Below are 72,089 nucleotides of genomic sequence, written 5' to 3'. Positions count from 1 at the left end.
AATTCAAATTTCAAATATTTTTGCACTTACAAATTTAAATTTACCTAATTAAATTTTACAACTAATGTACTCTATTTAATTTTTATATTAATATCATGTGGGTTAATTGAAGTTGTTATAATAATATTTTGTCTGAGTTATCGTAAAGTTTTCCAAACGTACGATAATGATTCCTCCTCTCGTATGTTAATCCACTCTCTCTCTTCGAAGCTGTCTTATATATTTCTAACATCTCTAAAAATTTAGTTTCTTCTTTAGTAAAACACTTTTTAATCGGTATGGCTTGCTCCAATTCAGCTTCAATTCCTGGCTTTGAGACATATATAGATAGCACTATTGTTTTTTTTCCACAATATCATATTTGTGTTCTTTAATGCTGCTTCTAAGAGATCTATTTGTGGCTCCAATGTAAATTAAATCCTTGTCAAATCTTTCATCTTTCTGTGTTATAAACTCCAGGAGCTCTGGTGCTATCTATGATATCCTTATCATTTAGCAGCATTTGATATATAGTACTGCCTCTTTTGTATGCCAGCTCCTTTCCTCCATTGCGTGTAATTTCTTTGTATTTTGATTTCAGCTTCCTGCCATACCCCACCACTATGTTTTTAGTCTCAACTGGGGTATGTTTTCTGCCTTCAGATGGTATCTTGTTGTATATATAATTCTGTGTAATGATTTTAAAATGTTTTATCAAGTACCCATCTATTATTGCTATTCTCTTTATCTGCCTAAGTTCTATAATCATATCCTTCATACTGGTGAAATGGGTAAATGCTCACCTAACTAACAATGTAAAGACAGATACAGTCAAGCTGTTGGAAAACATTCGTCGTTTTTAAGATATTACTGGAAATAAAACTAAGGACTAAAGATAATGAGGTGATTTATAGCTATAATAAGCCAAGTTTTTATACCTGGAGGGCTGAAAAGCCATAGAAAGAATGATGTAGAAAGAAAAACTCTTTGTAAGACTAATGAGAGAAAACAGGAGAATGGTTGCTACTTGCAAAAACAAAGCAAAATATTTTTGTCTGTTATATAATGTGATTATAAGTATAACAGAGTAAATACAGATGACTATAATACTGTCTTTATATAAAAAACTATTACAGTATCTATATGAGTTATTTTTCTAATATAAATTTAAAAAGTTAAAGTAAAACTCGTAATTATTTTTTATTTAAGTTACTTAAATTAAATATTTGACCTGCAATTTGGTATTATTAATTTTCAAATTTAATTTTGAACCTGCTTTGGCATTGCTGTTCTATACTTTTATTTCAAAATGACTATGTTTATTTTTTTCTCCATTTTTCTAAAACTATTATATATAGCACTCTTATTCTCATCATTATTAAAAATAGTAAAATTTTTAAAGTTGTTAACTAAGTGTTATTAGGTTTGAATGTTAATACAGGTATACCTCGCCTTACGTCGGTAATTGGTTTCAGGAGAGGCGACGTAAGTCGAATTTACTTGTGTAGTTACGATGTAAGTCGAAACTACGGTGGAAAATGCCAATAATGAGCACTTAAAGACTGCTAAATAAGACGACAACGCAGAAACACAGATGTTTTCGTGTTTCATTCTCTAGGATTTATGATGATTATAATGAACATTTACTGTAAATGTACATATTTTAATATGATTTTATGTGCTTTTAATGTTTTTCTACTTCAATATTTGTGGTGGACGGATGTAAAGTTGAACAAAATGACTTAAACTTGATTTTTATTTTTCCATATACTTTTTGACAAATGACGTATATTGAGAATGACGTAACTCAAAACGATGTAACTCGAAGTATACCTGTATTAGAAACCTTTTATAGTTTAGCATAACAGCCAAGCTGTTAAGCTAGAAACCTACTGCTACTGAAATTAAATCAAGGTGGGTCAAGAAACCTGGAATTTTTTCAGGGAGATGATCAATCTGGATATGTTAGGTTCCATCCCTCACCACCCAGCCAACCCGTTGCAAGCCTAGCTAAACCCATAACGGACTTGCTAAAAAGGCTCTCTTGGTGTCCATAGGACAGTGCGTGTCAGGTGGAAAATTAAAATCAAAAATTAAACTGATTGCTTATTTAAGGAAAGCATTCTATTTAGTCTCTGTTCATTTTATTTTCTGTAATCTATAGTGTGTCTCTTACATAATATTCTGTATTTATCCTTTCTTTGTAAGTATTCTATATAAAATAAATATAAAAATTCATGTTTTATTTCTGCTTATATTTTTCATATAAAATATCAAATATAACCTTTGCATAAGTTTTGTTTTATACAGTTTTCATACTGGGCATCAAAAAATTCAGCAGACCAGCAAGGGAGATCCAGGAAAAAGCTGCCGAGACTTCAATAAAGACTTAAAGTAGCATTCCCAATAGCAACGAAACTATGCCATTTCAGTCGTGTGGTTAACTAGCTTAGGTGATTGATAAAATAAAAATTCTAATACTCACGTGATTTGAAAGTTATGGAGATTTCTGGTTTAGTGTTAACTTTCAAGACGCAAGGCGATGCATCACAATTTGTAACTGTTACAGATTGGACTTCTCCATATTCCGATGCTGCAATTGTAAAATAAATTATTAAATGTTCGTATAGCAAGTAAAAAGCTTTTACCATAATATTAGAATTTAAAATTAAAAACATAAATAAAGTAAAAATATTATCTTTTAATTCTTTTCCCACCAAGTACGATCGACTATCCGAAAAGACCGAAAATTTGTCTTTATCATAACATTATATAACAAAAGAGAATGATTCCTAAATCCTACAAACATTCTATAAATAGACTTAAGCATCTAAAAATAAATCTCATTCAATAACATTCTTAAATTACAATAAAACAGCATCATATCTGAATAAATCTAAAACATTAAACTGATTAATAAAATGAGAAACTTAAATTTAAACAATGTTTATTACTAGAATTGTATGTAGTAAATGAAAGAAAATATAAACTTTTTTCTGTTTTACGTGACTTAATAATTATGAAATAATCTATATCTAGCATGAAATAAGAACAAAAGTATGTTAAAATAACATTCTGTAATAAATACATTCTTGGCAAATTTTCTAGGAAAACAGGAATTCGGTTCAAGTGAATTGTGAAAATTTATGATGCAACTAAAAATAGTTAGAATTTTTATTTCAAAAATGTGTACAAAGTCTATAAGCTTTCTTCGGATTTTATGTATTTATTCAAGCCATTTTATTTTTGCAAGCTATCTAGACTATGCCTAATATAAATCCAATGTTGTACGATTTTTCAAAAATTCCAAAGTGGGTTTTTTCTAAAGTAAACGTTAGATGAATGAATGGATTTAGTACTGATGTTACAGGTCACTTTTCCTAGTAGCTTTATTTTAAAAAAAATTCTAGTGATCACCTGATATAATGAACTTTCAGCAGTGAACAACAGTGAAAGTTCACTATAATCAAGATATAATAAACTCTAAAAGCAAGCTAAAATCATTTACTACATCCATATCCATTATATTTTTGCAGAGTGGTAAAACTGACCTCTTGTTTACATTCATAAACACAACTTAAATCAAACAGAATAAATCTAAATAATTTCTAAATGATATAGCATGTAGCAATTGTTTAAGAAATATGAAACCTTAAAAAATGAGGCCTTTGACTTTTCTATGGTATTTTGACAAGTGTGTATTTGTCAATACTCGGTCTCAGTCCTGTATCGCATGCAACATTAGTTAGGTTAATAAACCTCGAACAATATCAAATATCTTGTGAAAATCTAATAAATATGTAATATAAGTTGATCAGGCTTCACAAATCTACATTTGCCTAATCTTAAAATCCACTGATGATAAAATCTGTATTCAACTTTGCTTTAAATCAAAAGTAATATTCAATAGTTGAAAATTTAACATTATAATAAGAACTTAATAATATACCTAAAAAACCAACATTTGGTGAATAATAATGATAAAATACTAAATCATACTAGTGATTGTTAAATTTATACATATCTGTATGAATCCTGTAACATATATATAAGAAAAATAATACATTAACTAATATATGATCATCTAACTGATGAGGACCACTTAACACCAGAGACCAAAATGAATTTCAGGTTGTAAATATAGCAATTATACGATAACCCTTCAAGGGAATTATTTATTATGTACTTGTAGAAAGTATACAGTATTAAATATAAAGGGATTAAAGGCTAAATTAAATTAAACAACAACATTGTTGGACAGACAATACAGATTTTATAATGAAATAATGGCATAGTTACATTTCATTTATTATATTTTCTTTACAAATATAATAATTTCAGAAATTAGAATCAAATTAATTTCCTTGGAGAAATAATTAACTAAAATACACTTTTATGACAGAATATTAGAATATACTTCATACTTAATTTATTTATTTCATAAAAATTTAATTATTAGATGTATTTATAGATGTTTTGGAGTATATTTACCAGATGTTTTTCATATAATTAAAGAAATATAATCAATCTCTTATCATAAAAATTGACACAGTAGGTTCATATATATTTTAAAGTACTTTCTAATATAGGAACAATTGTAAAAAAAAAAGGAAAACCACTTTCTAATTAGGCATAGAGAATAATGATGGTAAGTAATTGGTAAATAGTAGTTATTAGTTAGCAGTTTATTGCTATCTTATTCTATGATTTCCTCTTAAAATATAGTTTGATAGATCTGAGAATAATTTTAAAATTACAAACTTATATATGATCAAAATATCTATTTCAGTATCTCTCCAAAACTGGGATTGTATAAACACACAACACACAAAACTAACACCAGCAGTATAAAAAGAAAGATTTACATAAAGCAATAGAAACAGATCATAAATAAATTAACAAAATAAAATGGCATGAATTATATATTCCTACCTCAGACAATTTCACTTAAAAATTAAATGCACTGTTGGAGCTGGAGATCATCATGGATCCCTGCTCCAAAACCCCGAATTGCAAAGTTAGCTTCTTTTATAATACTATTCAGTCTACAGCTTTTAAAATAATAAAATCTTCTAAAAGAAAGACCAAACTTATAAGACGAAACTCTTAGTTAAACTTTAATACATATATAAAACATGTACGAGACGTTCTCCGAGATAATTTAATCATATTATCAATTTGTCTTATCTTCAATAGCTGACGTGTATACTTTTTGACATAACTTTCTCGTTTTTAAAAACTAATCATTTGAAAGCCATATTTTCGTATATAAAACACGTACTTGCATAAAACAAACACACACAAACTAATATAATAAATTATATTAGTTTGCTTATCTGATGTTTTAAATCTACTTTACCCATTATTCAACAAACACAAACATAAATACTGTACAAGCAATATGTATTCAAAGTGTTCTAGAAAACATTTCAGAATTTTCCAATAAATAATTAAAAATTCATATCTGTCTTCACTGTACTTTGAACTAAAATACTTTATATTTTTCAGATATTAAAAAAGACAGATAAACAGTGTCAGACTGTCTTGTTTTTTCCTTCAAATACAAAAACCAGCAAGAAACGTGTTTGAGCGGATTCCCAGAACTCTCAAGAATACCACAAATATGACAGAGACACAATAGACACTAACTGGACTAAAGACACTTGAATCCCAGGCAGGATCACAAAAGAAAGGGCAGCAGCATTAATCATGAATTATAGTCAAATACATGCTTCAATTTATTTGGAAGAAGTTTAAATTTAGACTACCGTATTTACCGATCGTCTTTAAAAAGTCGAGCCCGATCCCGAAATTTTGGAACGTATTCTAACTACCACAGGCATAAAATTAAAATAATGCAATTAAATTGTATTATGTATAAATAATCATTTTGTAAATGTTATCAAAGAGAATAAATTAATGTAAATAATTAAAATTACATATCCAATAGAGAATAGAAACTAAATAAATATAAATAAACTTACAATAATTGAAAATGGTTTATTTATAAAGTAATAACATGAAAAGCAGTGTACAGAAATTTTATTTTTGAATTGGATAATTTACTTGAAATTTTGTAAAACTTTTATGAGATAAAATAGCAAAAGCCTTCAAATAATTTTTTTTTCATTTAATTCTTTTATATTAAAACATTTATTTCAATATAAAGAACAATAACACATTGCAAAACAGACATCACGTTACCCAAAAAATGGGTAAAAATATTTTAGATTTTTACACGTTATATCGACGGAATGTTTTCGGCATCTTTCGGGGGCCCGCATCGAGCAGTGAAACGATCGAACGTTCGGTATCGAGCGCCGTAACGATGCAGGCCCTCAAAAGAGGCCAAAAGTGTTCCATTTTTAATTGCTTCTAATATATATTAATTGCTGGAAGACTGTATGGTGTTCAGCTTTAAAAATGAATGCAACCTGCTACTTTTACTATGAAACAATTTTTTCTTTGATTTCTCCTTTATTTTCCCCAAAAAAGTATGGTCACTGAAGTCATGTGTCCCTCTCTTCCTACATCTTTTATTGATATGTTTATGTATTAATTAAAGATCATTTAGCATCTAAAAGTATCATAAAAAGTAACAAAAAATAAGAAATGATTAGTATAGGCCTGCTATTTCATGACAAAACTTGTAATTAAAATGAAACAATAAAAAGGTACTTAAATTACCAAAATAAGAAGCAGAACCAAATATTAAAAAAGTTTATATGATTATTAGTCATTATGCCAAATTGGTAATTAAGTAATTAAGCAGAAGAAAAACAAATAAAAACAGCTTATATAATCACATAAACTGCAATTATTAACAAATTTAATCTTTCCTAGAAAACTTACAAATGCTTATAAAACCTTAAAAATGTAAAATTCAGCTAATAATCCAATTAGAGCTGAGTTAACACTTTTCTCCAGTGAATTTCTTAACTTTTAAACAGAAGCATAACAAAGAGATGTAAAGTTTAATACAATTGATTTTAAAAAATTAAAACAGTATACTTTATAATCGAATCTACAGACAAATATAAATACTTACAACACGCTGTGTACACAGTAGCAGTTGCGACGTTTAACAGAAGAGCGCCAAGGGCAACAATCAAAGCATTCATTTTCACGCTTTTTTCGTCGATTATATACAATAAAGTGAAAATATGTTAAAATAACTTAATATTTATGTTAAAATCGACTCCCCGAACCACCATTTAGCTTCGATTTCTGTATCAAAACATGAGTTTATTGGTAGTGTTATCGACTACGACATTGACACATCACACGTCCCCTGTGTTTATCTACGCTGATTGGTTGCTGTTGTCGACGTCAGAGATCGAAGGCGATCGATTAGCAAACGCCGTTGGATCATAGTGATCGATTTCATCATTTAAATCACGTACAAAAGATCAATTTGTATTGAATTTTTGTGTATGTATAGTTTTCTATTATGAGTTTGGTAGAAATTTAATTTATTGCTTGATTTTTCTTGTATAAAAATTTAATAAAATAATAAAAATAATGTTTAAAGTGTTCATGTTCACAATTTTTATACATAAATATTAATTATTTTCATTAGTTATAACTTCATCTATAACAATTATATACTTTTAGTGTATATGAGAGGAAGAAATAGTGTTTTTTTTCTTTTATTAAGAATTATTTACATTAATTTATCAATGAAATAATTTATTTATTTTAATTACAGTATTTGTGTATTGATTAGAATTATGTTTTTCTATAATAATGTTTCTCATAGCTCCAACTTTGCTCTTACTTTCCAAAATATCACAAGACTACATACATTACAATCTTGTTACGGGGAAATCATGTTTAAAACTAGGGGCATCTCGGACTTCGATTTTTTCGGTCCTCTGGCGAGGCCCCACGCTTTCAAATTTATACGAGGGCATTCAAAAATTCCCCGAAAGACAAAGGTAATTTCAAACTGAAATAACACCAAGCGTTATCGAAAATAATTTGAGGCCCGCTAGTAACTTTTTCCGAGGCCCCCGAAACCTCCAGCCGGCCCTATTCAAAACAAATGGATTTAAAACGCAACACTATCAAAATTTGTATAATAACGCTAATAGCGTTATTATACAAATTTTGTCGGAGAACATTATTAAAAGTCATTTATCATTTTTCGGAGGTAGTTAACTCCTGTTATATAGTATTTTGAATAGCATTACTTTGCTGATTTAAATAAATAAATTTTTATAAAGTTTACCTCACAAATGATGATAAATAACACAAAATAAAATTAAATATATAGTTTTCAATATTAAAGTTTAACAACTGAAGCGAATGTTTAAAATCTTAAACACATAATCAGGGCCTTTCAAATGACCTTTCTCAACATCTGATAAGCTCTCTCAAGCCATAATATATATATATTTAACTGTCCTGAAAAGCTGTATTTATAATTTTTACATAATTAAATTTGAAAAAAATTACACAAGGAATACAATTTATTGTGTGTATTTCTTGTGTATATCTGTATGTTTTTGAAGATTTACATAAACGTAAAGTCTGCTGGTAATTCCACGAAAGGCCTTCCGGTAACGTCCACACAGGAGCGTGAGACAAACAAAGAGTGTTTTAAATGCAATTTTAAAATACTGTTTCGAAAAATTTAGATTAGATAAACGGTTTAAAACCTCCACATAGCATAAAGTGTATTTTGCAACATCCTTTTTCTCTTTCTTATCTCTTTACATACGTGGGAATGTGGCATTTGTCACACCATCCGTATCAGAAACGAATCTAAATTTACTTCAAATTTAAACGATAAATACTCTTTCTAATCAATCGAACCTATAAAATATCTCATAATTATTTAGTTTTTGCATTGTTTTATTTATTTATAACCGAGTTTTGCTGGTGTTTTAAATCTGTCAATTAAAATCGTAAGCTTATTATACAACGTGAGATTATAAACACAAATCTTGGATTATCGACCTACTGGCCCGTATCTTTCAAGTGTCCTTATTCTAAACAAGTCATTATAGTTCTTAATTAAACAGGTCACCAAACTTACTGTATACATGATTATCGTTGCGGGTTCAAAAATCGAATTAATTTTAAACAAAAATATTGTATTGAGTAATTTATTTAAAGATAAATAAGTAATAATTACTCAAACATAAAAAAAATCAATAGTAAAGTATCCAAGATCCTTTGTTCTTGGTTTAACAAACATGTACTTTGGTTCCTCTTAATCAGATAAAATAATAAATAATGTTTTGAATTAAAGTTTAAACGGCATTAAACAGTAATAAAAATTCATTATTATTATTAAATGTATTGTACAGTTCATGGATCTTTTAGAGAAGATGTTAATTTGTTTTTTTTATTTTAAAGCATTGTGTAATTAAAATTCTTCGTTTAAATTGAGCAATGAAGCATTTTTCAATCTACTTAAAAAAACAATTGTTTCATGTTTCCTTGATTTTGTTTTCAACTAGCATGCTTTTATTATAATTGGCATTATCTATTTATTTTTAAATTAAGCACTTTATATTTTAAAGTAAACAGGGCTGTAGATCTAGGCTACTTACTCTTGAAGGCCCCAAAATATAAAAAACACGTAATAAAATTTGACATAAATAAAAGAATTTTTACCGGACACACAAGAAAAACAATAAAATGAATCATCTGTTGTGTCTTATTCATAAACGTGAGTCACCGACAAGTATGCTCTTTCTTTTGTAATAGGCCATAACCGTAAAAATACTGTCAATTCTTCTTTTAACACATAAATTTTGCCGTATTATTTTAAAAAAATACGGTAACGTTAGCATAATATAACAAGATTTTTATGCATTCATCCTATTATGACATAAACAATTTTTTTCTCCTTAATTCTTTCGTACTGGTATGATACTGCAGTGTTAAAAATAAACAAAATCAATTCTGTATCATCGTTACCAAGACGGGTTTTCATTAGATTTGTGATACTAAGCTACAGCACAAGTTTTTTTTAAGAATCCAAAGATCTCGCGCCATGAAAGATGCCTCGTGCCCTAAACTATTCCTTCGATGTTAAACAATGGATTGTTCAGTTTACGTATAAATTCCCTTACCTAAGAGCAATTGACAAATGTAGCTAGAACGAAATTAGTATTACTCATTATATGAAATATCATTATCGATACTATTATCTGATTCACCTGTTACAATTCTCGTAAATTATCATTAAAATGATTTACAATTAAAACTTCAGATGGTCATTCTTCGATTTATTATATAATTTCGCTAATAAAATTGTGAATCAATACCTCCTATTGCAGTGGCGCGTTATAGTTTCATGGGCTTTAGAGAATTTCAAATTAGGGGGCCCATGCTGCGCCGTAACTAGCCTTTTATGCGCCTGGTGCGAGTTTCTGTAACTACGCCCCAAAACTATGACCCAAAACTTCGTCCAGGTCATTTCTGCGCCCTACTAGGGTCCACGCCCTGTGCTTGGGCACCGCCCTAGTTACGGCACTGGGCTCATGTACAGTACAATGTTTAATTCAGACATTTTTCTTCAAGAAATATAAAAGATTTGGGTGAAATATAAAAGATTGGTTAGGAATCCCTGTTGGCCCCAGGCAATTACCCGTTTGCAAACTGCCCTATTGCAAAATGTGATGTGCTTCATATACAGTAAAACCCGCATAAACCGGAATCATCCAGTGCCGGATATTTTCCGGTTTGGCAGGTTTCTGTTTCGTAGAGGTGTCTTTTAACACAGAAAAATTGCTCTGTTTTGTCCGTTTACGCAGGTTTTCCTTTTATTTTAGGTTCCGTTTTGGACAGATTTTACTTGAAAATATCAGATTAGCCACGATAACTTTTTAATTTTTATCAATACTTATTCTTAAAGAAAAACACGGGATAATTAATCACAAAATAAGTAATGAATTTAATCTAATCGTATATTAATTAAAATGGAAATTAATATCAATTTTTTGGTAAGTAAACTGTGATGATGTCACAGAATATTGTCAGTCTGTAGGTTGTATATTAATAATTAATAATAATAAGAAGAAATAAATTATAACAAGTCGCGTATCAAATATCCTATTAAATCTTCAAAATTGAAAGAATTTAAGGAGCCAAAATTCAAATTCTTTAAATTAGTGTTCTATGTTAGCATCTGAAGATGAGGAAGAACTCATCCAAAAAATAAATCTTAAATTTTGGGGTGTTTTTTTTTAAAGACAAACAAGAAGTTTTAACACGTAGAGCGAGGGTGTAAGGTTACGTATCGCAATCACTTTTATAGTTATAATTTTAGGAAGTTTTACTCTATTCCAGGGAGGAAAAGTGTCTCCTTTTTCCCCTTCTACAACTCCATAAGTACGCTACAGATATTTTATGTAGTGTTTAGGCCTGTGTATTTAAACGTTTGACATTTTAAAATTTTCAGTCAAAATGTAGGATCTCTATGACACCTAAAGTGTTACTTTACTGTTACAAAACAATGATGAACAGACGATTTTGTTTACCATTCATACAGGAAATAAAATGTAATATAATTATTATAAATAAGCTAAATAATTTGTAAGCAGATGACAAAATACAAAGTTCAGAGTCTATTATCCACACAATAGAATTAGAGAACAAAATAACAAAGAATCGATCTTGAAGTGAATTTCTTTGCTGTTATTATATAATTATACAGTGCGTACCAAATAATTGAGATAATAAAGTATTGTACCATTTCCTGTTACATTTGTCTGAGATGTTTTGAGTTAGAAACACTTTATAAAGTGTATCTTAAAATAAAGAGACATAATGGAAGCTAATTGTCAATAAGAAAACCTATTGAAGCTATTTTTAAGTATTGTTTATTATAAATTTCTCGTAGTTAAATAAGAATTTATTAATAAAAGTCAACGAGAAACCACTCAATATATAACTATACTAGATAAAATGATAACGATGAGGATGGTGTTGATAAAAAAACAATCCAGCAATGAGTTGCGTGACTTTAACAGCAAAAATACTTTCATTTTTAAGAAATATACTATCTTAATTGAAAACTGTGTTGTGAAACACTGTTATGAAACTTTTTAAAAATAACTTTTATATTATTAATTATAATTTTAAAAAGGCAAAAGGCTTAATTTTGAGGGTAGAGGTGAATTTTTAAAAATATTTTGAATGCCAAAAATGATTAAAATCTTTCCACTTAAGAATATGACACGTGGACCCCTCTATCCCCACCCCTTCGAACTTTAACCACCAAAATTTAATATCGTCATTGTCCGTTATATACAATTTATCGTGCCAAATTTCGTTTATTAATCTTTATTCCACCCCGAGACATTAAACGAAATAGATGGTAACACACACACACACATACTAGTGGTGTTTATTCTACGGAGAAAAAAAGAGTAGTTGCCCCCATTGCCCCCAAACCTTTTTTAAGAATATATTTCCCCGGAAAAAAATGTCTAAATTCAAAACTGTACATGGATCCCTAAATACAAATTTGCTTATAATACGCCACTGACACACACCTCCACGGAATTCCCCCACACTTTTTTGACCTTTATGGGTTCAAAACACGGAGATTAAAAAACAAAGGAGTGTCGAATTTGACACGATTACAATACTTTTTCGTGTCATACACAAACCAAAACAAGCTTGTAAAGTGAAAACAAACAGAAAAGGTTTATTATTGTAATACACCCAAATTGTCAAAGTTTAGATGTGATGAAGAATACTTTTTCTTACTTGTTCTGCTCCGAAAAGTTTGTAAGCATCGATAGAAGTCTTTTATGTGTATTTTCGCACGGATTCACACTGATGTGCAGCGCTGAAGTCAACTGGACATACGAGAGCTATTGCAAATCTCTCTCTCTCTCTCACACACACACACGGGAGAGAGACACTCCAACCCATTTCTATTGGAGTGCTCCTTTATTTTTGATATTTATTCCTATCTGGCGTACGACTCGCATTACTCGAAACTAATTTAAGAGCTTGCAAATTACTCTAGTCGATGCTAACTTTAATACTTGATTTGAAATCTTCTACAGTTAAGTATAATTCGAAACACGATAGTTCTTCGTACTAGTTCTGTTTAAAATGATTAATAATATCGGCTTTTTCTTCCTACCTGTCTACTATTAAATATAATTTATTGTTGAATGGATCAGTTGATAGCAATTAAGTAAAAGTAATAAACTTGATTCGGTTGCATTTATGTGTGTTAAAATGTCTGTGTGTCTATCTTACTGTTACTTTCTCGGATGTACATAACAGAGGAAAAGTATGATAAGTTGACCGCCAAAACTTTAAACTTTTGGCCTCGGGGATTTCGAAACGTCCAGAAATGCGGAAAAGTAGTTTTCCCCCGTGTGTATGAATTTAGTGTGCGTGGGGGGGAACGAGTTTGTTCACTATTTTTGTTGCTTAATAACTCCTGTGCTTTTTATCAAAAATTTCTGAAATTTTGCATGGAGGTTTGTGTATTGGAGTGTTAAATTTTGGTGGTTAACAGTCGAGGGGGTAGGGAGATAATGTGTGTTTCATATCTGGAGTGGAGTCGGACTTAATGAAGATTTTACTTATCATCACTTACAATATTTTTTTAAACTCGTCTCTGCCCTCAAAATTACGCTTTTTGCCATTTTATAATAATTAATAATATAAAAGTTTTTAAAATAAAATCTCGCAACAGATGGCGCCACACAGGATTTTAGCTTTTTGTACCGGTAAAGTTACACAACTGATTGTTGGAGTTTTATTTTTTTACGTTCAGATCTTTAATCTGGAAATTAGTAAACAATTTTAGCATTATATATGTAACAATTTTTTAAAAAATATAATAAAAGTTTTAAAAATTTATTATATATTAAATAACGTTTACTGTATATTCTCTGAAATTACAATACAATTATTATGAAACTGTTTATGAAACAACAATTTGTTATTAAAAATACTTGTGTCACATAATAGTGAATGCAGTATTTAAAACATTTAAACAAAAATATTTATAAAAATGTAATTAGAATAATAAAAACAGGAAAAGAAAGCAGTTAAAATATTAAAATCTCGATTTTATTTAACATGGAGTAGAACAAATTACGAAAGAACATTTAGTTAACTATTGTCAAGTCTATATTTCTATCTTATTTTGTAACCAAAACTAGTAAAAAAACTTGCTGTTCTGTACAACTCTGTAGCAATTGGACAGAAGAAAAACACACAAGTACACGTGGATTCGTTTGTATACGGCAACGCGACACGTGAGCGATCTGCCGAGGGAGGAAATGCCTCCCAGAGAACTTTCTACGAAAAACTGGCCCTTATTTAGAAGTTATAAACGTGAATAAAACGAGATAAACGCCACGTGACTAGCTTATGGAGGGGGGGGCGCAAACCAGTGTTCAGCAGTCTTATCTTGGAACACCTAAGAAAACACGGTTAACTAACGTACGAACCGCTCTATATCATTAATCAAGTTCCATTTCATTTATCTCGATTGCGAATAAAAAATTCTGTAAATAAAATTATTAAAAACAAATCATTTTATTGGATAAATTCATCTTCGTTACGTTAATTTGATAAGTTTTGTTTTCACTGGTTATATAAATGGGATATTTTAATTAAACGTGGTTAATTGTGCATAATGTTTATTACGGTTTTAAAATTTAATAATAAAAATGGCTACTTAGTATAATGCAATTTGTTTATTAAAAACTGTCATTAAATAATTTTCAATTAATTCAGATAAATCATTCATAAAATGAATAAGTATTCCGCCTTATTAATGATTAAAAGTTTCAAAGAGTTATATTAAATAATAAAAGATTTTTATAATAAAATATAATTATAAAGACACGCCATTTGTGTTATTATTAAAATAGATTATTCGCATATTTCAAATTTTACACTGACTAATAGCATTAAACGCTCGGATATTCTCTCATAAAAGTTAATTAAAGTTAGAAAATCCTGTTTATAAACTATTATAAATGTTCATTTCTAAATTTCACTTAAAGCGAAATTTATTGAAATTTTTCCCTACTTATAATATTTCATATTTAAATTCGTTTTAATTTCTAATTATATCAATATTTTAAAGTATATAAAGTTATAATAAATAATATTTTAAGAGCATTTCCTTTACTAAAAATTAATTTATTTTATTTTAAGTTTCCCTGCTGTTATGTCGTAACACGAGAAAGTATTGTTTTGCTGTCAGATTTCACCCACCGGGTCTTTTATAATTTGACGTTTTCAGTCAAAAAAATTCATTAAAATGTGTGTGTTTGTGTAGGCATTTATGTGTATTTGTGTGGTGTTTAATATCTCACAATGGGGAAAGATTAAGACACGAAATTTGGCACGGTAACTTGTATATTATAACGGGCATTGACGCCATTAAATTTTGGTGGTTAAAGGTCAAGGACATGGGAAGATAGAAGGGTGATTTGTTGTATCTCGAGTGGGGTCGCACTTAATGACAATTTTCCTCGTTATTGTCATTTATAGTATTTTTTAAAACGCATCTCTACTCTCAAAATTATGCCTTTTTTTTCTACATTTTTATGATAATTAATAATATAAAAGTTATTTTTAATAGGATCTCGTAACACGAAGCCTTAAACAATTTTAACTTTGAGCTAGTTTCATAGTGTTTTTTAAAGTTTAACTGGAGATTTTTATTATAATTTAACAAAATTACTACTCCTTTTAAGCCTTTGTTATTACTTAAATATTCTAGTACAAATTTTATATCCTGATCCCTTAACTTTCTGTTGGAGTGTCGAGAAAGTAGAAGAGCCCTTGCCAGATTTTTTTTTTTTTTTTTTAATATATAGGCTTTCACTCCTTCACTTTCCATTGCTTGATTATTAAAGACAATATTTTTTTAAATTGTTAATAGGAGCATTAATCAGCTTTTCTTTCTAAAAAATTTTCTTTTGTTCATTTCTATACTTTACAACAATACCTCAACCTTCTCTACGTTAGTGGCACATATTCACGAATTCAAATTTACGACGGCATCAAATATTTCCACACGTGTATGCTACATTAATGTTTTTTTTTCTTTTTTTAATATTAATTATCCTGTTTAATTTTAGATTTTTTCAATTATTCTTTAAAATTTTATGGCACACCACCTACAGCAACGGTTATGAACCATTTCAATAGGTGCAAAGTATCTTTTATGTATCATAGTATTTCAGAAACATTTTTCACTCTCTTCTTTAATATGTAACAATAAAATTTTGAAAAACATAATGCATATTTTTATCGTTATAGCCATTTCTTTTGTGCTTTATAATCTTGTACAATAAAAAAAAAAATTATTTTCTTCCCTTCCTTCTCACTCATTTGAAGAAGGAAACAATTTCAAGCATTTATTTCGTATAGAATTCTTCTGTGTTACAAACTGAGAATATGTGAAAAATGTCACGTGATTTAATATAAATGAGCAATTAAGAAAATTGTTATTATTTTTTTATTATCGTCATCATCGTTGCCACATGTTCACTCTCTATTAATTACTTCTAACAGAGAACAGAACAAATACATAGATCATAAAGTCTATTATCTCGACAGATAATTATCCTGGTAGTAATTAATAACTTTTTGTCTATATTTAGTAATAGAAACAAAAGAATGCATTCAAATTAATTACAATTATTCCTACACATTTCAAGCCATTTAAAAATTTAAGCTGTAAAAACAAGTATTTTAAGTTTAATTGTAATAATAGTGTGTAAGTGTGTGTTTTTTTAAACACTAGATGGCAGTAAGTGTTTATGAAGACTGGCCTGGGGAATAAATATTTTAATAGAGTCCTATACATTAAAATAGTAAAATGTCATTTATTAGTATGAATGCATATTTATCAATATAGTAATTTGTCTAAGATAAGTTGGGCTGTACATGACAAGGTAAGCAATCGAGTCTGATCTGCCGGAGGGAGATAATTTCCATTTTGTGTAATATTACCCAGGAAAATTCATTTTCGCTACCTTACGATAATGTATCATCATGAAAATGAGGTCCGGTTAATTAAATGGAAAAGTTTATTGCTGTTAGACAACTAGGAAAACGGCTGTTGTTCGGTAGCCATACATTTATCTTTCGATTATGCTCCAGAGGATGCAAATTTTCGTCCTAAATCTGACACCAACCATAACAAATTACTACTGCAGTAGTTAAGTGAGAGGGGTGTATATGTTTTGATATAATGCTTGTATAAAACTACCTTCGTTAAAACACATGACTTGATTGTTAGACAGAACTGTCTCTCGCTATAGAAAAAATAACACACACACACACGCACACACATACACACACACACCACTACTTGTTTGTAAAATGTAAACAATTCCTAAGAAATTTATAAACAGTATATATTGCGAGCTTCCTAATTAGAGATACTGTAATCTATTACTATACGCTGGTTCGAAAATTTAATCTGTACACCCTGTTACATCGGGTTAAACAGCGAATATTATCCAGATATTGAAGAAGTAATAAACAAAATAGATGGCAAAGTCGTGCAATTTTCTCTGTTTACTGTAAGATAGACTGTTCAGAAGTAGACAATAAGGAACCGAAATTATGAAGGAGACAACACTGTGAGGAAGCTGAACTCCCTGCAGTCTAATATGCTTTCTCCTAATTAAATACGGTATTATTAATTAAAATGCGGCGATAAATCCTTAATTTCTTTTTTAAAATTTAGTTTATAAAGGTAGAAGAATATTTGCCAAAAAAAAGAAAACACTTATTATACAATATTTATAAACCTGTAATAATAAATCTTAAGGAAAATACTTTACAGAAGAAAAACTGTATTGATAAAAATAGAGTAAAAATTTTATAAGATATAAAAGGTAATTTTTAAGGCTGTTTTTCTTTATAGGAAGAGGGGGAAGAAATATGAAATTGTCAATAAAATATAGGAATGGAAAGACGGATGAATATGGAGACATTTTCCAATATTCCACATAAATCAATCATGCTTTAAAATACAGTAAACGCTATTATATCATGCTATTCATTTATAAATATTGTATTGTGTGTTTTATTTGTATCATTTATCAGAAGATTGTTTTGAAAAATATTCCAATAAGAAAATGTATTAAATTCTATTCGATGAATAATTAATTTCAACGTCTTATTTAACAATGTTAGAGTGAAAAAGAAAAAAACAAACTTTTTTGGTAAGTAAATTTCTCCGTAAATTCTGAAAGTTTATATTACAGCTTGTAACATTAACTTGTAAAAATTTTGTACTCGTTAATTGGATCGTAATTATTTTTGTAACTAAATTAATTTCCTTATATTAAAATTCCGTCAAACATCTCGGCGTAACAGCTTTTATTTACTTATTATTTTTTTAAAAAATGATTTGTTTACTAATTGATAGGCTTTGAGGAAAGCAAGACAAGGTCCTGATTAAGATAAAAACGATCCAAAATATTAATGGAAAACATTATTAAATCAATTAATAAATTCTTTCACCTTTCTTATATTGAGATAAAAGCCTTATTCCTTTCAGCTTAAGGAAGAAAAGGATAATGGAAGAGCCCCATTTAATCCTTTTAAAATAAGGGATATTCTCCCCTCAGATAAAACTAACCTTATCAGATGAAAAATTATAAATAGAGTCTGAAGTAAAAGAATAATAATACTTTAAAGATAATATATATATATATAATCCTTGGACGTTTTATTAAATGGGGCAGTCTTTTTAAAAGTGAAAATGGAGGACACATCCCTCTTATAGTATCTACAACAAGGATTTGTCCTTCTTTCCAGTAACATGTGGTAAAGAAGAAACGTTAATTGTTCAATTAAGTAAAATTAAATTTGAAATTAGAATAGATTTTACTCTTTATTTAAATAACGTTTTAAAAAATTAATTTCATTTAAGAAAAATTTAAAAATGATACTCAAATTCTGTATATATTTCTCTCATTTCAGTATAATTCACAAGCTCCAACTACTATTAATTCTTTCTAAAAAAGAAAAAAATAATAATAATATTTTATTTATATTTTGTAAAATAAAAATTAAAAGAAAGGATTAACTTTTTCTTAAGTAAAATCTATAAAATTAATTATTATTATTTTTTTAATTTATTTTGTTTATATATAATTACAACAAATGATCAATATTTTACTCATAGATTTAAATTAAATTAGATTAGAATTTATTAAATAATTAAAAATTAGTATAATGTCACCAAACAAGTATATTAATTATGAAAATCATTATAAATAAAATTTTATAAAATAATTATTATAAATATTTAAATTATGATAAATTCTATTTATAAATTTACCAAATTTCAATATATAATTTAAGGTAAGAACATAATTAACTCATTAATAAAAATTATGAAGAATATTAATAAATTTAATAAAGAAAAAAAAAAGTAAAAAATCAAAATAGAACTTTCTAATTTTCATTTAATTTTATTAAAAGTAAAGTTAATTAATGTTCCAAAGTTTTATTTATTTCTTTTCCTTTAATAAAATTCATTTCTCAAACTTTTATTAATAAATATTTTGTAATTTGATAGAGTAAAAGGATTCTGTTTATTATTGAAACTAGTCTGAGTGATGTTTTAATATTTTATAAGAAAATTATATCATCTTAAAACATTAATAAGCTCTTAAAGAATCTAAAAGATTTAGAATTACATTATCCTTGGAAAATTGTACAAGCTTTACTTCTCTTTTACTGACATGTTGGAAGAAGTTGTCAACCAACAAGATAAATATTGAGTTATAAATTTTGGGAATAGCTACAAAAAAATAAGGAAAAAGAATTTTATATATATATATATATATAAGAACTTCAAATATTTGTTTAATTGTAAAATATATATTTAACCGAAAAGGTAAACGTGGAAATTTTATTTTATTTCATTTGTTCTAAACTTCTTTATATCCGCGCGTAACTTAAATGGCTTATAATTTTTTTCCCCGCGATTTACCTTTAAATAGCCGGGCCGAATTTAATTTTTTCGCGACTGTCAAATATTTTTAAATGTAAATAAATTAATGAGAAGAAAAAGAAAAGTTAAATTTGAAAATTAAGGAGTAAGAAGAAGGATTTTTATTAAAAATATATTTTTAATTGGTACGGTTAAATCTGTAAGATTTACTAATTGTTGAATGCTTCTTAGTTTTTTTCAATATTTCTAATTAATATTAATTAAATTGCAAATTAATATTATAAGAAATTTTTATTATGTAAAAGATTTATATTCTAATATATGTGATATTTATGCTGATAAGTTATATACAGTATTTGAATTTAATATGAAAATGACTATAAAAAATTATATAAAATTTTATTTTATTAGTTTTTATATTAAATTTCATATCAAAAGTAAATATACAACTTATACTTGTATATATTATACTAAATTAATATGAAATTTAGTGTAATATATTAAAAACATAAAAAAATGATAAGAATTTTTAAAAAGTTTTATAAGTAATATAAAAAATTTCAAAATTTCATATTGACATTTAATGTTCATGTATAATTCATGTGAAGTTTCATATGCACCTTTAAAATTTCATGTGAAATGAAATTTTAAAATTTCATATTTATATAAAAGACTTTTTAACTAAAAATTTTAAAGAAATAAATTATTTTCTTTTTATTTTTTATGTTTACAAACTTAAAAAATTCATTTTATTTTCCCTCTCAGTCCACTATTAATTTTTTTTCTACATTACTTAAACATTAGCACATCACTTCTCTATGTTTATGTACTTAAAAACAATTTTTTAAAAATAAATATTAATTTATATATTTATATAATAATATTTAAAAAAAATTCTAGAAATGAAAATATAATAAATATAAAAAAGTTAATTATTAAAATTTAATATAAATATAATAAAAAGAAAATTTATGAAATGAAATCACTGCAGAAACTAAAAAAAGGAGAGTTTTATTAAAATTTTTAATTTTGTTTTAAATTTTACTTCTTTAAAAACTGAATAAAAAACATATTAATTATAAAACTTATTTAAATTTATTTTTATTTTCTACTGTAAACTTTATATAATTCACTTTAATAAAGATAAATGTTTTAAAATTAGAATTCTGTAAAGATTTAATTGAATTTTAAAAAGTAAAATAGACAAATAAGTAGAAGAAAAACATTTTAAAAAGTTATTATTATTATTATTCTTTTAACGTTTGTCTTATTTAAAAAGAAATATATTTTTTTCTTCTCATGAAACAAAATAGCTTAAGAGATCTTTTATTATTTTTCTTTGTAAGAAAGAAACTTAACAAATTTCTAAATTAATTTTTGAAAATATTTGTCTGTAAATAATTATTTTATAAAAAAACACAAGGCTTACTATAAAAATTAAATTTGAAATAAATTGTTTTTAATAACAGATACAAAAATTAATTCAAATTTGAATAATATATAGGCTATACAATAACAAGGATTACACCAAATTTCTTTATACAGAAATTTGAATTTTTCGAAGGTAAAAAATAAAATTAAAATGTTTAAAAAAATTTCAAATTGTATAAAAATTCGACCACAATTTAAATTGCATTACTATTGTTTTTATTTTTAAGTTTAAAAAAAATGTTCCGCTAGATGGCAGGCGAAGACAAGAGACACGCGCTTTCCTTCATGTTGGCGCATGCGTGATTGATGTGAGTGGCGGAGGATGAAAGTGATGGAGAAGAGGATGGATCTAGTCAGAGTTCGATTGCCAAGGGGTAGAGATGCTTAACGCAAACTGTTCGGCCATTCGTTGCAACACATAAACACCAGAAGCAGGTAAGCTCGTGTTTAGATATTCGAAAGTTCAATAACTCCTACGCTCGTGTTTACTTATGTGAATAAACAATAAACGACTCGATACACATTACAGTGTTTTCGAATTGTAAACACGAAATTTTAAACGTAAATAATAAACACTTTTGTGTATTTACTTGTTACTAGTGTTGAAATTTTATTAACACTTAATGTCTATTGTTTATTACACACAGTGGTTTTGTTTTCTTTGTAAAAGTATTAATGATGTGCACATGGTTTTTATCTTTCAGATTATGTGATCATGTTAAAGACTTCTGTAGCATGAACACCAGTTCTATCTGGTCAATATGCCCTCTATTTGGAGAAGAGTTGCGGTTCTCTTGGTGGTCGTAATTGCCGTACTACAGGTCGGTAGATTTTTTTATATTCCTTTATCGATTAAAAACTTCCTAAGTCCCTCGGCATCGAGGAACCCCTTTTTGATTCCCGGAACGAGAGGACGCGGAGCCCGCTGGGCTCGTGGCGTTTCTGTCTCCGTAAACCGCTTCGCGTCAAAGCGGAGAATGCATTTTTATACTAACGAAAGCTAAACCGCATTACGGCGACGATTAGGTAACCCGCTTAGGGTTCCTCGGACGATTTTTGACGTCTCGGGCTTTTAAACGGAGAATTTAATTTACCGTCCAACTGTAGAAGTTATCGTCGGAGCGATACGATCAAAAGTGATTGTGCCATTATACTTTTCCTGTTTGAATTGTCGACTGGTCTGTGTGCATTCAATGGTGAATGACCTTCCTCTGCATTTAATAAATATTTCTAATGGGATTCGAATAAAATTGGATTTTAGTTTTCGTTTCTGCCCTCCCCGGGAGAATTTGGTTAATTACAGTTTCCAAATCAATAATTACAATCAAACAATAACTGTAATGAAAAGAGAAAATCCTCTAAATTAGAATTTAAATTATATGTTATATAGATAATAATCTATTATCATTAAAATCAGAAATAATAAAGAAATGTAATGATAAAAAATAGGAATAAAACATTTCATATATTGTTTGAGTTCAATTAAAAAAATGATGAAATTTACTCTTTTATTAATATTTATAATAATTATAAATAATGTAAAAGTAAATTTATAAATTCCATTTAAAGTAATAGACAATAGACAAAGTAATAGCTTCTCTTTTATTGAATTATTTATTTATTTTTCCTATAAAGTTTAATTTATAATTTATGGTAAATAAAATAAAGAAGCTCGTCATTAAAGACATGAAAGAAAGTGAATTTATCTTACGAATGTATAATTACATAAAACTTAATGTCAAAATTAAGGATTTTGTTTGTTTAATTAAGCAATTTAAGAAAGTTTGTTTTGAATGTTTTATTCTTTAATAAATTAATCATTTTGAAAATAATTAATTCAAAAATTCCTTTGGCAATTTTTCTTATTAACGAATATTCGACATAAATCGAAAAAAACGCGCGTAAAAAATTTTAATTTTATAAAATTATTTTAGCGAAAAAATTTATCGAAAGTTTTAATACATTTTTTCGTTTCTTTTAGTTATTTTGAAATTTTATGTAAAATCCGACGATTTAATTTAAAAGTGTGGGGTTTAAATTTAATTATTTTTATTTGATTAAATTTGAGAGTATTTTTTAAATCTGAGTTTATTTTTAATAAAGGAAAATGAATAGAAATTTAAGAATAATAATTATATACAAGATAGTGTTTTAGGTTATAAAATTAATTTAAAAAATACTGTAATCACATACAAAAAAATCTGTTTTATATATAAGAATAAATACTTATCTGGCCAAACCGTAGCTTGCTAGTCACTTGCAGCTCTTCTATACCCTTATCGTGGCTTCCGCGTATCGGACTCCTACTCCTAATATATATACTCGGTATATAGATTATATATAAAATACTGCTCCGGTATAGGAGCGGCCGTGGCGTATTTCTGATATGCGGTATATGGCTTGCGACGACAAAGTTTGGCCTCCCGTCGTATGCCATATTGCTTTGAATTTAAGTCTAATATTCACTTTAAAAAAGGATTTTCCGGATAGAATTAAATGATATAGTTATATATTTAAGGGGAAATATGATTAAGAGAAAGTATAAAGAGTATTCTTAATTTAAAAAAAATACTTTGAGTTTATAGTGCAAAACCAACCTTTGAAAAGAATTTTCGGGAGAACTTTGACGATAATTAAAGAAAAAATAGATTTGAAAGTCTTCTTAAAGAGTATTTTAAATACATTATTAAGTTCTTTTTAAGTTTAATTAACAAAAAATATAAAATAAGTAAAAAATTTCTATCGTGAATTAACTTTTGAAAATAAAAAAACTGAAAGAAGCATTGAAGTTACAATGCTTCTTTCAGTTTTTTCGGAAATACATGAAAGAATCTATCCTAAATTTAAATATAGTATATAAAAGATACATTCTGCTATTATTTTTGTGTATTATAAATAAAATTGCTTATTATAAAATTTCAAATTTAAAAATAAAAACCCGCCGTCATTTTTATTTTCCACTTTTTAACAACTTCAATAATTTACTTTTGTAGCCATTTAGAAATCACTCAATCTAGACCAACATTTTTCTGTTTTTATTTGCGGAATGTTCGTGACAGTTCGAAAATATTTGACTACTTTTTTTTTTTATTAGTTTTATATTTTAAAAATCTAAAAAGAAGAATACAACGAAAATCTTTTTGAAATTTTACAGTTTTCTCCTTCGTAACATTATTTGTTGTATACTTATGAATGCTTTTATATATATATATATATAGTAAAAAATATAAGTTATTATTTAGTTAAATTATTAGTTCTATATTTGAAAACATTCTAAAGGAGTCTTCCGAAAAAAATTTTTATATATTTTTAAAATTTCATATAATAGAAAGTAACAACAATAAAAGAATAAGAAAATATTGAATGATTGATAGAAATGATCTGATGTTGATAGTAAAGAATGAAAGAATATTTCAAATATTTCCATTTGAAAAGGAAAATATAGTTTTCATCGAGTGGGCCCAAAATTTCTGAATAAGAAAAATTTTTTTCAAATTTATTTCACGATATTTCGGAATAAAAAATTATTAGTAAGAAATAAACTTTTTCGGGTATTTGTACGTACGGAAATGAAGGAATTCTGTATACGGCGAGTACGGAAATTTTTTTAAACTATAAAATATTCTAGTATTTTTGTAGAGATGTCGTCGTAAAGAATTTTCGGAATTGTTTATTAGTTACGTAGAGAATCTATATGAATAGAAACAAAAATAATGTCGAAACCTAGTTGAATGAAATAGAAAGAATAAGTTATGAGATAACCGAATATGAATCACTTGTCAAAACATGCAGACGGATAAAATGTTTTGCGTACGGTATAAATATTACAGTAGCTGCAATCGATTCACTTTTGCTTTAAAAAGTTTCTTCTTTGAAGTAATTACGTAATTATACCGAGAGGATATTTTAAAATTATATGTACATTATTAATAATGTGTAGATTATCTAAATTCTCTATTTACTTACCGTAATAATGTTTGAAAAATTTTTTCTCTTATTATATTCTAGGTGATTCATATGACTCTTTTGAGCCGACTGGAAGCTCGTAAAAACACTCGTCAGAAAAAGGATTCTAGAAATCACGGATGGGATGCGGTCGAGCAGGATTATCGAGAAGCCGAAATTCAAGAAGACAGAATGCACATGTTGGAAACTATTCAGCAGAGCAGTGTTTTAGATTCCAGTGGAGAATTCCGTATTGTAAATTTTGTAATACGTGCTGATTTATTAAGCACAAAAAATCAAGTCCATCAGGATGTCAGCCTTGTTTCACAATCATCTATAAATCATTTACATTACATTCATCCGTTATCGCTGCGGTGGCACGGTCCAATTTCGATTGCGGTGTTTAGTCTAGCGAAGGACATACCCATCGCAGTGGAGGCCATCCTTCATTTGAGACGTTGTTTTCCTGCCATCAGGCATAATACTAGCTTCCATCTTGTATATCCTCTTAACAGCCCCTCTGATATAATGTCGCCGTCTTCGTCGTCGTCTTCGTCTTCGTCGTCTCAATTACTGATACTAGATTCTTGTGAGAGTTTGCTGGAAAAGCTGAAATCTTACGGTGCTGGCGAAAATTATGCTTTTGGTATCCCTTATCCGAACAATCTGTTACGTAATGTCGCTAGAAGAAACGCCATGACAGAATTTGTATTTGTGATTGACATTGACATGGTTCCTAGTAATCATCTACATAAAAATTTTCTTTATTTTGCAAACGAAAACCACCTGTTCTTAGAATCCCATAAAGATGACAAAACTGTTTATGTTGTTCCGGCATTCGAAGTGAAGGAAGATTCGGAAATTCCACAAGACAAAACAAATCTTCTACAGCTTCTGGAGTTAATGGAAGCTAGACCATTTTATTTTGAATTGTGTTGGAAATGTCAAAAACACACCGACTACGAAGCGTGGCAGCGCGAACCACCTTCAGATAAATTAGCAGTACTGTTCGAAGTTCTGTGGAGAGATCCCTGGGAACCATTTTACGTCGGAAGAAATTCTGCTCCGTTTTACGACGAAAGATTTCGTCAGTATGGATTTAATAGAATTAGTCAGGTAAGTTTGATAATATTTAAATATATTTAGTTTAGAAAATTAAGGAAAAGTAAAATCTTACTTTACTTGATATTTATTTATTTTAAAGATTATTTTACTTTAATATAAATATATATTATTAATAAAATAAATTTAAAATAGTTAGATATTATATTATCAGTAAATATTCTGTATAAATAAATGATTCTTTTGTGTTTGAGTTTTTATTATTAATTATTTAAAGAGAAACTCGTTCAGTACAATGGCAATATATATAATTATGATATATATTATTTCATCATCTGACATATTGCTTCTTACTATAATGAAACATTCATGTATATATAAGAACAAAACTTTATTTCACCATCTAAAAGAATAAATAGATATCCACTCTTCAATCCCAGCATATTAAAATTTCAATTAAATAAAGATTAGAATGATAAATATATAATATACATAAATAAATATAAATTAACTGTTTAATATTTACTCTTTACAAAAATAATTTAATAATACAAATTAATTAATGTTTCCACAGTATATATTTCATGTGCTTGTTCAAAAAGACAACTGTCCAAGCGTAATACTAGTTTATATTGCATTTTAAGAATAGAAATATCAGAATATTAATTGTACAACCAGAACACTTTCAGCAAAGGAATGGTTATCTGACAAATGTTTTCCACCCAATTTATAAGTCTGTTTTGGGCCAAAATTCTATTCAACTAAATCAAACTAGAAAATGCATCTGCTAATAATACAAAGATGATCCCAAAGAAATCCTTATGTAATTATAAGAAAAGTGTGTTTTATCAACATAAGAGAGTAAACTTAATTAGCGGCAGAGCAACAGTGTAGCCTAATGTTGCCACAGCCATTGATCAATGATACCAATATTTTTTTATTTTACTTACTAAATCAATAATAATTATATATAACTTGAATAAAATAGCTTGGTATATATATATATAGTTAAGGAGCTTTTTGTCATTTGTTTTAAGTGCCAAAAGCTATCCTATGACATTGCTATTAAAGAGTATTTATATGTAAATGCAATGAACAGTTAATATTGGTGCTAGTTGCCATGCCAGACCAAAATCAAAGTTTTGTGCTGTTACTCTACATGAGTTTAAAATGCTCCTGACTAAATAACAAGCACACAATATTGCTCCTTTCTGTTTATCATCATTATATTTACAGTATTTTCATTTAATATAATAAGAAAAAGTATTCTCTAATTCTGTACATTTAGTTTAATATATTATTAGAGTTCATTTTCTGTTATTGGATCGTGTTTTAATCATTTTACGGCTAGAAATATTGTTTAGAGAGGGAGAACAACAGTTTTAATAGCAGCATAAAGGTTAATTAAATATTTATTCTCTCCAATAAATGAATATCACAATTATATAATTTGTTTGTTTTTGAAGTAATAGAACTTTTACGCCAAGTTTTCTGAGTAATAAAGAACTGTTTAATCTAGCATTTGTTTTATCGCGATGTGAAATTCATTTTATTATGATAAATGCGAGTCTTAAATTCTGTTTAACGCCATATTTTCCTTTCCATATTAACCAAGTTTGTACGTTACATACATACACACTTATCTTAATTAACAATATCACGTAATCAGATTAAAAATTAAACTTTCTAAAATATAATTTCTCAACATTGGAAATTCTAATGTTTAGGAATAAAATTTTTAATTAGAGACGGATGATTTTTTTAAAGAAAACCTTATTCCCGATCGCAATTTTCCTGTTGGTTTATTCGAACGATACACAAATACATTTCTTAATAAACTAATTTCAAATTTGCGATTTTTATAAAATAAATAAATTAAAATATTAATTTAATAAAATGAAACCGTAAAATTCTCTTTCAGTTTAAATTTGTTAAATTTTCATTTAATATTATGCATTACGTGCATAGAAGCATTTTATTTGTGTCGAGAGCAGTTGTCATCTCACTCCTTGTAGACATTATAAAGCGTTTATTAAATTAAACGATAGAAATGTTATCATTTAAACTTTAATATTGAATCGACATGTTTAAAAAAATAACTTTAAATTTAGTAGAACTTCTTTTTTTATGTAGATTATTTTTATTTTTGTATGTATGCAAATAAAATTCAAAATTAATTTGCTATATATTTCTCCCCTTCTTTTTTTTATCAACCAGACATAAATTGAAAGCATGAAATATTCAAACCCGCAATATTAAATAAATAACTTATTTATATATTTTCGACATGGAAACTGCTACTCGTCATTTAGACCCATAAAATTAAATTTCTAAAGTATCCTTTTTTTGTAAATTTAATTTTATGTCAAGCAAAATATTTAATTAAATTTATTAAGTTAACAATAGCATATCAGAAGAGACTGATATAAAATTTTTATAGCATTCATTCTTACTCTCTTCCTTTTTCTTTTAAATTAAAACCATATTACATAGTTAAATATTGATTTCAATATAAATATGTGAGATTGTTAAAGAAGTTTTAAAGTTTAATAAAATATAGAAAGAAATTTTTAATTTTAACGGATTAAAATATTAATGACCGAATTATCACGGTTTATTAGCCGTAATTATGATTTTATTAGCTATAAAGGCTTTCCGACGTCTGCCGTGCCGTAATTATTTTAGAGGCTATCGTGGAAAAAATTAAGAAATAATTTGAAAACAGTTATACAAGTTACGTAAACTGAATTTATATAGTAGTAGTAAGACGCGGATACATTTCGTATAAATGGTAACGATTTACTGGATAATCTAACCTTTGTAACCAAGCTATAAATATCTTAATTGAAAAACATTAATGTTTGTAGGTAATAAAGTATTTAAATAACACAGTAATTTAGTCTTTACTAGGATATAGAACGGGCAAAATTACTTGGTGTAATAAACTCTGCGCTGGTTGGTAAACGTTGGGTTATCCAATGCTGTTATTTCAGATTTGTATATAACAATTTAATTAGTATTATTCACATAATGAGATAAACTTAAAAGAAAATTTATAATACTATCCTTAATATATATATATATAATAAATGTACATTTTGAAATCATTCCTAAGTACTTAACAATAAAGTTAAAGCATGGTATTTACTTAAAGAATATTACAGTAGATAAGAATATTTATAAAAGTATTATTTATATAATAAATCTTGTTTGAGAATGAAAAGGTTTTATTTATAAGTAGTTACATAAGTTATAATTTCCTATGCTCAAGAAGCTTTTAATATTTGGCTTTAAGATGGTTTGAAATAACAACTGATCTAATTCTGATGTATTTTATTATGGAGTTGAATGTTAAAAGTCAGTTAAGTATTCTTATAGAACCACATGCAATATCTTAAACAGATCTTTAGAAATATTAAAGTCACTTAAGAAATATCTTCGGGCATTACGTATTAGAATAAAACAAAACTTGACAGTTGAAACAAGTGTTCTTGTTAATTTTTCATTACCTAACACCTTCAGGATTAATATTTAGAGCTTTCAATCACTTTAAATTTAAAATTATAGAACAAAAGAATTTTTAGATCAATTATATAAAACAATAGGGCTTCGTAATTTTGTTTTAGTGATCTGTTTATACCTTTACCTTTAAAAGCAACAAGTAAAAGTAAGATAATCGTTAGAAGCCGCACAAACGAGGAGCCGAAACCCGAGAGGAGGAGATTGTCGACTGGAAATCTATCATCCATTTTATTGTTAGCATCTTTCAGAAAATTAAGAACTATGATACAAAATGTATAGCAACTTTTTATCAGTTATTACCATTAGAAATCCAAAATGTCAATTATTTTATTTAATATGAAATACAGAAATTCCATACATTAATGGATTCTATACATTTTAAAAACATTTAATAATTTAAAAAGTAAGATCTTAATTTCTAAATGTAATAGCTGGTAAATATGTAGTTATTGATTTCATCTTATTAGTGATTATAAAGTGAAATATTTTTAAAAGTTTTCCTTAATGCAGTCCACGTCATATTGCAGAATATCTTTAGTCGAATAACTGCATTAAATTAAACATTAATAGATAAGTAAAAAGCACTTTTGTGTACTTATTTAGGCTTTAGGTGTTTGCTTGTATGAAACTCGAGAAGATAGAATACTCTAAAAGAAATAAAATTTTCATTTTCTTACTCAATGCGCACATGGGAGACTAATTATGCAACTATATTATAAATATTTATTTTTATGATCATACTGTTAACCTGTTTTAGAAAAATCAGCTCTTTTATACAAAAACAAGTACATTATTCAACAAAATATAAATTCTTAATATATAATTGTCAATTATTATTTATAATATTTGTATTTGTCTTTTTATGATATAATATATTTATATAAATGTATTGCAATGACATAAATAATACATATTACTATTGTTTATCTTACATAAATGTTGATAAAAATTGAAACTGATTTATGATATGCAAGTTGAACAAATGGCATTTTTCTGTAAAATTCCAGGTTATTTAAGACTGTAAGCTGTTACATACAGCATATATCATAATTAGTCACCGAAATAAATTTATTTCTTACATTCTTCTTTTCGTACGTTTTGTTCTCCAAAAATAATAAATTTACAAGAAGAAAACATATCTCACTGATAACATCAAATATTAAAGCCAGATACATTGTTTGCAATGATAACATGACTTTTAAATATTGAAATATTACACTTGTTGTTCAAAATTCCATTAATGTAGCATTGTATAGAGTTGTAATGTATTATTATAATTAAAAAACTTTTTATAAATTCAGCAATGTTACTGAAATGTCACTATTGTTTTCCAATTTGATATTTTTTTTAACTCTAAGCCTTGGATACTAATAGGCCTCTCGTTTTACAAGACAATTATAGTTTAATGAGATTCACAATGCTTTGTGGTAAGGGATAGAGCTCAACATATCTGGATCAAATTATCCATGAAAATTTGAGATACAACACAGATGCGAACTCTTGTTCTTTTATAGTGGCAGGTTTACGCCTTTGCTGTTTTATCTGGCCATCTGCTTTAATATTAGTATGTAAAAATGTGTGTGTAGAGTATATTCAGTATGATTAAAGTAGGTTTATTGGGATTAGCATATTAATTGTTATATGAAGAATGTGCTTATTGTGTTTCTGAAAGTCACTCGTATATTTTTATGCATTAAAACGAAATTAACGGTGACGTGCCGAAGTTAAATGTTGTGCAAAGAAACTAAATTTTTAATGTTACGGATTGGATGCGATGTACGCAAAGTGGCATTTGGGAGAAATCATCTGGCACGTCATCAGTCGTGTGATTTGTTTATCACCCGATCATCCATTTTCAATCATCTTCTTTACATTTATTCTGATTAAAGCATTAATTTATACTATAATAAATCATATTCATTTCATTTCTTTCAATATTGTCATTTAAAGCCTAAAACTTCAGCACACGTAAACATTTTTAAAGACAGGCATACGCCTACTACACTTGAAAAGGTTCACCATCCCTACTATATATGAATTTAATATTTATGATTATCAGTGAAACATATATTTTTGTTTTTTATTTTCTTTCTGTGCTGTCTATAGTTTAAGACTAAAAATGTTTACTCGAAAATTTTAATATATTTATGAACGTTGCATTTTAGATGAGCGAGATATTTTGATTCTAATAATAAAATTTATACAATCTTAAAGATCAACAACAAGCATTATAACTTTTTTATTTGAAAGTATGTTTATAATTTTAACAAACTAATAGAATTTTTTTTCCTTTTAAAAATAATAATCTCTAGATTTTAACAGTACATTTAATCGCTTCGACAGAAAAAGATGAATTCCGAACATTAGAGAATAAAATTTAAAATCATTACAACAGTAAAATTCGTCATATAACGTGAAAGAAGCTTCTGCGAATTGATATTTCTCAAAAAAAAATTAAGTTTTATGAATTACTTTAATTCTTTTCCTTTTAATTAAAAATATAATTTCAGTGTTATTGAAAAAATCATAGTATATAAGTATCATTCCTATGAAGTAAATAAAACATTAATGTAAAACATTGCTTTTGTTCAAATATTCATTTCTCTTTGAAGTTATTACATGTAAACAATTTATTTTTGATCACAGAAGTAGAGATGAAATGTATTATCTGTCTCTCTTATAATGTTCTGTAAGAAGAGTTTTATATCTAAAAATAAATTCTTTGATCTTAGTCATAACGTCGATGAATCTAAATGGCGGCATTTGAGTCTGGAGCATAACACTATTAAATCTGTAGCGTTTCGATTATATTATAACAATAAAATAAAGCTAGAAAATATATTTAACGTAAAGAAACGAAGAAAAACGTTGAAAATTGTCATCATTTATCAAGTATAATTTTTTTGTTGAAGTTAATGCCCTTTAAATCTAATTTATATTTGATCTTTTTTTAAAAAAATGTAGTATATGCGATTACATTTCCTCTAGAATTGATACTGAATTTATGATATTGTATAAAATATAATTTATTTTAAAAAAGAAACTATATTAACTTACTGTAATAATTTTTCTGTTATTATTGATATATTTTTTCCATTATTCAATTCTTGTAGAGCTGTAATTTTAGTTCTAGAAAAATATCTTTAAATTATTTTTGTTACATAATTAATTTATTTTGTTTACTTTCTATAATTTATTTGGCTAGAGAATAGATTATAATACAGTAGAATCATACATAATGTTCATATAAAGCTAGAATATTTCTATTTTTTTCTTTAGTAATAATTAAAATTATTATGTATTCAATGTTAAAGTATTAGTAGCATCAAAGCTCATATTGAAGTTGAAGTCATAAATGCAGATATAATAAAAGATATTCTTATGTAAAAGTTAAAGAGAAATTTATGAGAAACTATTTTATGGCAATGTATAAAAGTCGAGAAATAGTTTTGGCTAGTTTTGCGCGATAGTTATTCTCATTTGCCGGCGAGGACCGATATCTATTAGGAAGATAGAGCCGTACGGCCGTATCGAGAGGCGAGAAAGAGTCCAAATCAAATCTGTAAATCAAGTCGAGGATCTCCCGATCCAGAGACTGCATATCAACGTGACTACTATATATGCATCAAAGAAAATATTTTATATAAGTTAGTGAATATTTTCAAAATTCAAGTATAAATATATATAATATATTGCAATTTTCTTTTTGATACAGAAAATAAATCAGAATTTTTAGAAAACGTTAAATATTATTTATTAAAGAGTCTAATGGGGGTGTTTAGTGGAAGCGTGTAATCCTGACTGGTAATGTTGCAAGAATATATAATGCTTGCACTTTAAGAACAGATGTCATGATTACTTATGAATTGTACATAATGACAAGTGATGATAAAGAATCATTTATGGACATCTTCCAAAAGTTATATTAATGTAAACAGAATTTAAATTGTATAAACACTAAGAAGAAAAATTTTAAAAATTGACAGTTTTAAGTATCATTTTAATGCAAAAATAGTGTTTCTGCGTGTTCAAAATCAAAATTTAAGTCCGTTGAATTTTGTCGAAATACTGACAATGAGTTATCTTGATCTACACTTAAGTAAATTTCCAAGAAAATGCCTAAAGGTCTTAAACTTTGCGACGCCCCAATCGTGGCGCCGTGGCACCCCGGTTGAAAAACACCGACTTAAATCTACAGTTTGACAATAAAATTTTAACATTATAAAGCAAAATCAACATTTTATAGCATTAAAATTTCATTGTTTGACCTAATTTTTAAATTTCTAAAACTGTAATGAAGTATACTTCTTAAGTAATGATAGAATAACTATTATGTTGGATTAATTTAATATAAAATTAATTTAGGTTTAATAAATGTATAGATTATAAAGTACAGTTATTAATTAGATATTAGTGATGACGATGATGAATTTGTTAATTCTTTAATTCTTAAGATATATTTAAGCGCACGTAATAAGGTTTTATATGCAAATATTCGGTCGAGGCGTACCACTTTCAAGAATGTGGAGAAAATAAGTAGATTTTGTTTTTGTATTTCTAGGAAAGCCGAATCATCCGATAAGTTTTTGTCAAGCAATTTTTGACAACTTGATAGATAAAGAATGTAAATTAAATTTTAGATAACTGACATACCAATTAGTAAACTTTCCCAATTCTTTCAGAAGTAGCTAATCCAATACCTAAGGAAAAGAAAAGAATTTATTATTATTTTTATATTTACTTTATAAATATCACCAATTTTAAATGACATAAAAATTATTTTTATTTTCCTCTTAAAGCAGAAATTTATTTATGGAAAAAGAAAGAAAAAAAAATTAAAGAATTAACTTTAGAGAATGCAATTAAAAAAAGAAAAACAATTTTAAGGATGTCATGCATAATTTTATCTGGGAAATTCTAATAATATGTTTATGTATATTTATTTGCTTTTTATTATTATTATTAAAAATTTTTCATTGTAAATTGCTAATTGAAATTCCTTCCTTTCTTAAATTATAAAATTATACGTAAGCGCGCATTTAGTTGGAAAGAATGGAAAGAATTTTATGCATTAAAGAAATTCCAAATTGTTCTTTTATTAATGTTGAAAAAACTGTTGTTAACATTTAATAAAACTTATTAGAATTTAACTTAAAAAATTCTTCTTTAAAGGCTACTTACTATGATAATCAAGAACAAATGTAATTCTTATCCGAAACACGTGTTTGTGTTTTTTTTATGTATTTTTAAACATTAATTCCTTTAAAATAATGTATTTAATGTGCTATTTATATTGTTTTGATAGGAATGTAATAAGTTAGCTTCATAAATTCACTTTCTATAATTGTACTTTTCAGGTAAATATTCTCCTATCAAGGTTACCATTGTTTCAGTAGGTGGAAAGGAGCATAATTAATATTAAATACAATGATTCTTATAAATATTTATTATGTTTATCACATGTAAATACACCAGAAAACTTCCTTTTTAACTTGATTATTATTATTATTTTGCTTTTTTCCTTTATAAATTTTTAACTTTCTAAATTCAATCCTACTTCAATAATTACATTGGCTAAACTGGAAGTGAATTTTCTTGCTGAATTTGCAAATATTCCAATTTTATGCAAAATTGTTGGTTAGATCAAATTATGGATATGAGGAATAAAATAAAATTCTGCCTGGTTTACTACATTCTACTCCAATAATTGAATATTGTGTATTAGAATTTGATTACATGTACTTTTACCTGTTCGTCTTATTACCAATTATTGTTAAAGCAATTTATTGCTAATTTTATTCAATTTTCTCTCTTCGGTGTTTACTCACTCTTAATTAATACAGTAACAGGACAAGATAGCGTAGTTCGATTTAAACCGTCAGTTTGTTCAGCAGACCGTTTATTCCCAAATGTTTTCCACATTTTGTCACTTCATAATTTTCTGCTTGAAATACTCTTATTGTATCTATATATACGTGTGTATGTGTATATTAATTTTCTTACAGCAGGTATTTTTTTTATAATAAGTTTCCTTATAATTTTACTGTAACATGTGTCGAGTAGTAGAACACCAATTGAATATTTTATTAATGAAATTAGTAGTAGTGTTGTGTTCGTGTACAAAATGATATAGGTTACCAATGGGTATAGCTCAGGATGTAGGTGAGCAGCTATGTTTTAATTATCCTATAATAGGAAAGTATACTTATTACTATCCTGACAAGATTAGTTTATTAATACGGGGCTACCTAAGTCACTACACTGTACATAAACTAGGTGCAGAACGGATTTTCTGTTAGGATTCTGTCCTATAGTAAATTCATCATTGTATTGTAGTATATTTGGGGTTTATATTATGATTTTGCGACAAGTCGTGCAAGAAACAATAGAAAAAACAATTGTATAAAGACACAACTGATGGGTAGAGCTTTCTAATATGTTTTATATTATCGTTCAAACTATATTATCATCATACGTGAATCAAGATTGATGATTTAATAGTTTTGGATGCTGAGTAGGGGGATGATGATGATTGATACGTTTCTGTAATGTCCTTTTATGTGGTAAAATTAATCGCGTATTAATATTATAAATTAAATTTAGAGAAAACTGCACGAGAACGGAACTGTTACGCCATATTTTCCAGTAATAAAATGCGTACAGGCTGTCTTTTTTACAGTTTGTCAAAAAATCATTACAGAACGAATTGTAATCGGTGATAATTCGGTAATTGAATCCTCCGCGAAAGAATAAAGTAACTTTAATTTCCGGTTTAATACTTTTTTTATTGGAAAAAATCTCCATTTTTCGTCAACGACATCGAACTTTTACCGCTCACTTTGTCATTGAAATTAAAGAAAAAGTCGAGTGTAAATAAAACCAAAGTTACCTACCAAGCTGAGAAAAAGGATATAAAATCCCCGAAAGGAGTGCCATCTAATAAATTATTTTATAGTTTATATATGCTGTTCGACTTAGTACATTTTATTGCCATTTCTAAACTTTACTGTAATATTTTAATGGGCGAGCATCGAAGCTGAAGATCCAATTGTAAAGGGGTTCACTACTTAAAATTCATTGGTGGAGAACTCTTAACCTCTTAACACGTTCCAGAACGATCGGGTTTCTTACTAAATTTCCAGTTTGGAATGCATAACTAACTAAAGCCGATAAAAATGCCCCCTTCCCCCGATATTTGACTCCAAGCATTGGTGCGCATCCATTCGCATCCGACTTTTACAACTGCCATTATATCTTAATCGGTGTGGCAGTTCTTTATGGACGTTGTCGAGTCACCTTTCCGTGGTGCTGCAACACGACACGCCCTTCATTCCACCTTTGATACCTGTACATTGGCTGTGTTTACCTTATCCATTCTACAAACTATCATTTCTGAGATGGTTCGTATACCGTACAGAAAACGGTTCTCGGAAATGGCATCAAGACTATCTTCCGACGTCGTTTCACCAATGGGTATAGCTCACGGTGTCAAGTAACAACTGTACCTTGATGGAAATATCTCTTTCCTGCACTATCTGCAATAAATCAAGTTTGAAAAAAGAAATAGTAACTATCTTCGGCCTTCAGCTTGCGCTCCTCATTTCTCCCAAGTGAGAAATTCTTTTTTTTTCTTTTCTTTTCTTTCTTTTTCTTCTTCCTTTCTTCTTCCAACATATTTCCTTTGTTCATCCGTAACAATATATGTTTATAAATTTCTTGTTAAGTTTAAAATTTTAATGGGTTTCACTTTGTACAGGTGATAACACTTTGGAGCATCGGTTTTAAAATTTTTTTAACGTCAAATGGTTCAAATTTCTTGAATCTGCCGTGTATTTTTGATGGTTTATCATTATATCTTCGATGTATTTAAAATATTTATTAGTTAAAATAAGTTTCCTGTCCCGAAAAACATCAAGCAACGCGTTGCTTAACTTTACCGGCAATGTTTAAAACAATGTGGCGCCATCTCATGATATTTTATTTTAAAAAACGTTTTAATTATTATAAAATGGCAAAAGGCTTAATTTTGAGGGTAGGGATGGGTTTTATTAAAAATTGTAAATGCTAATAACGAGTAAAATCGTTATTAAATCCAGCCCTACTCGAGATACGACACTCGACTTCTTTTATCTCCCCACCCTGTCGACTCCTAACTACTAAAATTTAATAGCGTCAATCTATCTAATACCTACACCTTCCTGCAAAATTTCAAAAATTTTCGACAAAAGATACGGGAGTTATTAAGCTTCAAACAGGGTAAACAAAATCGTTCCCCACATACACACTAACATGTATACATGCAGAAAAAAAAAACCCGAATATTTACGTTTTAAAGTCCAAAAATGTAAAAATCTTGGGAGGGGGGTCATGTTCTGACCGATGGCCATACTTTCCCTCTGTTATATATAACAGAGCCGGGAAAGTAATATATTTTGTTAAAACTTTCTGTAATTTTAAACCTAGTGTTGCTTTTAAAAGTGTGTTTTCTGTGGAAGCACGACAGCATGCAAATTATCCCGGTTGCAAGATCTTCCTGCTTGTCATTCACTGATCTTCTACATCTTTTCCATTCGCTGATTAAGAATTTATACGCCATTCCTTCTCGAATAATGAATTTATAAAGGTTTAATGCTGCTAATCGTCGATACACATTTAATATTTACTCTCATTTCCCCCACCCCTCTTCCGTTAGTAAATGAATAAATTAAACGGCCATTTTCGTATATTTGTCGCAGCTTAAACTACATTCGACACTTTACAAATTCCCAAATTTTGCACGTGTATACGATATTTTGAGAAGAATTTACTAGCAGAAATTTATTAAAGCCGTCCTCCCTACGGTACAACACTTGAATTATTATCTTTACGTGTATTTTAAAGGCGTGTGTATGTGTGTGTGTGTGTCTGCATTTACTAAAAAAGTAAAATCTACACGAAAGGAAATTCGTAAATGCCATTTTTTAAAGTGCTTTTAGGTGCCTATTTTTTAATTATTTCTTCTTCGATTTGGATTAATTCGTGGCATTAATAGGATATCATAAACACACGTGGATGGCCTTAGCTTCAGTGTGATGCGTGGGAATGATGAGAGATCACGGAACATCGTACGTTATAGTTAAAAATGTTTCGAAATTCGGTTGCATCCTCTTATTGTCGCGTGAGATTGGGACGTTATTCACGTCTTTCACCTTCTCATCGCTTCAGACGCTCAAAGAGTCCCATTAGTTCGACAACAGAAATAAATCCTGCAGCACCTCCTGCCTGTATAATGGTTTCTGGCATGAATAGCTTGACTGTGTATTAAGCAACAGAGAACTTCTATTCAGTTTAGGTGAAAACACAGCAGAAAAATGAATTTTTTTCCCCTCTCCTCTTCTTTTTTTTCCTTTGAAAAGCTGCATTCAATTTGGACATTGTCGGCTTTATGTTGGAAGAAATGTTATTAATGGAATAAATTTCGTCATGTTTACCATGTATAACTCATCTTGAACTTTTAATAAAAATTTGATCCGGTTAGTTTAAGAACAGAAACAGGTTAATGCGTGTTTTACTTTTGATGAAGAGGGGATCTTTTCTCTTCTTCTCTTCTCCCTTTTATATAATTTGATATAATGAAATGAAAAGTTCGTTAAAAAAAAAATAAACAAAAGGGAAATTTTTCGAAGTTTCTTCGTATATTTCTATTCGATTTAGAAGAAAAGGCAAAGGATAATTTCGTTATAGCAGACTAACTGGAAAGGATTTACGCCAGATCGAATTGAGAATGATTCAGTTTAGGAGATTAGTGTCAAAGGTCACTCGCTCGTTTACTTAATACAGTGGCTACTTCCCTATTTCAACGATTTTGTGTATTTTGTATACGTATCCTACCCGGAATAAACACTATAAAAGGTCATCAAGTTGTAATTTTAAACTTTAAGCGGATATTTTGAGAGATTTATAGAAAAATGCGTATAATTTTGCAATATAAATGCACATACGGTATAATTCTTGCTCTTTCATTCTAGGCATTGGCTGCCACATACTGAGAAAGGTCGAAAGTCCTGTACACCTACACCTGTTCCGTGAGAGAACGTCTTAACTTGCACTCAATACCAAAAATGGTATAGGGGGAGAGATTTTTTCGTCTAGGTCATATCGTGGGCATGATTATATTTTTAAAAAATGCATAAGTACTGCCTACGTAACCAGTTTGTGAAGTTTAAATTGTATTTAAATCGTTTATAAATTTATTTTAATAAAAAATATAAATAAATTTAAAGAGAAATTTTGTTGAAGGATGTGTAACTTTGTATATGAAGTAAGAATGCCGTATGATTTATATTCTTGTTTATAGTGTTGTTAATTTTAATATATATATATAAGTTTATGACGTATATTTTCTTGTTTCATCTTTATTTTTATATATTTTTCTAATTTAAAGGTGAAATAATGCTGTTTCTCTTTAAAATTCTTATCTTTAGAATGTTCTGAACGAAGATTTGGCTTTGAAAATGTGAAATTTTTAGAACATTTGTAGAAATAACCTTACCATTTAATGTATTTTCTTAGCTTTTATTTATAAATTTCCAGGGGAAAAAAAAAAAGTTAAAATTGTGTGTGATGCCACCTATTATGACATTTTGTTTTTAAAAACTTATGTTATTAATTATTATAAAATAGCAAAAAGCTTAATTTTGAAGTCGGAGACGAGTTTTATATTTAAAAAATTGTAAATGCTAATAACGAATAAGATTCTCATTAAGTCTGACTTCACTCCAACTCTCTCCTACCTCTTCGACCTTTAATCACCAAAATTTAGTAGCACGAATGACCCTAATACACAAAACCCCCCTGCCAAATTTCAGAAAATTTCGACAAAATGCACAGGCGTTATTAAGCTTTAAAGTAGATGCCCACACACATACTTTGCATGTAAAAATCTGGGGGTCATGTTTTGACAGGTCGTCATACTTTCCCTCTGTTACACATAACAGCCGAGAAAGTATTTAACCTCAAGAAACGAATGTATATATATATATATATATATATATATATATTTTTTTTTTTTTTTTTTTCTACACATAAAGTCAGTTAAAATTCCTTCCATTATATTATTCAGGAAATAAGCATTTACTGTAAACTGTGCGGCTGATTAGATTCAATGTAACCTTTATAATTTAATACAGTCCTGTCAGCTGTACACCAATAACATTAACGTTTACAAAAAGCATAAAAAATCGCAATACAAAAGCTATAACAAATGCACGCGCCTGTAAAATAACAGATAAATTAGAAGAGAGTTTTAAACTGTATTTTTTTTTTTTTTTTTTTTTTTTCAGTATAAACTCATTTTCTGTTTATTTTCCTGGCAAATGTCATTTAAGTAAATAAAATCTTTCATATTGATATTTTTAAAAGAGTGTGTAATTTGAAATTATTTGTTTGTACAATTGGAAGTAGTGCTTACACGCAAGCTAATTGAATACAGTATTAGAGTACAAACATGTTAGTAAAGTCAAAGATTTCATTTACATGCAAATGTTCCATTCGATATCAGGTAGTGTACAGTACATGAAATCAAAACATACTGTTTCAATATTTGATTTCTCTCTTTGAAAAATCCTATTGATAAAGATTATAAATGAAATTCTGAAAAACACTCTTCTCTCCTTCTTTTTTTTGTTTGTTTTTCCTTTATTTAATTTATGCTCTAGTATATATATATTTCCTTCTTTCTTTCTTTCTTTTTCAAATATTCTCTCGACTGAATTTAAGAAAAATTCAATTTAATAATTATAAATGAGAGTTATATTTAAGGAAATTCCTTTAAAATGGCTAGAAAATTTTCTTTCGAGAGGATAAATTATTACTGGGCTGCAATTTGAAACAATTGTAAACCTGTCTGTTTGTCTGTCGTTCCTTAATCCGGAGAACTGGATTTGATATATGAAATTCGAGACCAGATATGTAAAGCTTATGGGGACTATACCTCGATTAACTATATACTAACGTAGACAACCGGCAAGACAGGTGGAGAGCATATAATTTAAAATATGATTAAAAATTTCAGCCCGGTTTTGCGGCGTTGTTGAAATATTACGTCTTAAATAACAATTGTATGGATTTTTAATGGCATTAAGAAAACAGCTATATAGTAGAAAGTGTAGAAAGTAATGGTAAACTGGATGAAACGTCTAATCCGAATGCAATATACTTGACGCTTCACTCAAAACAACGGTTACTCCAGTGTTTGATCTCATGTTTACTACTGTTCTGTGTTCAACTCACTTCTTATAAGAGATGGAACTATAAACTAATGTTTAAAGATAAAGATCCCAATTGGGATTCGAACTCTCTTAGTTTCTCGAGAAGAAGAAGAAATGTTCTCTTGGAATATATTACTTTACTTATTGATTTGCTATAACTTTGTAAAAGCATTTGTCTGCTGTATATCATCGAATAAGAAAAATCGATATATTAGATTCATAGTAAATGATAAACAAACGAGCAATTATTTATTGTGACGTGGTCACAATACCGGGCCTGAAATTTTTAATAAATTTAATTTAAAATGTATCCTCTCCACTTCAAATTAATAGTGTCTTGCCCCTGTACGTCATACTTCTCATCTTAGCAATAGAGTCGTACCCAACTCCTTTCAGGGAGGAATATTTTTGAATTGAAATAATGTGACTTCCGGTACAAACCGGAAGTTCGTATATAGTTAATCGTGGCCTCATACCCCTACGATTTCCATATCCGGTCTCGACTCCCATCTAACTAACTACGTTGTCGAGATTAAAGGAGGACAAAGAGTGGGTGAATATTTATTTACAACATAAACTATGTTGTAGGAGTTAAGAAAATGCTGAAGTTATTCAAATTAGCATTTATTTTACTTTGTTTCGTTCGAAAATTAATCGATTTGCTATTTTTCTTTGGTGTACTTTTTAATTTCTAAAGTAAATTTTGACTGCTTTTTTTTCCTCCCTTCCTTTCTTTAAACGATTCGATCGAGTAAACTGACTTGGCAACTGATTAATTAAATTTTGAAATATATTTAATAAAAGATTTTTCTGTGTATTTCTTTTTTGTTTTCTTTCTTTCTTTCTTTCTTATCTAACTCCTCTACTGAATTAGTCCATTTTTCTCTAGTTAGGAAAATCCTTGTTATTTTTTTAAAACCGTGATAGTAAATCACCACTTTAAGCGATTCGGGGAGAAAATTGGTGTGAAATTTTTCCTATTTTCTGCCTTTTGGGCAAATGCCAAGGGATTTTTATCTCATTAAAAGTGTATGCATCATGCCTCGCCTGCCACGTGACTTATGTGACCCGCGTACTTTTGAAAATTGGCTTCTGTTGTTTTTTTTCTCCTTTCTTTTCCTCTTTTAAGTACGGAAATTTCTCTCTCTTCTGTTTATGAATATTTAGCAAATTTTTGATTCCACTTTCTTCCTATACATATATATGTATATACATATATATATTCGCTTGGAGTTGTTTCAATAATCTGTGCTGTCACTTTGGCGTTGTACTTGATTCTAAAGGTGTGGTCACCTTCCTAAGGGTCAACCTCCTACACGTCAAAAAAACACGCACACCTAATCTACCATTTATATATAAAACATAAAAGAACTTTTATTGATTCTGTGCCCACTTTTAGCATCGTAACTTTTTCATTCGGTACAGTACCTGCCAAAATATACAGTTTAATAAAAATAAATAAGCATGTAGAACAGTAAAACACGCCACTCTCTATATATATTTTTTCCCTTTCCCTTGTTTTCGTTTTCATCACTCCATCATAAATTTTCATATCTCTCTTAACATATACCAAATTCGATTTTATTTTATAGTTGTTTTTCTTTTTCTCCTGTATATTTTTTCTTTATTTTGTTTCTTAAACTTCAATTTCCCCAATACCAAAATATAACCGAAGGCAACATCAGTCAATGTTTGTGATATTTCCCAAAAGTATATCCTAACCAAAAAGACACGTAAAAGTGTAGATGGGGAGGTTTAAAAAAATGGAAAGATGGCCGTCTTCAATAATAGTGAACAATACACTTTGCCTGTCATCTGTTCTGCAGCATCAGCGACAATTGTTTATGTGACGAACTGCTGATCGATACAGTCAACTGTATATATATATATATATATAATATATAAAAGAAACAGAACCTTTGCTGGATGTCACGTGGCCGGGTACAGATTATAAAACTGACTGTGACTGTTTCCTGTCTTGTTTTCGAGTGTTATGCAAGAGATTGCTATTGTATGAACGTCTGCATTTTTCTTACCCTCGAAAGTCTTTTTATTTTTTAACATCAACATCTGGTATCTAACGTTATGAGTTATTCCTTCCGTGTCTTTCAATAATATCATCATTAATAATATTGTATATTGTAGAAGAAACAGGTGGTGTTAGATTTATATTTGCTCTTTCTTCAATTGTTTTTTGGGTGATTGAAATCTGAATTTGATCTTGTTTTTTTTTCTTTTTTTTTCTTATACCGAAAGATGGTAAAAGGAAACATTTGAAAATGAAAATACAGAACAGAAACTCTCTGTTACCGTGTGTTTTCCTTGTATTTTATCCAGATTTATTGTGTGTATACACGTTTAAAGATCAGAAAGTTTCCTTCTAACATTAAATATTTGTGGAGAGTTTGATAGAAAATGTAAAAATGATTAAAAAAACAGTATATTCACCTGTGTAAATGTTTAGTTCTTTCGCTCTTCTGCTGATTGTTTCACAGGTTGAATCATTCAGCTCGAGTAATTTCTCAAATGGTCTTGACTAAAAAATAAATAAATAAAAGTAAAACAACATATTTTGTGTAAATTTTTAAAATATAAGACATAGGCAGCGAAACCTATTTATTCTTTTTATCTTTATATATATAAATATTTGAAAAAATTGCGAACAAAATTGGATAAGATCCAAAATAAAAATCGATTAATCAATATGATCAATTCTTCCTCTTAAAAGCGAACGAAAATAATAAAATAAAATAAAATAAAAAAAATGCTAATTGAATTTCAATGCTATCATTAAATGGGGAATTTTTGTTGCAAATTATCAGCAAAAGTTTGTTTTTCCGTTGGCGAATTAAAGTACCATCAGTCAAAAATAGGTAGAACAATTTAAATATGATACATTATAATAATGGGGGGGAAAGTCTTCCATAATCTGACGTTTCCAATGAGATTTATGTTAAGAAGAAAGCAATGGCGCGTTATTCCTCGGGCGAAAAAACGCCCCTCAAATGAATTTCAGTCCAGAAGTTCAGCCCCACTTGACAAGACACGTGACAAACATTGTTACGAAGTTAAATACGCCATTATTTTACCTTATACTGTATAAATTTTTATGTATAAGACGTGCGAGGAGAGGGGGTCCTAACATTCTTTCTGTCTAAGATTCCTCCTATCTACACTGTGAGGAATTTTGTCAGGTTTGTAGTCTTTACCTTAAAGAAAAAGCTAGCAACGAGTTGAGTGACTTTTCCGGGAATAACAGTTAAATTTGTGTATGGTCCATCTGTTATTAGATTTTATGTAAAGACTTTTTATATTATTAAATATTATAAAATTGCAAACTGCTTAATTTTGAGGATAGAGACGAGTTTTATTAAAAATTAAACTGAAGATTTTACTCTTTAAGTCCTACACCACTCGAGATATGAAAAAGATCCCTCCTGTATCTTCCCACCCGCTTCACCTCTAACCACCACAATTTAATAGCATCAGTCACCCTAATACACAAACTTCCCTGCAAAATTTCAGAAATTTTGGACAAAAGGCACAGGAGTTGTTATGTTTTAAATTGAATGAACACAATCGTGCCCTCCGCAAGCAACGATACATACAGAGACACCCCATTTCAGGCCTGCGAGTACAGGAGGGGGAGTCACTTTTTTTCACCTATCGCCGTACTTTTCTTGTGTTATATATAATAAGTAAAATTACACAGCGGCGACAAAATTCGGTTTACTTTCCTAAAAGAAATGCGAAATAATTTTGAAAACGATCCGTTATGGATGCAAATACAGTGTAACCTGCGAAAAGCGGACACGTGTCCGCTATTTGGAGGAAGGTTTCGCTAGTAAGGAATAACGATTTACGTATGGAAGTTTATGAATATTTACAAATAAGTTATAATCTTAATTTATCAGGCTAATAAATATTAAATAGTCAATCTAACTAGTGCAATTAGCCAACTACTCTTGTTCCTACGACGGAATTAGAAATAGCAGGCAAGTAGCATTTTGTGAATAATCACGATGCCATTGTCATTCTAGTGCTTGCTCCAACTTATATTTTGGTATAATGATAACTAATTGGCAGTTATTATAAGCAACTTCCGGACGGTGAAAAGGTTATTGGAAACTTTAGACTTTAGTGCATTTTCAATTAAACGCAGCAATTTGCTTGTTATATAGTTCATCTTGGTTGATTTGCCATTAATTATTCAATCGACTAATGATGCGCAATTTTAATACGCTATCGTGATACGCATGATAATAACTGGCGGTTGTAGGGAAGTTGACGGTTGGACGATCAGAAAACGGCACGTGTATCGACGACAGAATGCAGTGTTGCCGTCGCCTTTAGTGCAAAAGCAATGTACAGTACCTAACGCTCCGATGAACTGATACGTCACTGTGACGTCTTAAGCAACCATTTTGGTAACAATACTTGTCCGAGTTACTCGCTTCTTTTTTTTTTCTTCCTTTTTCTTTCCGTGTTGCGTCATCTCGAGAATTTGATGGAGTGTGTGTTTGTATTGTTTACTTGTTTGCGGTGTCTTTTCGAAAAGTGTATAGAAGCGAATGCTCGTGTTTTTTCCTTTACTTTTTATGTTCTTCGCTTCCTTTCCTCTCTCTTATGTAACGTATTTCTGGTATTCGATATATATTTTAGTGACAAAAAAAAGTTTGGCCCGACTTTTCTGCCCTTACATGAAATTTTTTTAAGGTGTCGAGTAAATTCGAACGTTCGAGTGTTTTCTTTAAGTACAGTAGGCCCTCGATTTAACGGAATAATTGGTGTTCCATTTGTTAAATCGAACGTATTTTAGAAACATGCCAGGCACAGAACGTATTAGAACCTTGGTATAGTATTCCTCTGTGTTTTTACTATAAATGTTGACTCACTGACCCCATCATTTTAGCGTGTTGTATTTGTAAATAAAAGAAACTTCTGTATGTTTTATTGTGTTAAATCGAGTGCCTTAATGAATAAACGTTAAATATGGGAGTTGGTTATATACAGATATTGATGCAGTGGTATAACTAGAAAGTTTGATTTAAGGATTTTTCCTGAACAGGAATAATTACATCTGTACCAACCAGTGGCTGTTCTTGGCGCCTAATATGGGGGTACTGTCGCAGGAGTGAGCGCGGCACGCAACCCTAATACAAGCGTTTTGATTGGCTCCAGTTTTGATTTAAAAAAAATTAATTTTAACTTAAAATTCATCAAAACGACTGCAGAGTTGAGTGCCGTGCGCCTTCCTGTTGCAGCACCCCCATATTAGATGCCAAGAGTTTTCAGTTAATTAAATAATTAGAATTACCAAAATTTATTTAAAAAAGTCACTGGTAGGATAAGTATTTTTATATTGTACGTGGCATTTTGAGTTTGTTTTTTAACAACACATTGATCAACCTCTCACTTAAGAGGGAATAAATCTCCTGTTTTTCGCATTGATTTTAACATACGACTAGCAGCGTCACACCTGTAACCGGGTAGTCCGTGTATATAATTCAAGCCATTAGCTATTGAATTGAGCAATTCGGGTTAAATCTATCGATTTTATCATATTTACGAGCGCTAATTTTAGAAATTTTGAATATATTGTAAAGAATATAGGCTACGAAAATTATTTATTACTGTGTACTGCAGAAAGTATTTGTGTAACGTTTGTACATTTAGGTATTTCAGTGTACGTATTACTTTCCCGAATGTTACGTAACAGAGGAAAAGTATGGAAATGGGCCCAAAAAAATGACCCACAAGACCCAGAGGGACCTTGAAACGCGAGAAATGCAAAAGCGTTGGGTGTTTTCTTCCGTATTTATGGATGTTAATGCCTGGGGCACTTTGAAGCTTAATCACTTCGGTGTCTTTTGTCGAAAATTTCTGAAATTTTGCACGAAGGTTTGCGTATTAGGAAGACACGTTTATAGAAATTTTCAGGAAAATCGGATCATTCGTTCGGGAGATATGGCCTTACTCGTTAATGTCTCCCGAACCAATCTAAAGACTTATAAAGGTAATGGTAGCAATTGTTAGATTTGAAAAGAAACAAACAATGCCGAAAAAGTCCATCAACAACGTTGCCACTTCTATATATTCTACTTATAAACTTATTGTACTTCACTGTACCTTTGTAATTCAAAGTAATACAAATTTTCTTAAATTCGGTTATATTCATCACGTCGGTTTGTAATCAAGATTTTATACAGCTGCCATTTTTTTTAATACCTTTTTCTCACTCCCTGTTTCACGCCTTTTCACTTAGCACATTATTCAAAAAGACCATTAACATTATTCTACAAGCACGTGACGTACCGAAGAAACTCGGAACAATTAGAATTGTTAAGAAAATTGAGACTTAGTTCTGCAATGCACCAGTATCAATTGACAAGTCAATTGATACTGGTGCATTGCAGATTGAACAGAACTGACAAAACTGTATCATGCAAATGATAATCACCCGAGCTGCATTTGACAATTCATTTAAAACATAAATTACCAGTCGTAGAATATAAATCGCCGTTGCTGTTAATCACCGGCGACATTAAATCTAACTAATGAATATTTTGGATAAGCAAAGAAGTTTAGAAGCTGCAGAAAATGATTGGTTTAAATGAAATTCTACCTTCTCTTCGCTTATTATTATTATTATTTTTTCTTTCTATTTGTATTTAACAAAAATTTCCAAATTGTTTGCACGCAGATTTCTATTCATAATTATATACTTATGCAAATATCGGGCCATTTTTCGGTTGTGTGGGGGGTAGAATCGATTATTACGACTTTAACTTAGAATTGCAGTTGGATAATGAGCTAAACAGGTGTATTTTACGACCCGATAAAAAGTTTTTGGGTGCGGAGTGGTAGAAGTTTACCACTAAATTATAACTTTCTAATGAGTGAAATTCCTTTTATCGGTAGGAAAATTTTGTTTCAAATTATCCGAATTATTACTGTTACGTCATTGGATACGTGGCACGTAACCGGTTTTTGTTCCCTTACCGATTTTCAATGCGCTCGTTACTCAAATAGTATATCGTTGAAGGAAAATAAAAGTTAAGTCTTTAACGTTCGACATTAGATTCGGTACATGTCGTTTCGGGGATTTAGTGCAATATCTAAAACGCCCTTTTGGGCACATAACTAAATTTCTCCAGCCCATTAGTTCAATGTATTAGGAATGAAGTCGTACGGGCAGTTAAGTTTCTGAAACGACTTTTACTTCTTTTTAGAACTTTTCCACGACGAAATTAGTTTCTTTCGCTTGATTTTAGTTTCCACTTCTACTAAGAAATTGTTATTCTCCCCCTTCCTACTTTTAAACACGTATAATCTGTCCTGGCGGTTTTTACTTAAGGAAAAGTTATATTCTCCGTAATGTATTTTTAAAAACTTCCTGGTGTTTTACTTATTAAACACTTAAAAATATGATACTTACATTCTAAATTAGGTTAAAGTATTATTCTCTCGACTGTGTGTGTGTGGCCTGCTGTAAAAGAAATAGAGTCACGTGAAACATCTTCAATTTATAAACGTAAAATTAGATAAACTAATTTAAAAAAAAAGGTTAAAGTAATTGGAAATTTCAAAATAAAGTTAAATTAGCTCTAGTTTATTTGAAAGTTTGGCCAAGTTAGGTGTAAACTGCACGGGGGTGGTTCATTTTACAAGAAAATCACCTTAAAAAATTAATTGCAATTTAGTCTCGATCATGGTTGATTAAATGGAGGAAAATAAATTTATTTGCGTTGATTTTTATGAATGTATTAAATGGATAGGGCTTTAAAATATGGGGAAAAAATGTATAAATTTGTACGTATTACCTAACTCTATACAGATTTTATTTGATTAAATCTGTACAGATCGCGTATATAGCTGTAAACTTCACGTTCAAGCATTAAGAGTGTTCAGTTGAAAATTTATCGAATTAAACTCGAGGGAATTTAAGCTGAACAGTTTTAATACGTGTTCAAGTATAATATATTCGACTTTAAATATATTTTATTATATTAGAATCGCTGTATTATTTACTATACGATCAATTTTCGCGTGGCTGATTACAATACTTTTTTCAAGCCCTTCTCTTTCAATAAATTCAAAAGAATCTCTTCTACTCTCTCTTTTTACCGCATGTTAATCAGTTTTTATGTAAGGTAGATTGTTTTCTCTACTAATTTAGCTATTCGTATTCATTGCCTCACTGTTAAAAACACATGAATAGCCCTTCCCTTCTTTCTTCTCCTTCTCTTTTTTTGTAAAACCTAATTTACATTTTCAAATAAGAGAATTGGAATTTTTATAAGCAAAACAAATTTCGTTTTTCTCGTTATGTTATGGGAAATGATAATATATTCTTTCATTTAATAATTTAAGTGTATATGTATACTTGTCTCGCTGCTTCAAAAAGTCCAGCAAGGAGTTGCTTAACTTTCCCCTGCAACGTTTAAAACTGCGTGTGTGGCGATATTTTATTAATAAAAACTTTTTATATTTTTAATTATTATAAAATGGCAAAAAAATGCTTAATTTTCAGGTAGGGGCGAGTTTTATAACAAATTGTTAATGAGAATAACCAGTAAACTCGTCATTATATCCGACCCTACTCGATACGCGACGCCCTTTATCTCCCCACCCTGTCCACCTTTAACCACCAAAATTTAATCGAATCAATCTCCCTAATACCTACACCTCCCTGCAAAATTTCAGACAGTTTAGACAAAAAGCACAGAAGTTATTAAGCTTCGAAGAGGTGAACAAAATCGTGCCCCCCCATCCATACGTGCAGAAAAAACCCTAAAAGTCTGAGTCTAAAAATTAAAGATTTTGGGAGGGGTCATTTTTTGACCGATCGCCATACACTCCCTCTAAAGTAAAATCTGAATTTCTCGGATCAATTTCGATTGTTACGCTTCTTTATCTTAAGTTTCTGTAGCTGTGTACTTTACATTGTTGTTTTCTTTTATTAAGGTTTAAATTGTTATATCGGTTTACGCTTGGAGGATAATGACTAAGTTAATTGAAAGTTGGCTTTGTTCCCACGAAATTCCTAGGAATAAAAAAGAAAATAAAGGAGTAGAGACAGGAAAACAAGTAGTTTTTGAAGGAGGAAACTGGCTTTAGACTTCTAATGGAAGTCGAAACAAGTTTCTCTCTTCATTCTTGTACTCGATTTGTCCGGTGTATGGTGTTGACACTGCAATTGCTACTGAAGATGCACTCGTGTAAGCGGATGTGTGAGTTTCCGGGTGGTATAATTGTTATTCGATTATCTATGTTTATTCACAGGTAGGTTTACTGGAAACTGTCGCATCGCTTTTGGTGTACATTGCCTCATTTGTAATGAGCCTGTATGATACAATAACCTTCTGTCAATTCCATTTGGTACTAGTAATCCCCTCGTGCTCCATTAGAGTTACAATTGTTGCTGCGATTTCAGTAAATCGAATTTCCGCAAGAGGTGTTCCGTTTGCATTCATATAGAGCCATATAATTGTTGTATAAAGGCAACAATCCGGGATGTCTCGGTATAAATTGTTTATTGACTACCGAATGTAAATTGCGATTTGGTTGGCTCATTTACTGTTTTGTTCCGTTTAATCAAACGGGGTACTAAATATTGTTAGAGAATTAAAATACTTGTTACTGATTGTAACATGTATTTTTAGCGGTTTAATTGATAGGGAATCGTATAGAACAGATACATAATTCTTCAAAATTCTTCCACCTATTCATACAAACGTATTGTGTACGACAGTGGCTCGCGTGGGAGTGCCACAGAATTTCAAAAATAAAACAAAATGCTAATTTTTCTCTTGTGTTTTTATATTTAAAAAATGCACAATCTACCTCTAAGACCATCTTTGATGTCACACTGCCTCGTTGTTGCGCTACAAAACGTTGTGTGCCATTAAAAAGGTTGCGAATCATTAATGAAATAACACATTAGTGTAGTTTTTTTGTGTTCTGCTGTGATATTAAGTATTTAGTAATTGTTAATTTTATGTTATAAATGGTGTTTGTGAATTTTCCATTGTGAATACACAAATGTATCTGGTGTAAACTTTGTCAATACGGTTCGATGCTTGTTTGTTAATGTATAATTAATGTATTATTCGTTCAAATGTGAAATATATCCATGTTTTGCTTGATTAAGCGTGCTACAAGTTTTCAAATTTCTTGAAACTGTATTAAAGTGAATTAACTTTTATAAATTTCAATATAAATCGCGAATTGAATCCGTTAAAGCTTTGCAATTTGTGTACCGAACAAGTCAATTTAGTCTTTTATGACAGTTAACTGACTCTTGGCTACTCCGAACGCATAAAACGGGGGAGGGGGGGAAACAGTTACGTCGGTAAACAACGCCGAAATTTTACGAGTTTAGATTCATAAACAAATATTTTCCTGTTTTCACTTTCTAAATCATTGTTTGTTTCGTGTAGCTATTTGTCACTTATCCTTTGTTTTCTTCGATAAAAATTGATACAGTAGTAGCCGTGTTAGTCCGTTTGTTGTATACAGATGGGATGCATAAAATACTCTAGTATTTGTGTTTGTTTGTTTAAACGAGATTGGTAGAGAATTTCAGTACCTTTCGTTCACACTTCGAAGTAGAGTCAAACGTTGGAATGGGGATATCAAACTCATCCTTTTTTCGATCTGTGTAATGTGTGTGGAGTAGTGAAAGAAGCAAACAACTAGAATTCTGTGGTGTTTATGGCCGTGCCAGTGTAAAGCTCGGGCAGGAAATCAATACCGTTATCAAGAAAGAACTCGAAATCTAATCACATGCGTGCGTTCTTCGAAAAACTGGTGGCGTGGTTGTGCACTGCAAATAGCGTACGTCCTTTGATATAGTGTGTACAGTTAAAAGCAAAGCTTGCTGTACTCGCGCACACACGCAAACAATCGGTTGAATTCGCTACGCAACTGTATGGATTGAACTATAGAATTGGAATGACTGTCAGCTTCTCTCTATGTACAGTATATTCGTTAGATACGGTGTATAAACACAACACGCAAACATCCCATTACTCTCGTATATTTTGTGAAAGGATTTCTTCCGGATATTTCGATTTCTGGATAATTTTTCATTTTGTTAGCAATTAGTATAGAGAATTTATGTAGAGGGGGTGGTACTTTTCGGGTGTTATTTTTTCGCATTTTAGTCTCATCTACAAATTAAATGACAAGATTCGAAGAAAAACAATAGATTAAAAGTTATTTATGGTTTTTAAATCATTTCGTGAGCGTGTTCACGTGTTTCTTCTTGCTGTTTTTGCATAAATTCGCTCTAGAAGCCTGTTTAAAATTATTTAAACTCGATTTTAAACGATTGAATGGGACACTTACCTGGCATCTTATCAAATTTTATAAAGTTCTTTTTCTTCTGTAAGGAAGAAAGATTGTGTTTACTTTTCTCTACCGAAGGGTTTATAATCGACAATTGAGAGAGAGAGAGAGAGAGAGAGAGCATAGAAGAGGAAACTTCCTCCTACCAAAATCTAATTAGTTTGTTAGCTTTTCAACTTTATTAATTTCTCAGGCAACAAGGAAAATAGAAGGAAAAAAGAATTATAGCACTTCTAATACCAAACCTGTTGCACCAATCAAGCAAAATATAAGATAAAAACAGCAAGCTAACACTAATAAAATAGTGTGAAATGAAATCTGCTTCATTACTCGTTGGAAAGAACTAGTTAAACTGAGACAAAACTAGATTTTGTAGAAAATCCTAGAGAGAGGGAGACTCGTTACGAACTTTTTTTTTTTTTTCTTCTTTCTTATCTGGTTATTTCATTTCTGCACTTCCTTATTTCATTTTGCACATTTGGAAGCTAGCATGTTATAACGACGTTATCTGAAATGCTATCTTCTTTTGCTTGTAGAGATTTGTAGTAGTGATGTTCGGTTGTATGTTGATGTCAGCAGAATTTCCTGCTACCACAAAATGAAATATGGTCGGGGCGGATTAAGCTTCTTTTCCTACAGAGAATGATCGAAGGTAGTTTGTTAAACGCATTACTTTCTACCTTCCATTCTTTCATCATTATTATTTTTTTTTTATTCTCTGTTTAACATAGGAAGAAATCTTAACGATTTGTATTATTACTACTTTCCCGGCTTTAAGTTTTTTTTTTTTTTTTAATAAAATATCGTAACAGATGGCAGTTTTACGTGTTGCCGGGAAAGTTAAGCAACTTTCTGCTGGATTTTCTTTTTATAAACTTGGATACGAATTATCTTAGATGTGTTTCAGTTGAGACGTAACAATGTTCTCTTGTTGATTGCCTTCATTCTATTAGCTCAATCAGAAATTGTAGTTTTTGCTACAATAATCGATATAACTACATCATCCCAGATTGATTTACTCATTGACTTAATAAGGCTTCAAAGATGGAATAAACACTAATGACTTAAAATGTGAAAGCTCCTTGACAAAGTAGTTAAATTGTGTCTTCTGTTAAATTTTTAATAAAATTTCCCTAGTATTTACTGTGTTTTCGACGTTTATGTAAATTACTCTTCGTCTATTTTCTCAGTATTTGTCTTCTAGAAGAAGAAGAAGGGAAAGAATACATATAAATAAAAGTATTGTTTGCTTCCGAGTGTCTTCGGTTGAAGGTAGTTTAATAAATTCCGGGCGATGTTTAATATGTATTTAATTTTAAGAATTCGTCTCAAATCTGCATTTCTGAAGGAGGATATGAAAGAAATTAGCATGCCAACTGCTTATTACTTACAAACCAGTGTGGAGTTTTAGTTACAATTCAGTAAGAAGTCGTAGTTTTAGACTGTAAAGTACTTTACATGTTTCTTTCAAGTATTAAGAAGTTACAGAATGGTGGAGTAGAGGAAAGTGCTAGAAGGATATTACTTGAAAGAATTACTTTCCGGCAACACACAACGCCTGCAGCTTCAAGAAAACAGGAAAAAAAGAAAAAAAAATTAACACTCAACCCAAACGAAATTAATTTTTTGATGGTTAAAAGTTTTCTTTCCGCAAATGACATCATCCCGACAGAGTAATTAAATTTTATTCATTGCTTTTATCTTCACATATATTTTTTTTCCCTCTTCCCCCTTCTCCACAACCTACAGTAAATTCTATAGTTCGATAAATTACAAAGTTCTCTGCACAATAGATCTAAGTAGTTGATTCTCTGGGGGGTTAGAAATCATCGACTTCGTTTTGTTCCAGACAATATTGGATGCTGTGAATGAAAGAATTCTGTGGTTCCCGCTGCAAGAAAATCTTCTTCCATTTCTTCACAGCTTCTTTACTTCTTTTTTTTTTTGAAATTAAATACTCTAAATCCATTTCGGTAATACGTGTACTTACAGAAGCACTCGCTTATCTTTTTATATAGTTTCATTTTTCCCATTTTCCAAGTGAAAAGTTTAAAATTTTAAAGTAGATTATTGTGTATTATCGCGTGATACATAATTCACTTGAAATGTTCGAAAATTCAAAAGCAATTCTCTTTTCTAGAATTTTTTAAATTTTTCTTCTTCTTATTATTATTATTTTTTTTTTCTAACAGTCTACAACTATATTTTTATCGTCTATAGAATTACAATGATGTTAATTGATGCTACAAACACCACTTTACTTGATACTGAATGATCCGCATCCGTCTTTAATTGTTCATTCTTGCAGTTGACTTTCGGGTGGGTATAGTCTAATTAAATTAAGGATAAATTAAGGAATTAATCAATACTTGAAAAGGTTTCGTTACTTTGGAAGTTATCCTTTTCCCTTTAATCTAGAATTGTTACTGTAATAGTAATAGTAGGCAATTAGCTAGCTGGTAAGTTGATGCCCCTTTTCTAGGTTTTATTTTTGGAAATTCTACTTTGGAAGGAAAGTAAGACCTTTCCTACAATGTACTAACAATAATTGCCAGTTTGTAGTATAAATCGCTTTACTTAAAATACTTTTTATTTTCCTTTTTTAACAAAAAAACAGTACAATTCGACACTGCAGTAGATGAAATCCATGTTTTTTGTATAATTGATTCCTTTTTTAATTTTCAAACCTTTAAATATTTCATTATTTTTAATAATATTATTGTTATTACGAAGTTAATGTTTGCCATTTGGAGTTTATCACCGGAAATTTGATCTGTTTTAAAAAGAAAGTAACGTCCTGCTGCAGTAAATAAAAGAGAGAGAAGATGCGTTAGATTAATAGCTGCAACTAACAAATAATTCGTGGCAATTTTGAGTTCCGATAACATCTTTACATTGGCCACAATTGGTTACTATATTTAATAGAAACTTACAAACTTTCTCCATATTGAAGCTTCTTCTTTGCCTCCATTGCTGGATTCTTTCGTTCTAATAATTGAATTAAATTATCATAAGAAATGAATAAAAATGTCTTTGGCGGATATTTCAATCTCATCCTGGCTGTATGGAATCAAATTTTACATAAAACATTTCAGGATTTAAATTACAATTAATTAAACTGTCGTGTTCCATCAGTTTTACTCTAAACTCTAATTTACAATTGTATCTGAAATACGTGCGGTTAACTGAGTTGCTGGACTTTCCCGGCATTCTTTGTTTTTACCCTAATAATTGCTACCATTTACCTTTTATGAGTCTTCCGATTGGATCGGGAGATACGGCTACCCCTTAATATCTCTCAAACCAATGGTCCGATTTTCCTGAAAATTTCTAGAAATATTTCTCTCTAATACACACACGTCTTTGTAAAATTTCATAAATTTTCGACAAAAGACACAGGAGTTATTAAACTCCAAAGTGGGTAAACAAATAGTGCACCCCCACACAAACAACAATACATACAGAAAGAAAACCCAAATTTGCTTTGTATTTCTCGACATTTCAAGTTGTCCTAAGTCCAAAAATGTAAAAATGTGAGGTTCTTTTTATGGCCGATCGTCATAGTCTCTGTTATATAACAGCCAGAAAAGTAAGATTATATCGGTAGCCACCGAACAGGGGTTTATAGACAAACAAATGACCTAATTCGACATTCACCAGAGGTCAAGAACCACTCTGAAGACAATTCTTGACCTCTGGTGAATGTCGGATTAGAAGGACGTAACAAATGTTTTCGTCTATAACCCCTTTTTAGTGGTCACCAAAATAAATGATTATATCAGGCAAACACTACTAATTTTAGCTTTATATAAAACGTTTTTTCTTCATCTAAACACCATGTTTAGATGAAGAAAATGTCTTGAAATCTCGAATGTACGTAAGCATAAAAAATAAAAATACTTGGTTCCAAATGGCTCAGGTAAGTTCAGTTCACGTGCATTCCGTTATTAACAGAAAATCCTCTACGAATTCGTTAGTGCATGCACGCTAAAAAATCATCAGAGAATAATAAGTCGAGACTTCCAATAAATCCCTTAATTTAGTCTACAATCGTCACGACAAAGTAAGACGACAATAACGTGACACAGTTCGCTCGGTTTGTTTCTAATTGGCTCTCGAAACGTTATTTTCCGCACAATACGAATTACCCTTGTAATTTCTGATGGTTTATTTCGGTTATTCAAAGAGTTTTAAATATTCCAGTGTTCGCTTCTTCTATTGTCATTATTCTCTCTTTATAAAACAACTTGTATGTAATTTTAACTGAGCACGAAAAGTGCCATAGTCTTCTGTTTATTTTACTGGAAATTGCTTATCGATTATAAAAATTTTACTTAATTTCCATCCTTTGACGTGTTTGAAACCTGAAGAAATTATTTAAAATCTATTTCTTTTGTGAAACGGTGTTGGTTTTTATAGTCTCGTGTATTGCCAGAAGCAAGATAAAACAGAAAGGAGGGGCAGGAAAATAATATATATATTCACTGGCGAATGAAATTTTCCTATTAAAATTGTTTATTGTGATCTCACACATTACCATCTGGAAATTGCGAAACCAGAATGTACTTTACATCATTTCCTCGGGCTTAATAGTTTAAAAAAAAAAAAACAATACATTTTTGCGAAAAACAAATTTTTAGGGCTCAAAATTCAATTTAGCCCTCTGATATTTTTATAATTTAATAGTTTCAATGGGAATATAACTATTTAGAAAGTATCTTCATCTGTAAGTATTCTGCTTTTTCTCCGTCTGTAACAATCGAACCGACTCTGTTTTAATATGAAATTTTATATATATATATACTGCTTAATATGAGTTTTGATATGTTGACGAGTAGCGTTTTTTGAAGGTATCGGGATGCAGACCGTGCAATATTTTCTTTGGAATCGTTCTTTGAAGACAAAATGCGGATTTGAGCATCCGTTTATGATACGTCGCTCAATTGGTAGATTTGTAATAATGTTATGTTTACGTGTCTGCTTTCTTCTCCATCCTTAATGCATCCGTGCACGTGTTTCCGGCGTAAAATCAATCTTTTCTAAAGGAGAAGCTGTTACACCTCGCTGCATCTTCGAGCTTCGGTTTTGACGTTTCCTGCTAACTTCCTTTTTTTTATTATAAATTTTTTTTTTTACCTTCCACCCGCATGTATGACCGAAGAGAATTTATATGCCACGATGTGCGAATGTGCTCCTGCCCTTCTCCTCTGACTGAAAGATGCTTTAAGCGCAATAAATTACACGAGCTCTACCTTAAAATGGATTGTTTAATTATAAGCTTGACTGATTCGTCGAGTGATTTGTTAAATGTATCTATCTACGTATATGTACATATATACATGTATTAAAATGAATGCCCTTACGAAAATTTTAATTATCTTATCGTTCGTTCTTGACAGAAGACTTCGCCAACAAAGCTCCCTTCCAATTAATACGTAAAAGTCCTCGGTTAAAATTAATTCTCTTCTGTCTAACATCTTATAGTAAAGATTTATTGTTTTATTAACTTGGAGAAACACGATAGTTTTAGGAATTCGCATTTATTCCTTCTGTTTAGCTGTCACTTGCACCAAAGGTTGTAAATTGTCGATGTCGACTAGGTTAACCTGGTAATCATCCGAACCAAGTCTTCGCTCTTCGTGCTCCGGGTAATTTTCTAAGTGGTGACGGTTGCCATGGCAACCAAGATTATCCCTAGCAACATTTGACAAATTTCATCCGAATGGCCTTATGCTTTAGCCATCATCCGCTTCAATTCTGTCGACTGCAGGTCATTCGAGTTTTACTCGATACTTTACCTCATCCTTCGAGATGCATCGGAGAGTTTGCCTTATATTTTTATGTTGCATCTGATATATTTCTGTTGAAAGCTCCTTTAAGTTCGGTACTTAAAGTTACTACAACTTTTTTCTCGCGTAAAAAAACCCCATTTAATTCTCCGGAAAGAAGACGGTGGAGTCTACAAGACAGGCACACGGATTCGTAATTAATAAATTCATTATTATGCGGTTATCTTATCAGCGAATAAATATTCATATCTCATCGACCCATACGAATAACTGCACCCCAATTACCTCTTCGGTTTTCATTTTAATGCAGAGAGGGTCAATAAAAGTGCTGCCAACCCTCGGTAGTCGTCCTTCGACATCAGCGATTAATGATGATGCAGTTTGTTGAGCTACATTGTTTAATAATGCTGAAGTAAATTTTTGATACTTTATGATGTTCAACGGATAGTAACTTGCATTCCGAATTCCTATTTAGTTTAAATTTTATAATTTAATTACAAGCTGAATTATTTAAGGCTAAATGCTAATAGGATAAATGTGTGTAACGGTATTTACCACTAAACAGTTTGTTATATTAACTATGTATTAAACACAACGAATCTTTTGTACTCGCACCGGCTTTAAATCTTGAAAAATTAATTTGCCCAACGTAAAAATTCTAATTCGCAGCATTATAAATTCTAGTAGATAGTTGGGTGATTTATACGTTTGCTAAAGTATTTAAGAGAGAGTTTTGGACCAGATTTTGATAGCGGCAATCAACGACTATCTGTAGATAGTTCCTATAATCGATCACTTTCTCTCAACTTTATACTGATTTTCGAACCGAAACTACTTTACGATAGCGTACAGAAAGATGCGACTTTATCGCAAATACTGTTTGCAAGATGCGACAGTATGTGTAATTTTCAGTTCGTCCCCATGTACGCCCGTATATTGGGGAACGTGCCCCCTTTTCGTAATCCCCAAGAGGGCCCATTCTAGCCTATTCAGCAAATATAAAAGAAACTAATGAACGATATTTGTCCATGACCAATGCAACTTCGTGGTATGTTGACAAAGCCCCATTCCTTGTTTTGCAACCAGCGCCATCTTCTGGGAGTGCTGATCCGACGTTGAATCATAGAGTTTGAAGCTCCTTGCATAATGTACCATACTCTTTCTTTTATAGCTTGTGCCCTCCCTTTTTCATAGTGTGCGGGCGCCGATGTTCGTCTCCGAAAGTATATTTTAGCAAGTTACTTAGTATAAATTCTGAATCGAATTTCTCACTTTAAGAATCAATATGTCGGAAACGTCGATAGTAAATTATATCATACAGCACTTTTCGACACAAATTGGTTTTATGATACGGACGTAGTATAAGTTTAGACTGAATTTATATTATATATATATATGTATTTTTTTTTCAGGTATGTGAACTGCATGTAGCTGGATATAAATTCTCCGTACTGAATAACGCCTTTCTAGTCCATCAAGGATTGAAGACATCCACCTCTTTCCACAAGAACAAGGAATCTGATCAGGAAAAGAATCGAATACTGTTCAGACAATTCAAAACGGAACTAAAAGAAAAATACCCAGACTCCTCTCGAAAGTGCTATTGACGTGTTACGAAAGGTATGCAATTATTTCGATGGAGATTCTTTTTTCTTCTCGCCTCCTGTTGTGTACAATTCTAGTTTTTATCTAAAGTCTAGCAGCATAAGGAAAAAATCCTGACTCTTAGCCTGTCGACTTTTATGTGGAGGGAGATTATACGTCACAAGATTATCACGCACATCACGAACTGTTTGCGTGACTACTAATACACATTGGCGAAATCATCAAAGATGACGTGACCGGTTTGATTCTATAAAGAAGTCGTGGGAGACTAATTCCTAATAACTTCACTTGTACGTTTCGAGTTGAAAGCAAAGGTTCTTGAGTGAGTGAATTAGAAAAATTTCATTTAGGAGGCATCGCCTCGGGTCTTGAAGAGAACATGGATCAGTACTCCATGTGCGGTCTGCATTCTGGACTGTATCAAGCTGTTTGGGCACCCACTGAGAAAATTGTCTGATGGAATCGTTTCCATGGTGATAGAGGCTTGCGATGTTAACATCGATTAGTATTACGGTTCGTGTGCAACACGTGACCTCATTCTTCCCACCTTTGCTTGCTAGAGTGAGACGGTGCGAGGTGGTATTTTGTGCGAAATGACATTCTCGGCGTGGTTTAAATTCCCCAAAAATTCTGTTTTTCTTATCTTAGACTCCATTAATAATGTTTTCCTCCACTTTAGTTCCAGAGTCCCTCTAATTTTACGTTAAAAAATTCCCTCTCCTTATTCCATTACTTTCACATATCTACAAAAGTCGTCATGAAATACTTTAAGTGATGTGTAAATAAATGAAATCGTTTATATTTGTTTATTGGTGTAGATCGGTTGTTGAAATTACAAAATTTTTATTGTGCAGTGTTCCTACTGAAAAAAAAACTTTATCAATATATACTATATATACATATATACAGTACAAGCTGTTACATTACTGTATATACAAGCGCCATTGTCGAATATTGTATTGTTTTCCATAGAATCTCTCTTCTTTCCATATATGTGTGCTGTATTAACATTGATAAATTATGTAATTCACTATATCAGTATTATATTGTATGTAACGTTTTTCTGTTCTGGATTAATAAATACTAGTCATGCAATTATCAATTTAGACTTACGACATCTCCGTTATTTCTCTTCTAGATCTTCTCTTCCATCAGTTCCATAACAGATATTCTCGAATAGTCTGTTAAGTAAATATCACAAAATTAATATAATTATTATTCTTTTTTATTATTATTATTCTGGAATATTTAATTTCGTCATCCGAGCAGGGAAAAATGATTAATCTTTATTGCAGAACAGTCTTACCTGTAATGTTGTACACAACTATAGTTGTGAGTAACTTGATAACTGAAATTACTAAAGAGCATCTCATTGAATGTGGAGAACCCCAGGCATTTTATTTCACTGGAAAGAAAAATACACATTTGCAGATTCTTAAATAAATATCATTATAATGAAAAATTGTTAAACTGTTTCAATTTAAACTCGAACTTTTTCACAATTTTTCTTATTTCTTAAATTAAACTTTAATTTATTTCCACTTCCTTTACAATTTTATTAATATATATATATATATATTTATTTATTTATTTATTTATTTATTTAACTTTTAAAAATGGTTTAGTGATAAAAAGTGTGTAATTATTTAACTGAAAATAATAAATATATTTAATACTTTTAAACAATTCGTCTTTTAATAGATTCTTACAATTGTTAAAGGTGGGGAAGAAGGAAGAAAAAAAAAAAAAACATATTTATCTTTGGATTTTGATCCCAGAGATAACATTTCACAATTGCAATTTAAAGAAAAGAAGTAGAATTCCTTTTACTTTTTGAGAAACATCAATGAAAATAAATGTTCCAGAACATAATTCAAATTCCTTTCCTATCAATGATTCCAGATGTTCTTGTCTACTTTCCCTTTCTTTCACTAACAGTTTTCTTCTAAAAAGAAATATCATAGGTAACTTATTATTATTTCCTTCATAAGAGTTGCCAGTTTGATTTAAAAGCATCATTATTAAAAGAAAGCTATTAATCATCTTGTCATTTTATCTCTTATGATTTTTTTCTTTCCTTCTTTCTTTCCAATCTCCATTTTTCTCCAACTGCTTCACTGACAAATATTTTCAAATCTAGATAAAAATTGCCAGATTAAAGACTAGAGAAGAAGAAGAAAAAAAAATTTCCTCGCTCTTTAATCCATATTTTTAACGCTAACTCGCTGTTGAAGCTTTGATAAAGTCGAGTTTCGATTGATGGAATGGATCTAAACAAATATTATTCATTGCAATGTAGTATTTGACTTTGAAGAAACCTATTTGGGATTAATTAGAGGATCTATAAAGAAGATTCTTAAAGTGTCACCGATAATGCTGTACTAACTGCTAACTTTTCTTACAACGACTTAGAGATTTATAAAAGGCTTTTCTCGGCTACCGACTAATTGAATTTCGAAAAGTTGAAGTTGTTCAACATTCTTTGCCAGAAAACTATTTACTCCATGACAACGATTCAATAGTGCCGATGAGAAAACATTTTCCCAGTAAAGCAAATGAATGTTCTTCTTAAAAATCCTCATTTTTTAAAGTTTTTATACTTGAAATCTATCGAATAAATATACTTAAAATGCCTGTATGCACTGTTAATTTAAACAGTTGTAGTGTTATTGTACAAATAATTATTATAGGTAATGTCTGTGTGATACATTCTCTCAAGCAATCTCATGCTTACTCCTAACAATACACATAATATACTTTAAGTATTTCCGTGTTTGTAATCAATAATAGTGATTTTGCAACGTCTGTAACCGCAGAGAATCGGAAGAACAAGTAAATAAGTGAAGATTTTGTTTATAATAAAACAAGAGTAGGTCAATGCCTGAATTTAATGTTGTATGAAAGATAAGGGTAATTGGGCTGCAATTTGAAAAATTGTAGACCTTTAAAATTCCCACTGTCTGTCCGTTTGTCTGTTCTTCCTTAATCTCGAGAGCGATGTTAGATAGATAAAATTCGACACGAGATATGGGTAGGTGGCTCGAACTATATATGAACTTCCGGTATGGACCGGAAGTCGCGTGATTTCAATTCAAAAGCTTTCCCCAGAACGGAGTTGCACAGCTGACCGGCACGATTCTGTTGTTGTCAGGAAATGTGTGATGTACAGAGGCAAGACGTTAGTAGTTTGAGGTGGAGAGCATATAATTTAAATTTGCAATAATATATATATATATATATAAGATGAATTCATTATGTAGTAGTTTTAAATGATAAAGTATATCCCATCGTTAAGAAAACTGGATATATAATTAAAGAAAACCCAAAAACTTTAATTTCTTTTTCTTCAATTATATACTCGTTACGTTATCTATTCGCTAAATTTTTTCGAATTTTATTATTTCACTGTATATTTTAATGAGTTTCGCTTTTAAATATAAATTTATATACACGTATTTAATTTTTTTTTCCTTAAAGTTAGACTTTTGAAATTACCTCAGATAATAACTTTCAGCTGCTAATGAATGTATTTGCTGCCATTTCTATTCAGTCTTGTGGACAATGAATGTTACCGATTAAAGGTTCATTTATATCACCTTAGGATCGATTAGAAACATCAATTTTTCACATAAATGTTTTGCGCGGGTTGAAAAAAAAGCTGGCATTATCATTTATCAGACATTACAATAAAAGAAGTTTTCAGTTCAAGCTAGTGTATATGAGGGTTTTTTTTAACACTGGTTACTATTATTAGGCACGTTTAAGACTTGTATTAAAAACTAATTTCATATTATGGATAAGGTTGAACATGTGTAAGGATGGTATTTTTTAATTAACATAAAATGTTGTATTAAAAGTTAACAAGCAACGAGTTGCATAACTTTTCCGGCAAAAAAAAAGTTAAAATTGTGTGTGGTGCCATCTGTTGAGATTTTATTTTAAACTTTTTATATTATTACAAAACGGCAGACAGCTTAATTTTCAGGGTATAAGCGTTTTATAATAAATTGTAAATGATAATAACCAGTAAAATCCTCGTTAATTCCGACCCCACTCCATCTCGCCCCATCGACCTTTAACCACCAAAATTTAATAGCATCATTTCCTTAATACTCAAATTTCCACAAAAGGCACTGGAGATTTTAAGCTTAAAAATGGGTGGATAAAAGTACCTCACACAAACACACCTATACAAATGTACACAGGAAGAAAACCCAGACTTTTTTTTTTTTTTTTTTTGCAAAGTCTCCAGTTAAAAATGTGAGTCTCGGGGAATGTCACTTTTGACAGATTGTCACACTGTTTTTTAAACTTATTTAATTTAAAATATATGCTCTCCACCACAAATTAGTAGTGTCTTGTCCCTGTACATAATACCTTTCATGTTAGCAGGCCCTTATACATCATACTTTTCCTATTAACAATAGAGTCATGCCGATCATCTCTAATTCCGTTATGGGGAAAATTTTTGAATTAAAATCATGTGACTTCTGGTCTATAATTAATCTTTCCATATCTGTTCTGGAATTTTATTTATCTAATTCCATTCTCGAGATTAAGGAAGGACAGACAGACAGACAGACAGTAGTAATTTATAGATCTACAATTTTTTTCAAATTGCAGCCCAAAGACCTTGAAAATATTTGGTTTAGTAGTTAAGCATCTAGTTCTATTACAATTGGAGTGTGAAAATATAAAAATTCTCATTGAAAACCGAACTTAGTCTAATAAGTAGAGAATTTTGAAAAGTATAAAGGCACTTTATAATATCTTATCAGAAATAAACTTTGGTTAAAACGTTCATCAACTCGGTCGGTATTATCTTCTCGACCAAGTGATTAATCAGAAGCTTTTATTAAAGTAGAAGGGAGAACAGAAGGAAAATCAATTAATTATATCTAGGCCGCATTCAGATTGATTAGAATAATTCTGGGGTTTTGGCGAAGGAATGAGAAATGGTCTTTGGTACCAGGAACATCAACAAGCAACCGGTGAAGAGAACAAATCGTTTCCTACAAGAGACGATAATGGTTCTTTGTGTGTTGCTTTTCCACATTTTAAGTAATACTCTGGAGTATTACTGATTCTAGTAATTAATTTAACTAAGGTATTCTTTCTGGCCATTCTTTTCGTGTTTATCTGATTAAAAATCGGAAATGAATTCGTGTTCTCTAGAAATTTAATGATATATCTTCACGTTTTTATACATATATATATTTAAAATAAATACATTTAAATTTCTTGAAGTAATACTAAAGACATACCAAATTATGCGGTTTATATATATATATATTCTTTCTTTTCTTCTCCTTCTCTTATCTGTAAGAGAGAAAAACAGTTTTAGTGTGGAATAAAAGAAAAAAGTGCTCAGAATGAATAATCTGTTGCATTCGAAATATTTCATCCTAACATTTATCATGAGTTTCATTCTCAAATATTGTTTGTAGTAAATTCCAATATTACTTTTAGCATGTTTTCCTCTTCTTTCTGGCAATTATTCTTTCTCCTTTCTTTCCCTTTTTTTTATATTTAGTGAAAGGAGGAATTCGCTGTAAAATAAATGCTCGTTTCAGAATTAATTTTCTCTTATAAGTCGTGGCATTTTAGTATTTTTGCTTGGATAAGGAATTTAATTTTTATATATGAATATATATAAGGAAAAAAAAAATTCTAAATTGGATTATTAGTCATTCTGAAGATAATCTGAGAGACGGTGAAAAAGCAAACAATTTTAAAAGAATTTTTTTTCTCTTTTTCTTTAACCTATCGATTTTTCTTGGTTTTAAACTCTTTTTCTAATTCCTAATGCCATTTTTTTATGCGTTACGATGACCTTCTTGTCATTAATGTTGCCCTTTGTGTGCGTTAAAATAACCCTTGTAAGGTTAAACTTACTTTTTTTACACCTTAAATTTCTTGGGCTGCTATTTGAACAATTTGTACACTTGTAAATTCCCATCGTCTGTCTGTCTATCCGTCCTTCTTTAATCTCGAGAACGGTGTTAGATAGATGAAAGTCGAGAACAGATATGGAAGGCATAGGGGCAGGAGGCCCCGATTAATTATATTTCAATTCAAAACTTCCCCTGAAAGGAGTTAGATACGTGACTCTATTGCTAAAAGGAATAGCATGATGTACAGGGGCAAGACGCTACTAATTCGGGATGGAGAACAATTTAAATTAAATGTGATTAAAAATTGCAGCTCGGCATTGTGACAGTGTCATAATAAATAATTTCTCGTCGTTATTAAAATTCTTTTAGGTGATAGATTTCTTGCGTAAACATACACTACTTAACTAAACCCATCATTTTTTGGGGAGTGTTTCACATTATTACTAAATGTAATTACTAACAAATAAGCCTAAACGCCCGATTGTAAAGACTTAATTTTGAAAGAAAAACGTATACAATTTTTGCATGTTTCTAACCCATTAGTTGGTGCTGTTAGGCTGTTTTAGCGATATCATTTCAACTGATATCACTGTTATGGGTCACCCTCTATATTTATTCAATTTCCATCCAGAATCGCTTTTCGTATCTTTTAATCAAAAGTTAATTTGTTCGTTTCCAAAGACTATTCTCTACATTTAGACGTATAATCGATGTTTATTTAAATACTATATTTTACATGATTGATTATTATACACGTCTAACGGTTTACGTTAATTGAATACGTAAATTGTAGTGTATACAAGAGGACACGGCATTTCTGCTCTTTCAATACTAAGATAAGTTTGCCAGTTTACAGGTTTTCAACGAATTTAAAACATTGTATTAGAATTTTACATTTGTAAGAATTATCTTTAAATTTTAAAAATCACGTGACTTCCGGTCTCTTATGAACTTCCGGTCTTCGCCGGAAGTTCATAAGAGACCGGTCTTGATTTTCATCTATTTAACTCCGTTTTCGAGATTAACGAAGGACAGGCATATAGACGGACGATGGTGTGAACGTATGGATCAATTGCAAGCCCAATTATATGTAAAGTTGCCGGGGAAGTGTAGAATTTACCACTTAATGACTTGATACAGGTTTTTCTTGTAATGAAAATACACATTAATATAAATAAGTAATAAGAATTTTCTCTTGTTTACAAATGTGTAGTTAAAAATAATTTAATTACAAATTTAATACGCAATTTTACTACACGACTGTGTTCATTATTTAACCGTATAAGACATTAAAGTTATTTTTTTTATTCCTTAAAATTAATTCTCCGTGGACTTTCCCTGTACATAAAAAAGTAGCTTTATAAGCGTTAAACTCGTCCCACGTAATTCAAATTTAACATTTTGAGCATTAGTGTCGACATTTTAGAAATTAAAGTCACTTTTCCAACATTAAACTTACCTAAACACGCATTAAAGTCCACTTTCAACGCATTATCATGCCTTTTTTCCCGGATTTTAGACCACACTTTAATTTACCTGAAGAAGAAGAAGAAGAAAAAAAAAAAAAGAAATTAAAATGTATGAAGAGTATGTTTACGTTTTAATTATTAAAATAAAATTTATTTTTTAATGTAATTCCGACGAAAATACAGTAGAAAACTCGATAAGAAATTATAAATTTAAGCAATTATTAACGCTTATAAATAATAATTAGAAGGAAGGAAATTCTTAAATTTAAAAATGATTAACCTTGAAAATACTAGGATTAAATACTTAAAGTATTATATATATATATATATTTTTAATCAGGAAACCTCTCTAAATATTAATATATAGCGTGAAATATTTAAATTTATTCCAGCTACAGATGCAATTGTGAATATCTATGCAAGTTTAAATATTAAAAAGAAACAGTTTTAAGGAAAACAAATTAATTTCTCCTTGGATAAAGCAGGATTTAAGAAGAAGGGAGGGAAAAAAGGTTCAGATTATAAAACCGAATTATTCAGAATAGATAAAAAGACAAATTTTTCTTTGATGTACGGATAGTTTTCTTCTACTTCTTTTCTTCTTCTTGCTGTCGTTTCTCTTAAAAAATTCGTAGCCACCTGCCAGATTTTCGATCGAAATCACTTTCTATCAGACCAACAAATACAGTTGGACAGAGGAAAAATAGAGGCAAAGTTAAAGTTGAGATAGCATGAGAGATCTACCATCTGTTTTAGTCCAGACCAAGAAAATCCATTTTATAGGTTGTAATACGCGAGGAAAGACGGATTCCTTCAACAAAAACTAAAAAACAAAGAGTCTCTCTCACTTGTCCATTAATATCTTCTACCTTTTGATAGTTTCGAATAGGAAGATGCTTTTTGTAGTTTTGTTTTTGTGTTTCCTTTGTGCAATTAATGGAATTTTCATTGGAAGCTTTTTATGGTACACGAGACTTGTATTCTTCCCCCCCTTCTTCTTATTCTTCGCGTCTTTACTTATCGACAGTAATGATCATTTACTCTTCTCCAATAATTTCTACTTTGCTTAATTATGATTATTCTCTTGAAAGTATTAAAATGCAGAACTATTATCCAACTTTTCTATAATTTATCATTAGATTAATTCTCGCTAAAGCATTAAAATCCATTTTTTATTAAAGCAATTTGTTTATTACGGCGGGGTTTTTTTTCTGTATATTTGCTTGATATTATTTTACACTCTTGATAATAGTCATTGTTACTTCTAAGTCTGGTATTTATTCGTGTTTTTGTAGGATTTTTTGAGGAATTTTTTACGTTATTTATAATTTTAATAATTCTTGATCACGCAATCAACTTTCTTACATGCATGTTTTCCAAGAAAGCATTATCATCATCATCATTCTATGAAGTTATTCATTTGTTATTGAGATGATTTGATTAGAATTTAATAAATATGCTCTGTTGGTGGTTATATAAGGTAATTAAACAGTCGCTGTACACTTAGACTAGCTACGATACAGTGCAGTCGTAGAGGGGCTTTTTGATCTTCTTCATAAGATGTACTTAAGAAATTCGTTGTGTTGTAACAAAGGCGACACCTAAATTCTTCCTAGTTTGGTTCGATAAAACGGAAAATTTGCATCTAAATTTGCTAATTTACTACCAGAATTTTTATGCAAAAATTTACTAATGGATTCTTCGGAGGTAAGGGTCATCTCTGAAGATGTAGAAAATAATCTAGATGAGTATTTCTTAATCTTTTTTATTCCATGGACCCCTTTTGGTGTCAGGTGAGGATCACGAATCCCCTCTCGGAATAACGTTTTTAAGTGGATAAAATAAAACTTCATAAAGAAACATTTATATAGAAATACATTTATTAAAATAGAAAAAATGCATGTATCGTTCGAGCCCACAGATGATATAAAGAAAAAATCCAGCAACGAGTTGCTTAACTTTCCCCGAGACATTTGGTGGAGCCATCTGTTGTGCTATTTTATTTTTTAAATTTTTTTAATTTTTTATTATTATAAAATGGCAAAAAGCTTAATTTTGACGATAGGGATGTGTTTTATATTTTAAAAAATTATAAATGCTAATAACTAGTAAAATCGTCATTAAGTCCGACCCTACTGGAGATACATACGAACCCCTTTATCTCCTCGCCCCTCGACCTTTAATCACCGAAATTTAATAGCATCAATTAGTCTAATATACAAACCTCTCTGCAGAATTTCAAAAGTTTTCGACAAAATCTCAGGAGTTAAGCTTCAAAGAGGGTGAATAAAATCGTTCTCCACATACACACATTAAAATCCATACATACAGAAGAAACTCCCCCGAATTCTTTTGCATTTTCGACGTTTTAAGGTGTCCTGAGACCAAAAATGTCAAAATCTTATACATAACAGGGGAAAGTAATAATACACTATAAAGTAATCTCATATTTTACTAATTAATGCAGCTTCAGTTATGAATGTTTAAGAAAATCAATAAAAATAATACATATGAAGAAGAAGCGTGTTTATCTACTCGGGTTTGGAGAGCTTCCTTTTAAATCTTTCAGATAATAATCCTTGAAATCATTAAATTAAACTTTAATATATTTTAACTGGATTATAGTTTTAATAAAATTTAGTATATTACTCTTAATAGGGAAGAGGAAGAAAGAAAAAAGAAATCTTCAAGTGTGTACCCTCTTGTTGAAAATTCTTAAAAGTTTTAATTACTTAATGCAATCCAAATATTGATTGACATTACACAACTATAGCAAATAATGTTTAAGAGTGATTAAGAGATTTCATTTGTTGTTAAATGCTACCTTAATTTATTTTATAATTAATTTATAAATTCCAAGTTCATAAATAACTAAATTTTAAAAATTATTACCCAAGAAAATCGAATTTATATTATTGTGGTATCGTCACAATGCTGGGCTGCAATTTTTAATCACCTCTTAATTTAAAAAATCGACTTCCAGTCCAGTCCAGAAGTATGTATATAGTCAGTTAATCCAGGCCTACGATTTCTAAGATAGAAATCGAGGCCAGATATTGGAATATTTGGTATTGTCAGGTAGATGAAGATCGAGGCCAGATATTGGAATATTTGGTATTGTCAGGTAGATGAAGATCGAGGCCAGATATTGGAATATTTGGTATTGTCAGGTAGATGAAGATCGAGGCCAGATATTGGAATATTTGGTATTGTCAGGTAGATGAAGATCGAGGCCAGATATTGGAATATTTGGTATTGTCAGGTAGATGAAGATCGAGGCCAGATATTGGAATATTTGGTATTGTCAGGTAGATGAAGATCGAGGCCAGATATTGGAATATTTGGTATTGTCAGGTAGATGAAGATCGAGGCCAGATATTGGAATATTTGGTATTGTCAGGTAGATGAAGATCGAGGCCAGATATTGGAATATTTGGTATTGTCAGGTAGATGAAGATCGAGGCCACATATAGGAATATTTGGTATTGTCAGGTAGATGAAAATCGAGGCCACATATGGAAATATCTGGCCTCGATTTTCATCTAACTCCATTATCGAAATTAACGAAGGACGGGCGGCAGTGTGAATGTACAGGTCTACAATCTGAAAATTGTAGCCCAAAAATATACAGAAGTACTCTAAAAAATTTTATATTATCAGAACTAAATCTAGGAGATAATATTTCCATTTTGGAGAGAGAAAATAGAAGAAATTCTAAAATTAAAGAAGAGCTTTTGATGCATATGTTAAGGATTCCAAGATGCAATTTATTTAATACAATGCATAATGTCTCTCTCGGATTTAATTCTTTTAAAACTATTTCCTTCAGGCTTACGTTTAAATCCCAGATGGGTGTGCGGTTT

At 29.8% G+C, this 72,089-nt stretch overlaps 2 protein-coding genes and 1 long non-coding RNA gene across 5 annotated transcripts in view; 1 reads left to right on the top strand and 2 right to left on the bottom strand.

The window, feature by feature from the left end:
- The window catches only part of LOC136984826 (NPC intracellular cholesterol transporter 2-like), a 13,054-nt gene extending 5,800 nt beyond the window's left edge, over positions 1 to 7,254 (bottom strand). The window contains exons 1-2 of the mRNA XM_067281968.1: positions 7,028 to 7,254; positions 2,465 to 2,572 (exon numbers count right to left, since the gene is read on the bottom strand). Of these exons, the coding sequence (XP_067138069.1) occupies positions 2,465 to 2,572; positions 7,028 to 7,100 (181 nt within the window). The 5' untranslated portion in view covers positions 7,101 to 7,254. The remainder of the gene's footprint in view (positions 1 to 2,464; positions 2,573 to 7,027) is intronic.
- A 14,363-nt stretch (positions 7,255 to 21,617) lies between these two features.
- Positions 21,618 to 61,965, top strand: LOC136984838 (beta-1,4-glucuronyltransferase 1-like). 2 transcript variants are annotated; one of them, XM_067281983.1, is made up of 5 exons: positions 21,618 to 21,775; positions 22,045 to 22,161; positions 25,349 to 26,401; positions 60,671 to 60,878; positions 60,954 to 61,965. In XM_067281983.1, the coding sequence occupies exons 2-4, from the start codon at positions 22,102 to 22,104 to the stop codon at positions 60,863 to 60,865; spliced, it is 1,308 nt and encodes a 435-aa protein (XP_067138084.1). In that variant the 5' UTR covers positions 21,618 to 21,775; positions 22,045 to 22,101; the 3' UTR covers positions 60,866 to 60,878; positions 60,954 to 61,965. The 2 variants fall into 2 exon arrangements, with proteins under 2 accessions (XP_067138084.1, XP_067138083.1); XM_067281982.1 differs by having other exon boundaries at positions 60,671 to 61,965.
- Positions 23,609 to 62,270, bottom strand: LOC136984839 (uncharacterized). Of its 2 annotated transcripts, none has more exons than XR_010882248.1 (6): positions 62,170 to 62,270; positions 61,977 to 62,044; positions 49,556 to 49,606; positions 44,566 to 44,653; positions 34,523 to 34,569; positions 23,609 to 23,805 (listed from the first exon to the last, which is right to left on the bottom strand). It is a non-coding gene; the product is annotated as an uncharacterized lncRNA (long non-coding RNA). The 2 variants fall into 2 exon arrangements; XR_010882247.1 differs by lacking the exon at positions 23,609 to 23,805 and adding an exon at positions 33,219 to 33,483.
- Between the last annotated feature and the right edge of the window lie 9,819 nt (positions 62,271 to 72,089).

The sequence above is a fragment of the Centruroides vittatus genome, unplaced genomic scaffold (assembly GCF_030686945.1).
Source record: "Centruroides vittatus isolate TY-2023 unplaced genomic scaffold, ASM3068694v2 contig_93, whole genome shotgun sequence".
Taxonomy (NCBI): domain Eukaryota; kingdom Metazoa; phylum Arthropoda; class Arachnida; order Scorpiones; family Buthidae; genus Centruroides; species Centruroides vittatus.
This window is presented reverse-complemented; position numbering and strand designations above follow the sequence as displayed.

Bases quoted from the DNA above. Each gene is read 5' to 3' on its own strand.
- LOC136984838 (XM_067281983.1), top strand. From the start codon at position 22,102: ATGCCCTCTATTTGGAGAAGAGTTGCGGTTCTCTTGGTGGTCGTAATT. The intron at 22,162-25,348 runs GTCGGTAGATTT...ATTATATTCTAG, and splicing joins TCGTAATTGCCGTACTACAG to GTGATTCATATGACTCTTTT. The intron at 26,402-60,670 runs GTAAGTTTGATA...TTTTTTTTTCAG, and splicing joins GATTTAATAGAATTAGTCAG to GTATGTGAACTGCATGTAGC.